The 67,075-nt window shown below is 39.6% G+C and overlaps 2 protein-coding genes across 8 annotated transcripts; both read left to right on the forward strand.

The window, feature by feature from the left end:
• The first annotated feature begins 8,787 nt into the window (after positions 1–8,787).
• On the forward strand, positions 8,788–37,106 carry DAB2 (DAB adaptor protein 2). 7 transcript variants are annotated; one of them, XM_030512519.1, is made up of 16 exons: positions 8,788–8,793; positions 16,062–16,068; positions 23,820–23,939; positions 25,068–25,207; positions 25,938–26,036; positions 26,364–26,495; positions 28,530–28,613; positions 28,843–28,899; positions 29,141–29,188; positions 29,366–29,428; positions 30,694–31,326; positions 32,153–32,306; positions 32,907–33,545; positions 33,973–34,064; positions 34,884–34,951; positions 35,661–37,106. In XM_030512519.1, exons 3-15 carry the CDS (start codon positions 23,846–23,848, stop codon positions 34,944–34,946), a joined length of 2,298 nt encoding a protein of 765 aa, XP_030368379.1. In that variant the 5' UTR covers positions 8,788–8,793; positions 16,062–16,068; positions 23,820–23,845; the 3' UTR covers positions 34,947–34,951; positions 35,661–37,106. The 7 variants fall into 7 exon arrangements, with proteins under 7 accessions (XP_030368379.1, XP_030368378.1, XP_030368380.1 ...); XM_030512518.1 differs by lacking the exons at positions 8,788–8,793; positions 16,062–16,068 and adding an exon at positions 13,306–13,502; XM_030512520.1 differs by lacking the exons at positions 8,788–8,793; positions 16,062–16,068 and adding an exon at positions 13,306–13,502 and having other exon boundaries at positions 28,843–28,866.
• Positions 37,107–39,120: 2,014 nt separating this feature from the next.
• C9 (complement C9) lies at positions 39,121–58,533 on the forward strand. The gene is made up of 12 exons (XM_030512525.1): positions 39,121–39,229; positions 43,336–43,453; positions 44,112–44,259; positions 45,657–45,804; positions 47,490–47,628; positions 48,794–49,012; positions 51,076–51,316; positions 52,728–52,856; positions 53,884–54,062; positions 54,264–54,492; positions 55,345–55,524; positions 58,372–58,533. Exons 1-11 carry the CDS (start codon positions 39,144–39,146, stop codon positions 55,503–55,505), a joined length of 1,797 nt encoding a protein of 598 aa, XP_030368385.1. The 5' UTR covers positions 39,121–39,143; the 3' UTR covers positions 55,506–55,524; positions 58,372–58,533.
• Positions 58,534–67,075: the final 8,542 nt, after the last annotated feature.

Genomic DNA, 67,075 nt, shown 5'->3' on the forward strand with positions numbered 1-67,075 from the left:
AGGAGTGCAAGAAATGGGCTCCTCTTGAGGAAGTTGCACTGTGTAAAACTGCAATTTGAAATACAACACACTTCCCTCTCTAAGTTTTTGTATTTGTGGACTTTTTGCTATATATATAAAACAGAGGAGCCCCTGTCAACTTCTATTTCCAGTTCCCCATTTCGGCTACAAACCCCTGTTTTCAGAGTCTGGGTTTCAGGATATTTTTGCTGCAGTGAACCTGGATGTTCTTGTCAGAAAGCTGGAACTGATGTGGTTTTGTCACCTCATGCAAGAAGACAACAAATAAAATTAAGTCTTCCAATACTCTTTCAAAAACTCTTTCAAATACTCTTTCATACTTCTGCAAGTGACAAGATGATAACAGCAAACAGCAAAGATGCATTATCTACAGAGCAGATACGCTATTCTTCTTTCATACAACCTGCAAGTGTACATCATCCTATGCCTGGGAGAGTTACGCTGTCATCACAGTCCTGCTGTGGTGTTGTCTCTTCTGGAACTACAGCTCACTAGTAGTAATTCAGATAGAAATCTGGGGAGTATCTTTAAGGAATTAGACTGAGACCAGTGACAGTATTTGACATTCAGACGCCACAGCCAACAGCATCAATGGCAGCTTGCAGGAGGGATGTTTCATGAGCTGTCGGTGTTCTGGACCAGCACACCTGCAGTGTTGCTCAGGTTCAGTTTTCAACTTGCCCCAGCATCCTTGGCCACCACAAACTTTTCAGATGGAAATACGTATGCAAGCCACAATCTTTGCTGAATTTGAATGTCAGGTGAATTCAATTGCAAGCCAGTTTTGAGCTCCTGTAGCTATACTATGGATGCAGCTTGTAACTCTCTAGTTTGCAGGGGAACAATTAGATTATTATACCACATAACAGCAGCTCTGACAACCCATGTCTTGTCCTCTCTCATCACACTCCCCAAGCTTTTCAAATCCCAAGTATTGTGGATTTTAGCCTTTTCTGTGCCTCCTAATTCTTCTAATTTTCCCTCTGCTGCTGGCCTTATAGTGACTGAAAGTTCTCTTTCCTATTGGAATGACATCCATATAACATTTTTGTTGTCCATAATTTGTACCATGCATTCTGCCTTGTCATGTTATTCAGTTTTGTGTACTGAGATGTTGGGAGTGCAACTCTCATAGTTGCTCACACCTGTCTGGACTGTTAAGGACCCGCTGTTAGGGTACGGAGGTACTTTGCTGATGAAGAATGGCAGCAAATAACATGGCTTTCTGAAACATCTCATCCTACTTATAACAAGAGGTCCAAATCTTTGCTCAGTTCTCTAGCCCATACCAAAAAAAAAAAAACCAACCCATTAAATAGGTAGCTACGTAGTTGCAATGGGCACTGTATTTTGAATTGTTAGTGGAACTCATGCCAAAAAAACTCATGATGCACATAGGCAAATCCAAATATCACAACACTTTTAACATATCCCTACAGTTTTATCAGGGAGATACGATAGCACGGCTGCTCTGCACAGGGCAGCGAGCAGGGAGCTGAGGCAATATCAAGGCTGGTAAAAGTGTAGCCTTGTGACAGGGGCCCAATAGTGCAGTTCCCAAACAAGATGAACAGAGCAGATCCAATGGCAGCAGCCAGGACCAACCACAGCCCACTGACTGCTGGACACATCTGTAGGGATAAGGCCGGTCTGAAGCAAAGCCAGAAAATCAGACTGGTGAGGCAAGGTGAGGATCAGGAGACCATGAGGTGAGCCCAGCACACCTGAAGTGTGACTCAGGTGAGGACTGAGGGCAAGGGCCTGATCCTGAACATGGCTTCCAGGCTGAGAGCTGCCCAGTTGATATTTCTGACTATCAGTTGTTTTCACAGCAGCTTGATCCAAGGTTACACAGCTGTGTGTATTAAAGCTGGCCTTGAAGATGCGTTGGGAGAAAAAATTTCTTCCTAGGATCTGAGAAAACATTTACAGCGCTAGTTTCTGTGGGCTATCACTGAAGAAGGCTTTTTTTTTTCAGTACTGGTCTCCGCACAGCTGCCCTGGACCATGCAGGATGATACAAATGGGGGCAAACGACTAGACCCTGGGATTCTGCCAGGCTGCAATAGTTTGGCATTTGTAGAATCATAGAATCATAGAATGGTTTGGGTTGGAAAGGACCTTAATATTATCTAGTTCCAACCCCCCTGCCACGGGCAGGGATGCCTCACACTACACCATTTCACCCAAGGCTCTGTCCAACCTGGCCTTGAACACTGCCAGGGATGGGGCATCCACAACTTCCTTGGGCAACCTGTTCCAGTGCCTCAGCACTCTGACAGGGAAGAACTTTTTCCTTCTATCTAACCTGAACTTCCCCTGTCTAAGTTTAAACCCATTACCCCTTGTCCTATCACTACAGTCCCTGATGAACAGTCCCTCTCCAGCAGCCTTGTAGGCCCCCTTCAGATACTGGAAGGCTGCTCTGAGATCTCCATGCAGCTTCTCTTCTCCAGGCTGAACAGCCTCAACTTTCTCAGCCTGTCTTCATATGGGAGGTGCTCCAGCCCCCTTATTATCCTCGTGGCCCTCCTCTGGACTTGCTCCAACATCTCCAAGTCCTTCGTATGTTGAGGACATCAGAACTGTACACAATACTCCAAGTGTGGTCTCACGAGAGCAGAGTTGAGAGGCAGGATAACCTCCCTTGACCTGCTGGTCACACTCCTTTTGATGCAGCTGAGGACACGGTTGGTTTCTGGGCTGTGACCGCATACTGCCTGCTCATGTTCAGCTTCTCATCGAGCAACACAATTGCAACATCACCAGCACAGAGTCTGTCACTGGTAAATAGAAATGTGAAAATGTACAGAGGTTCTTTCCATGCAATGCCCCCACTGAATCTCAAACTACACCCTCAATACGCCAAAAATCTACAGAAAAATGTCTAACACACCTTTGAACAACTGCACTAGAGAGACCTGCTACCTTTTGGCAGGTGTCCTTCTGAGAGAACTCCATTCCTAGAAGGAAGTAGATGCACAAATTCCCCATAATTTGTATTACTAATTTATTATTATCTGGCTATTTTTTTCGCATAAAAGCTACATTCATTTTCCAGACAACAACAGGAGAAGAGATCTTAACCAACACAAAAAAATAAAAACATAGCAATATTTTAAAACTTGTGTTTCAAAATATCTTTTTCTACTGGGGCTTTTTGTTAAGGATAATACACAAATACTGTGGCACTTGTGAGAGGAATATGGAAGCTGACATAGAAGGTGTTTTCTATGCTCAAAACAGATCATATAGTCTGGATAGCCTCTAATGAGTTAAGCGGCAAGTAGATAGATAACTTCTAACAGCTAGTGCTGTCCTGTATCCTGATTGTTTGAATGTGTTGTGAAAAATGTAAAGACATACTTAGAGAAGGTTGGAAAGAGAAGGCAAAAACATGCGAGACATGAAGACAGGCCATTATGGCATAGAACTGCTGCCTCCTTTGGAGCAGTACACAAGGTATGTATGGATGGTGGGGGAAGATCTCAGTCTAGCACAGGCTATATATGTTTAAAATAGGGACTCATAGGATCACCTGAAGACATAGCTCATATCAGACAGGCAACAGAGCCATTCCTACAGTAGTCCTTCTAACAAGTATTAAGAACATTAACGTGCATTATCACTCCTGTGTCAGACCGCCTACTTAAACTATGTTCCTTAAAGGAGCTGTATCAGTGACCTATCTGTGAGTTTTCAAATTGTGACTATCAAATTTCTCTGAATTATGGAGAAATTCCATCCTTATAGAAGAAGGACATGTTTAAAAAGGTCTGTCCTGTGTTTTGCATGGGACACTGTTGCAGCAAACTCTTTGTGCCCTTCACCACCTTGCATTCTCTGATTCACAAGGCTACCAGCTGTGTGAGATTTTGAGACTGTCGGTATCTGTATTTGTCTCAGATTCCTTAATGTAAGATGACAGCTTAAGGTAAGAAATCAGATGAAGACAAATATTTATTTGTTGTTTATAATTTTATATTTGTTTACTTTTGGAATTTTAAATATTATGAGTTTGTGCCTGAAAAGTCATTACAAAACTGAGTTACTTAAAATCTGAACTTGTCCAATTTTTTAGCTCATAACCAAGGCTAAACACTTTGTAACTTCTAGATTCTGGGATTCTAGAAGGCTGAAGTGGCGCAGGCACTTTATGGAGTCTTGTGAAAGGGCAACACCAGAAAAAGTCAGAAAATTTATGACTGCTGTTAAAAGAGTCCTCACATAGCAACTTCAGCAGGGGAATGCAATCCACCCTTGAGATCAACTCTGTTGCAAATGAAAACAAAGTTTCCAGAATCGCGGTGCTGCAGAGGACCTTAAGTCCAGGCTGCTACACTCACAGACAACAATGTAAAAGAGTCCTTTAGTCCAGAAGGGTCCCCACAAACCACAAAATACTGCCCAACACCCTGTAACAAGCCTACGATCTATGGTGAGAAAGACCAAAACCCACAAAGACTCCAGTGTGTCACAGGAAGAGGGCAGAAAAGATCCAGCTTACCACCGACATCTTTGGCCTCTGCAGAAGCAGTACTCCTGGGAGATGAATATTTTGTGAATATGTCTTGGGTTGTGCCTTATTGATTGACAATTGCTGCTTAAATAAATTTCCACTAGTGCTAGATACCTAAAGTAATCTATAAAATGAGCCCAAATATTGTATTTCATTAGGAAGACAAAATTAAATAGCCATGAGTCCCTAAAATTATTTGCTTTTTGTCTCAGGTTTGTCAGCTACCACTCTGTTGCTTCCCAAAGGAGCTCTACATTAGCAAACATTAAATGTGGATACAGGTATTGATATTATACTGAAGTGTCCTTCCCCATATGTAGCAACTGAAGACAGCATTCTTCAGCCTACGCTACAAACTGTATTTGTGAAAACCAATCAGAAAATGTGTTTGAGAGACAAACCTGTGATTTTCCTTTTCTATTTTAAAGCTCCCAAATTTGGAGTGAAGCCTAAATTTTGATTTTACCTTCTCAAAATATCCTATGAGCATCTGGTTGGGTTGGTGGTTAGTTTGTTTCTCTGCTTCCTACATGATAAATGATAGCCATGGTCACATGCAACCTAGCACATATTTTTATTGCATTTGCAAAATAAAGGCAACAACAACAGTGGCAACAAAAGTTTGATGCCAGAGAGATGTAGAGCCAATTTGGACTTGGCAGGCAAATGTTATTTTAAAAGAGGTCTGACAGACCTCCCAAAATATAACAAATATGGCATCAGAATATGCTGAAATGGGAATTTTGGTTTGTTGCAAAATTAGAGTATATTATTTTCCCTTCATTGCAGTTTTGCTGTCTAGTATATAGCCTATTTTCTTAAAAAACTCTGAATCCTGCTGTTCTCAGTAGGAGGTGCATATTATGGCACTGCTATTGGAAGTCTTACTTAGAATGACTGAAATATTTTTGCAGGGTGTCAACTTCCAAGTCATCATTAATGTTTACAGTCTCAATAGCAGCTTGCATTGCTATAGTAACCCTTGAAGGAATATTCCTAACAGAAAACTAAAAGAAAAGGAAGCCACATTTCTACCAAACACTCATAATACAGGGAATGTTCCTGGGTTATTTCAGTAATTTATATTTTGAACAACGGTGACCTGAAGAAAAAGAGGGCCTCTCATATTAGCAAATCGGGTTTATATACTGCTGCATGATGGGATGTGACAGAACTTGGATAGATGCCCCCTCTTAAAAAATATAACTTCTGTCAGCTCCAATTGAAGCAAGTACGAGAAGGGGGCTAAAGAAAGTAAGGCTTCTTGCCAACAAACTGTTTTGTGAGGAATTCTGTGGCTATTAGTACAGAAAATAAGTCTACAATGCTCTTTCTACATATCTCTAAGCCAATTTATAGAAAACAAAGCTATCTTCTGAGTATTTAGTGCCATGCACTGTACGGAGGTCATTGATATAGCAGTTTATGGACTACAGCGTAACTTCATTCTGTCAGCGGGAGCTACAGTATATGCAGTAACAATTTTCCCAAGCAGAAGCAAGTTGTGTTAAAACTCATACATTTTAATGTCAGTCAGATTTATGTAAATGAATTTGTTCAAAGTTTCTCTAATATTTTACACTGTTTATCAAAAATCCAAATTTATTTCGCAAAGCAGTAGTCCAGTAACTTCCATTAACTAGGCAAATCAGTAATCCATTTTACAAACCATTTGTCTCCTAATAACAGCAGTGTGTTCTTATCTTTGAGGCTGTGTGGAATGCTACAGCATGTTCTCAGCTTTGCCAAATCATAATCATTTTATGACTTTGCAAATATCTTTTAACCATGTTTTACAACAGTTATGACAAAGGGAAACACAAAAGTCTAATTTGACTTGTAAAAATATTAGACTCTGAAAAGCAGTAAGAGGAATCTTTGTATAAAAAAACTAAAAAAAAAAAACCCTTTAGTAAACAGGAAGTTTAGAGGAATGAGGGAAGTCTGAGAAGTAAGAGTCATATCCTGATGCTGATCTTACAAGTACCCTACAAAATTTATTTAGTTGAACTCAGAAAATGGCTTTGCCCCAACTTTCCTACCAGTTTGAGTAAAGGCAAACTAGCATGGTCAAAGCCACAAAGTGAGCTTCAAAGTTTCAAGACCTCCAATGCCTAAGATGTAAACATTTCAGATGAAACAGGAATCATCTTAGGCTATTAATGCTCCTGAAGACAAGTCATAAAACATCTGTTTTTTTCAGATATTCAACCTACAAAATGGGGAGATTGAGGCTGTGGAGCCTGCATATTTCAAAGCAATCATATTGAACTATTCTGTTTCTTGTCTTTTGTACTCAGCATTGTCAAGCACGGATCTTCAGGGCCCAGATGCACTCCCACGAAATTGATATTAATTAAAAGAGCAACAGAGCCTCCATTTTCTCACATATGTCAGGAACATATACTAGAAACTTGCATAACCATCCTCTATGTCCCTTTCCATGAACTAAAACCAAAGACATTAACTCTGAGTGAAATATAAAGACTTTAGATGACAGTAAGGATGGGTCAACCTGAACAAAATATTATTAGCCAAATTCTGTAAATTTTAGAATAAATGTAATTACATATATATGGGAAGAAGTGGTCTCCAAATGCACACCTGACATTGATGTGTTTGTTCGTGAAGGCTGGTACAAAGCTCGCATTTGATAAGCTAATGCCAGAGACTGACAAACTAAAGAAAAACAAAAAGGAAGAGGCAACAACTTCACTGTTGTAGCACTTCATGATGTGCTACTGTAAGTACCACTTCATGATGTGCTACTTACAAAGTAGAAAAGAAAGATGCAAAAATAGGAGTTGCCAACAAGGCAGCAAGGCTACCATGAAGGCAAGGAACTCCTACAAGAAAAAGCTATTCTAGAAAATATGGATGAACGACAACCAGACAATTCTAGCTAGAGATGTAGTTCTAGAAAATCAGGGAAAAGAGAACCAGAAAACAAGCAAAGGTAGCAGGTAGCACATGCTGTCTTCTGTGAAAAGAGCAGGAACAATTGTAAGAAATGCTGAGAAGCAATCAAAGTGAGAAGAAAAGCATAATGAAAGGTAAAGGGCACAAAGAGGATTAATTCTTCTCCTTAGAGCACATGTCACATGACTAATATCTAAATACTGTGAATGTATTACTAATTTTCTACAAGTTATCACCTCTGTTACCTCAAGCATGTTAAAGTGTTAATGGGATTAAAAGTAGGGAAGAACACATTTACCCAGGGCACTGTTAGCAGAAGGCCTCTGTTCAAGCAGATTAATTTCAGTATTTGCGTAGGACACCTGAGGTCTGTGCCCACTTTGAATCTGAAGTCACTCTGTAGAATAAACTACACCTCTGAACCGCACTCTGTCTAAGTTCAGGCAATAAAAGCAACTTACTTATGAACATTTTTTGAATGTATTTGTACCACCTTTTGAGTATTGTTACATAAATATGCCTGGTCTGGTCTTTCAGAGCAGCATACTACTCTAAGGTGCACTAAATAAATCAGGATGGCTTACCCTACATAGTAAACACGATTTGAGGAAGATTTCTGAAAGTCCATAAACACAGAAACACTGTAATCAAAGTAGTTCATTACAGACGATAGGAGAAAGAACTGTATGTATTTCTTTTTCTGGATGACTGATCCCAACAGTGTTGTTTCCTGGCTTTGACCATTTCTGAGCTAAAAACAAATCTAACGTCACAGTCTCACACAGATGTAGCTGACACCTTTCAGACAGTAAGATTGTATTTGTTTGGGCTCCTTAGTTACGTACTCATTTACTTGGCCAAATTCAAAGCTGAGGTTTAATTCTTAAAATTTCAGATAAAGTTATATTATCTCAGATTCCCTTCTGCTCTACCTACTTATAACTACAGAGACAATCTTTGAAAATGTGATAGAACCCATATTGTCAAGGATGTCTACACCTGATTATGCCACATCAAAAAAGATTCTATGGCTTTTAATACATTCTTCTGGATTTGCTTAGATCTAAATTGTGTACAATGTCTAAATTATGCAGCTCCTCTTTACACATCACAAGGGTTAAGGGAAAGCTTTCATGTTGATGCATGTAGACAGGGAATTGTACAGCACACCAAAGACAGGTTTCAATTAACTGAAAGGAGTAAGTCTAAGTTTATAAAACTATTTAAACACCTAAAAGTCAAGGCATTTTTAGCAGAATTTGCAAATGTCTAACTCCATTTAACAATCTGTACAGGTTAGGAATGATGGGCCAGAACCCAGAAGAGGCTCACATGTTTGGATGCTAAATATTATGAAGCCCAAAAGTCAGCCACCAGCTGTGGACTCAAAAAACAGAGTCAGAACATATAATGCACACAAACAGAAGGAGCTACAGCCAGCCAATGTGAAACACTGCCAAGAGGGATACATCTGAAATTCTCTCTCTTTTCTGGACATAGCACCTCTCCAGGGAAGAAGCACAGTGTGGTCAAAATCCCTGCCTGTATGCAAGAATGTATGTGCACAAGCACTGTCATCCAGGCCACGGATTCTGGCCACTCTTCCTGCAAGATAGAAAGTGGTTGCCTCCCACCATTTATAGAGTAGCCTAATGGTCAGAGAACATGGATTTTCTTCATCTCGCAGCTGTCAAACAAAATACTGTATTTATTTATTCAACATGTGTGTGGGCAGCATCCTCTTTCAAATGATATTGCCTACCAGCATATTTTTTTCTCAGACAAATTCATGCTCCTGGTTGACCATACCAGTGACCAAGCACTGGCTTTCACTGATGGAAATGTTACTGCTGCTCCAACTAAAATTTGCTGGCCATTGAGCCAAGCACAGCCATGCTAGGAACAGAGGCACTATTGTAAGCTGCGTACCATGGCCATGTTGTGTGGCAAAAAAGGATGCCTACCCTCCATGCCAGCACACATCCACAGTAAGGCCTGAGGCAAACTATGGCTGCAAACCAGAGGAGATATGAAAAACTGCCGAATGACTCCACAATGTGTCTCTTGTTTTGGAAGCCTGTGTTGTGCTGATGACCACATCAGACAGGTAGAACCTCAAGGCTGGAGAACTGCAGCACTATAATGGCAAAGCATGAGCTTCCAGTCCTAAACATCACTATCTCCTGCTGAAGTTTCTCTGGCAGAGGGTAAAGTACTATGGGAAGACATCCTTTCTCAGCCACGTATTAGCAGTCATCAGCTGAGAGGGAATTTAGCTTTAATTGTTAGCAAACAACACTAAAGGCAACCTAAAATAACTGTGTTTTCCTCACATTACAGCTAGTTAAGGCTGAGAGAGAGCTGTTGTACCTCATGAGAGGGGCAATAGTTCTTACACTTCTCCCACTCAATCACCTCTATATGGCTGAACATATTACCAATTTAAATCTCTGTGGCAGTCGAAGCCCGAGCCACCCAAACTTGGGCCTCAACAAATATGCCTTCAATTAAATAATATTCAAGTCTATTCTTGATTCCAAGAGAAACTGTTACCAAGACAAGTTTGAGGTCTGTTGATGATCCAGCATTTGGGTACGGAGGCTGTTAATGTATGAACTGCATTTCACAGAGATATATATACCTACAGCTAAACTAAAACAAACTATAGATTGCAATCTAAGATTTTAAAATAGCAAGGATGCTTTATGCTTCAGATATTCTGTGGACTTTATCTTTAACTGAATTTATTAAAAGAAGTGGTCAGCAAGTCCAAGTCACATGAGAAACTTGGCTGAGAAGTCCAAAGGCTGAAGTACAAATTCTTCCTTCGTGTTTCCTTTGACATATTTTGCCTTCTCCAGTTGACAGCAGTGAAGCTCCACTGAAAATGCACTTTCTACGTCAGTTTTCCATTAATTTTCATTCCTATAGATTCCGAAGTTATAATTCTGGGACAACCTGAGCATCTGAACAACTACTTCACTCCTGTCAGCCCTTTTTTAACACTAAGACACAGGTTTGCAAATCCTCTTACATTCAGCCACTTATTGTCTGTCTGCAACTTTAGTAGGAGTGAAGGGAAGTGTACACGAGCAGACAGTTTACCTTATGGCAAATTCCAAGGCAGTATTTAAAGTTCAAATGAAATTCCAGCATTCAAAGTGGGAGGTTTAAGGGAAAAAAAGACCCAGGTCTGTCAGTGAAAATTTTAATTATGGACAAGATGACACATACATAGTAAAGCCCACAAAGGCAGCAACACCATTGTGAAAACACATTCCAATAAAATCTTAAAAGATTAGTTTAATAATAAACCATACATTCCTGAGCAAGCCATCGCAAGATTAGCTACCACTCTGCTTTGCTGCAAGCAGATTTTTCACACACTGTTATTGATACCACTTTCAAGGCATTCAAGTTGCTCTGTTCTGAGGGTCTCTGCACTTTGGTGTTTTTATTTCATGCTGCTATCCCAGTTTCCACCAAGACTAGAATCCCAGTGATCCTAATGACCGACTGTGGTTTGGACAGAGTCAACGTCCAGAAAGGCGACAGAAAAACTCACTGAGGTGAAGGTTTCCAGCTGCAACTTCAAGATAATTTCAGACCTTCTGAAAAATTGTTTGAGATCAGGAAGAGCCGAGGCTGATACCATTCTGCACAACAAGCAGTTAACTGAAAACAAAATAACCTTGGATAGACAGGCTGAACCTAAGATCAGACACAACAAATGCGAGAGAAATAGTCATCATCCTGGAAAACATAGCACTGTCTCTCTTATGTAATCTTTTAATAGTCAGGCTTAAAGTCGTAACAGCCATTGTCCATTTGAATCCTTTTTTGCTGTAGAGAAATATAAATCTTTTTTTGCTTTTTATAAAGTGTAAATCATGCCCTTTAAGTCCTACAGTGAATATAGACGAAATAACTGAATTCCTGTGGGGCTTTCTGCCTGGATTCCTCCTACGTTCAGAAGGCAATTCTATTACATATGTTCAATGCAACAGTTCTGAATTTTAGCATTTAGCTCAACAATGTGGGACATCTGAGGAGCTGTTCTAAGTTGAATTACAAAATAGATAGTGCAGTCCTTCAAGGATTGAGGCATTTTTTATTGTCCAAGAAAACTGTAATTTCTTTCAGTTAGTTATTAACCATTTATCAGTAAAAATGTTTTTCTGTGAGATTATTAGTGATGTCCCAAGTGCTGGTAGATAGTGAAGGACCTCTTGCCATTGCTGTAGAAGACATAATTTCATTGCATCTCAAAAGGGCTCCCAATCTGCTCTCTATCAGCAAATGGAAAGCATTTTCAGCTCTTCCAAATTAAACAAATAGTATATTCGTAAGCATTAGTGCCACTACTCAAGGTATTTCAGCAAAACATGCTTGGGTTTTGTGTTGGGCAAAGCACTAATGGTAATCCTGCTTATGCCAGCACCAGGCTGGGCTGCTTTATAGAAGTTGCTTTGTTACTGCACCATGTTTAAACTAGGTACAATGTCATCCTTCATGTTAGCCAGTCTATGTAACTCCCAAAAAGCATGCTGAGCGAAGTATTATTCTTTAAAATGCATACTGCCCCAGGACCAAGAAGTTCCAGTCCTGCTGGTAGGTGTCTAGCACAAGGTGTTCAAAACAATGTACAGTGCAGTGCAAGCTGTACAAAACCAACATTGTTAAACATGAATACAACAGTGTCCCAAGGAATTTGGACCTAATCCTGCAAATACTGACATGTGAGTAGCCAGCAACCTGTTAGTTGTAGCAAATGCCTCCTTACTTATGTAACATGCGCTTCCTTCCTTGAACACTAGGCTAGTGTATAAAAATACTTCCATTCCTCATGTCTTTTTTGGTTAAAATTAGCACTTCTGGAATGAAAGACCAATACAGGCAAGTGAGATGCACCTGTCAGCTTTTAGTCATCTCAGGCACAGAGCTGGGCTAGTACCACTTTTGTTATTCATCAAACAAGAGTACAAAACTGTACCAAGGAATGTATATTATCGTTTGGTAGCTTTGGATGTAGATGATGACCAAATGCATCCACCAGTTTTCAACCCTGACCTTCCCGTTGGTAAAGTCATTTTGTATTAAACATTTCCCTCTTCCAAAACGCTTAGAAGTATGTATCAAATATATTAAAACTGCAAGTAAAGTGTTGCTCTTTTTTTCTCTTTTTAAATCAGGTATTGCTGTAGAGGGCAAGATCACAGTTCTGAACAGAAATATTTGCACTGTTTTGAGAAAATAAATGTTAGGCTGAGTTTACAGCCTTGAGGAAAAAAAAATAAGTTTTGCTACAAGGACAAAAATGTGATTTTTTATCAGAGGCTCTTTCATACAAGTTGGAAAACAGTTCTATTGCACTGGGAAACAAAACATGATAGATGTTTGAACAAAGATGAGTGGGAAGTACAAAGGTCATGTCTGGATGTGACCCAGCGACTGAATTGCACTGACCCAATATTTTTGGTTCAGCTAGCTACAGATCTGGGGAGGAGGCTGGAGGGGTAGAGTGTATTTTGGTTTTGGTGGTGGGTTTTGTGGGTTTCTGTTTTGCTGTTGGTTTGGACTTGGGGCTCATCGCTGCCTAAGAAGCATGAACTAAGATGCACCAGTACCTGCGTCCTGCAAACAGCAGGCTCCACACGTCCCCCTGCCCCGGCCCCCCACCCCACTCCTCTTCGACGTGTCCCCCGTGGGGCACGGACCCCCGTCCCGGGGCGGGGGGTGTCTATCGGGTCCCAGCTCCCTCCCATCCGCGTCGCAGGGGCCGGGCGGCGGCACGCAAGGGGTTAAGCTTGTGAGCACCAACACGTTGAGGGGGAGTAGCCAAGACCAAGCAGCAAAAACATCATAGCACATTCCTGGGTAGTCCTCAGCTGCCAGCATCTGATTAGAACCATATCTCTCGCTGTGAGTGGCTAACTAATCTGAAAGCGAGGGTACAACTGAATATTTAACCGGGGCCCCCGAGCTTAGCCAGGCTGCTGGCTGCAGTCATCGGATCATGCACGGAGCAGCATAGATATAGCCTGTAAGTAGCTTGGCGAGCAGCGCTTGGCTGCTGCGAAACCCATAATTGGGGGGGGGGGGGGAGAAGAAGAAGCTGTCACTGGTGGGGAGACCCTTCCCCCGAGTGCGCGACACTGGGTGCCTGCGGTGGGGGCCAGCAAAGATGTGGCTCCGGGGAGGGGGTGCTCCAGCCACGCCGGGGCTCGCTCAGCCCGGCTCGGCCGTCCCTGTCTCCCGCAGCCGCGGGCGAAAGGCGCCGGCCGCGCTGCGCTTCCTTCCCCGGCGAGGTCGCAGCGCTGGCCGGGTGTCCGCAGCGCTTGGGGCGGCCCCGGCCCCGCACTGGGGTTTCCGGGTAGCGGGGTGGAGGGCTCGGCGCTGCCCGGTCCCGGCAGCGTGAGCGCGTCCCGGCTGCCGCGGGGGGAAGCTGCCCGCATCCTGCTCCGCGCTGCGGCAGGGCCGGCGCCCCGGGGAGCCTGGGCGCTGAGCAGAATAAACATGCGTTTTCGGTTTTGCGTGTGGAGAGAAGGGGATTAGGGGAATAAAGTATATAAACACTACTCTTTACATAAGTAACTGATATAAAATAGTATCTGTAGCAGCAGAAGGAAGGAAAGGGTTGGTTGGGATGCTGTGCGTTAGGGGTGGTGTGTTGTTTCGTGGGCTGGCTTTTTTTTTTTTAACCTCTTTTTTGTGACGGAGCAGTCTTGCTGGTGAATCTCGGGGTGCTACTTCTGTCTATGGTAAATGAGTATAGTTAAAGGTGTCTGGGATTAACTGGAATGAGTCTTCTACCTTGTCAGAGAAACTGACTTCTCAGCTGGTGGGACTTGAAAATCTGATGATCATCATATGATGACACTTGCATTGGGATAGTGCCTGTGCTCTGAGCACTAAGATAAATGCAGGTGTTGTCAATACAGCTGGACTTCTCTGTAGCAAAGCTTTTAACTCTCGGATAAGCTGTGGCTGTTTATTTCAGCACTTACTAGGGAAACACACAAATCCCTGTTAAAGTAGGATTAACTTGGTTTTTAATTTATTTGTCTTTTGGGGGGGGGGCGGAATTGTTTTAATCTTTGCTTACTGAAGGCATTTTATAACCTTAAGAAGTGTTTTGGGGTGTTTTTTTCTTTTTTCCTTGGAAGTCTTCTGCAACTTCCATAAACAAGGCTGCCCAAAATAAATCTGAGAGCACGTAGGCTTACATTTGCCTATTGTATGCTATGGAATGAGCATAGGTATGCTTAGGGAACACCTGTGTGGAACACCTGTGTAGATACGCAAAATAGAAATGCAGATTCTAATTAGTGAGAAGTAATTATGAAGCTATATATTCTAGCTGGCTGCGAAGACTTTCTAGGCACTGGTACATTCAAAATTTGTATTTCAAAAACATGTCATTGTTTCTGATAGCCTCCATTAGGACCTTCCAGGAGGTGGGTGAGGTGGCTAATTAGGTGAATCAGAATCCAACGAAAACCTTCTCAGTGGAGAAGGGGATTGTCTGAGGGAGTCATCCGCTATGTCTGGTCAAAGAGTCACTGCAATTGCATCCAGTATAATGGTTCTTGAGGCATAATTGGGTTTCTAACATTCCCTGACTGATCTAAAAGTATGTCAAGTATAAAGCATAAATTTCTATTAATAGTAACTCACTAGAGTTGCATTTGGAGGAGGAGAACAACCAAGCAGAAATGGTAAGGAAGATGTGAGTGCTAAAGGAATGGCAGGTGAATGATAAAAATCGAGGCTTAACAAGCAAACCTCGTGACTCGGACTGTAGGGTAAAGTGGAGTCGATGCCAGGTTCTCCAAGTCCGAAATGAAGAGATGGTTCTGCTGCAGGTGAATCTAACAGGGGCTTGTGTTGTTTTCACTGTAGACAGGAGACTGGGAGAAAGACGAGTACTACTCTGATAGTCCTGCGACTTATGATACTTCTCATCTCTTGTGTTGTTATTTCAAACAAAGCTATTGGCTGAGGACCAGAGGTTGTGCTCAGCACTACCAGTTGGAAGGATGGGCCAAATGCCAAAAATCTGGCATCAGTTTCCTTTTGTGAAGGTAGAGATGGTTATCCATTCTGACTTGTGCCTTCTGCTACATTTCTAAGTATCTCTATATATCTGCAGTACGCAATCCACTTTCTTGTTGAGAAGAGTGTTACTTGTCAAGGTGCATAACCCTATTATTGGACACTGCAGACCAGTAGCTGCTACAGATATATTTCTTTCTTACCAGGAGAGAACAACATCAATAGGAGAGAAGAAATCTGCAGGTTTGTCAATATTGCTTAATGACAACAGCATATGATGCACTTTTATTTAGTTCATATCTCAAGCTATGTGTTTTTGTGGTTTTTTTCCATCCTAACCATCCTGTCCAGATTCCAGCCCTTGTCAGGAAGGGTGAATCAATGGCTTGTAAGCTTTACACTGCTAGGCAGTTGTGTGACCTGCTGGGTTAAGCCAGTTCTTGTGAATGTTTGTGGACTTTATTCAGCAAGGCTATCAATATGTGAGCACTACAGAAGCATGAATTTTCTTAGACAATGAAGCAATAAATTCCACATCCAGAGGAAGCCAGCTTGTTCTGGAAACAGGATTGATGGTGCAAATTGTGCTTGCTGCCTAGACTCTGTGAAAAGAAATGATGAAAAGATAGCATGAAGGTAACTTGTAATCTGCAAGGATTTTGAAGAAAAACGTAGATCTTGCCCATAGACTAAGGGATTATGAGTAGAATAAAGACTCAGTCTTCTGGGGAGGGAAGGGAATTCTGAGAGGTCTTAATGAGCTGCTGTGAAACACAACCAGGTGTAAGCTGCTACTCCTGTACCTCAGTGTAGACTCCACAGAAATACAACTTGGGGGTTGTGTTAGAAGGTGTCTAAGAAGCATAACTGACAAAACAAACTGTCTTTAGAAAGCTGATTTTGAGGCCGTATCTAGGTTCAAGGGTCTCAAGGTTATAAAGAAGCTGAATGAAGCATAGTGGCAGGCCTGGTCAACAAAAAAGAGGTACCAGTTTCAACAGGAATAGCTTATTTATACAAGCTGGGCAGTTGAGTGCTGAACAAAGCATCTTCTCCCGTCTGATTCCTGTCAGCCCTGGCTGATGGGCATAAACCATTCCAGTTTCTCTTCTTCTGAAAGGATGTTCTTTGCATAAGCTATGGAGTGTTTGAGGATGAAATGTCTCAGATGAAATGCCCTGCAGACCTTTATTCCCAAATATCTGTGGGATTAACTTTTTTTAAAATTTTATTTTTCTAATAAAGCTTCATGGCTGGGGCATGTAACCTTGAATCTCAAAGCTCAGGCATCATAGGGCCAGTCAAGGACAGACTATCAGCCTTGGAGCTGAATTTCCTGCTGTTCTGTCCTTAAACAAGAAGATATGAGAGGTGAAATACTTCATGAGGATTATCTCTTGAACAGAAAAAGAAGGCCTGAGATAGGATAATAGACCTTTATCTTGACAGTCAGGAGGCTTCATGAGAACATCAACTAGGAACTAGCTCTTCTAGCAAAGTGTACTCTTTAACGCTGATGCATCACACAACAGCAAATCTCCTCTTACAAGAGCTCTTACACACCTGTCACATGGCTAAAACACCTATAGGTGTGACTTTACTCCTAGTAATGGGTAACACAAGTTTGGAACATGAAGGATGTGGTGTTAATATTGTAACCTGTGCTTCTATCTTTCAGACATCTCTGCTCTCCCAGAACAGGGTTATTCGTGCTTTAAGGAGGGGCACAAAGGTCACTGTATAAGTAAGAACTATTTTTCGAGCAGCTTGAAGAGATCTGTCTACAAACAGCTGCTAGCCTGGCTAGTGGAAGGTAAACTCTAGGGCACGATGGAGGGCTTGCTTCTGAGGGATGGGGCATCCACATAATATGATATCAAGACCATCACAGAGATGTAAAATCGGGGAGAGTCTGGTGAGGATTACTTCAGAGTCTGAATTTAGGATCAATAATGTGAATTTTCTCCAATGTACATCACAAATACGTGTAACTACAACTTCAAATAGAGAAACTTACTGCAGAATAGTCATCTGTGGAATTTGACTAGCTGTTTAGTTGGACAGTTACTGAGGGAGCTGCAGTGGAGCTCTGAAAATCCTGATTAACTTTTTTTTTTTTTTACTTCTGATATAGAACTTTCTGTACCACCTTTTTAGATTTGTGTCTTGTTTAATTATTCATTGAATTCTTGCTGCATATACAAGTGAGAGCTGGGGCCCTTGGTAATGGCTAATTTTGAAGGCACAAGTAACCATTGTATTAAGTAGTCTGCCTCGCAATACCTGAGAACTGAAAACGCTGTAGAAGATCCTGACCTCATAATGTGCAAACAGAACTCTGATAACACATCACAATCATAACTTGCATCTCTTAAAAGAGACAGTATAGAGTGACTCTTGTGATAATGACTGCTACAACAGTTTATGCAACAAGGCACAATAGCTGTGCACTAGATGGAGGGTTCTTCAAATACTGCTGGCATGAATGTTTAAGGACAGGTTTTTGGCTGCTTATGGCACCATCAGGCTGGGTAAACAAACTGCAGTACTTGACACTGTGGCCATGACTACATGGTTTTAGGTTGGGTGAATAAAGGAATAATACAACAAAATTCTGTTGCTCATACAGATGTATTTGTGAACGGGTAGAGAACACTTACAGTTCAGCATAGGCTATACAGAACATATGCAATCTCTCAGTACAGCTTGCACACACACAAACTGCAAAGAGGGATAACTCTGCCAGCACTGGACAGTTAACAGCATGCAGCTGAAATAACCTATGATAACAGCTTCAATATGTGTCAAGTTCCTCCTCTGAGGAAGAGAGTGAAGAGCATGGTTATTGGCAAGAGTCCTTTGCCATACTAACCAGCAAATCAATCAGAAGCAGTCCCTCTAGGCAGGAGGGAGTTAGAAGTACAGTTGGAAATTAAGTGTTTGAGCTGTTGTCTAGTTCAAACTAGTTTGCATCTAAGTAAACACTAGCTGCCTTGATTAACAACTGCTTTGCTTCCAGGTTGTTTGGTATATCCAGTGACTATCGACAAGTAGTACTGACTGAAGATTGAGTGGTATGTACTGCAGGCACATGGCCTGATATTCTTTACCCTATGAACAGGCAGGTGATGCTTTCCTGATCAATAGCTAGAACAGACAACTGAACTCTGGCTCATTTATGAACTGATTATACTGATTTATGAGGCATCGGCACTGGAAACTGGAGAAAGTAGTACAGAGGAGTGGCCCCTTAGCATGTTGCAAAGCATCTGTCCTTTTGGAAGGCTGATAATGAAGAAATTTCTTGTGGATAATTAAGTCTATCAGGAATTTTAGATTATATTTTGACTCCTCAGCATGAATGACCCTGTTAAAAGTCAGAAGTCTGAGTAGCACGTTCATGCTTCTGATTTATTAGTGCATGCCTAGTGCTTCTCAAGGCTACTTGGGGCACCATTGCAGCATGAACTAGGCAGAAAATGTGATAGTTATGCACATAGGAATTTGTTTGATGCAAATGTTAAGGCAGTCATACAGGGGCTCGCACAAATGTATGTTTATGCTGCCAGTGTGGGTAGAATGCTGCTAGTCAATATAGTCCATTATTAGTAAATGTATCTGCCTTTACAACTTCAATTCTTGTTAGTCGTTATATTTACTGCTGTCTAACCTTTAACCTGTTGCTTCAGCCAGCAAAACTGATTTGCCCAAATGGATAGCTACTTTACCACCTTCTGAAAACAGCTGTTCTGTCAAGAACTTGATGGCTAGAGATATTTCATTGTGCAGGTCCTGATACAACCTTCTAACCAAAAGAACTTGACTAACCCAAGAAGGCTTGGAGAGGGAACAACTTGCCTTGGAAGCATGTTCAGCACTATTGCTGTGCTTCCGGTTACAACCTCATCCTAACAGGCTATATTGCACCTGGTAGTAAAAGCTTCTCTTGTCCTTTCCTGGCCTTTCACATGCTAATTTGAGGTTAATATTTACATGTAATAACTCTTTAAGCTGAATCATGTACTTGCAGTATCAAGGGACAGAGAAGGAGCACAAGCTGTGAAAAGGACAAAGTATTGAGTGCTGAGCAGATGTTTAATTTGTCTGCCTTGCCTCTGACTTTTTCAGTGTCCCTAACCTTGTCTCAGACAAGCTTTCATCAACATTGAGGCAATTATCTTTGTCTGCTGAGGGGAAGAAGCCCGTCATTGGGTGAGTGTTATTGTTCAACCTTTAAATCCCATGATGGACTACAGCAATAATGAAGATTCTCAAGCCCCTGTGCACAGGACAAAAATATGATCATTAAGAGTAGCTACCATGTTGCCGCCCCCTGCTTGAGTAAGGGATAATTGTGAAAGCATCTCCTCAAGGGAAACTGAATGTTGCTCAACAAAACTATTTGGCATGTGGTTCAAGTCTTGCTAAGAAACAGGTATTTCAAGGATGACTTGTCACTACCAATAGCTTTCCTTGTAAGCAGTTCGGAGAAGACACCAAAAGCACAGTATGCCCGAAGTCTTCAGACCAACTTTCCCAGGGTTGATGTGTGGAACTAAGTACAGTGCTTGAACGGAGAGTTGTCCAACTTGAGAGAGTAGGTAGCAGGTAGTACTTCGAGTCTTATGTGTCGAGGGCCTGAAACGGCCTTTCCCTAAGGAGTGATCAGTATTTGCTCTTCACAGGATAGTCCTCATAGGAAAGGAGGAATATATTATAAATGGTCTCTTAACAAGCCCTTTCTGGAGTAAATTGAAAAATGCATGAGCAAAATGTGGTGTATATCTACTGATACAGACAAGAGTTTGGGGTGCTTCTGCAGTCTAAGACTTTTGAAGTAGTGCATTTAGCATAGGAGTTAAAATGAGTCATACAATTGTGTAGTAAGTAATTAAGTTGTGGTGATAGCAACAGACTTATCTACATGGAGAAGATTCAAAAGCCATCACTAACAGTCTACTGATGTAGTTGCTGTGGAAATGATCATGTTCTTCACTATGCCAGTGTAACTGTAGGCAAGAGTGTCCTTGCATAAAAGCACATGCATCTCTAACCCTGCCATGCTGTTGGCTTGCTCTTTTCAGATGAACTCAGAATTCAAGCATAATAAAACAGTTCTGGTCTTTTGTTGCTTTACTCCTGCAGTCTAAGTAAGGAAATATTAAGGGATCGAGTACTGTCAAAGGAAGCATCCAAGCAAGAGCAAGAACTAAACCAGAAGATTTTTAACTTAATTTGTTACTTGCATGTAGAGAACACCAGCACTTTCCATGACGATAAGCCAAACTTAAGTGTGACAAAGACCTTGCACAGCTTTAACTTGGGTCTAAAGCATAGAATATACAAATCTAGTTGTGGTAGAGACTGTTGTACCACAAGCAGACTAGATTACTGCTAGCTCAAGCAACTTAGTGTTGCTCCCCACTCCAATGAAATTTTAAGGTAAAGCCTAAAGCAATTTTATGCTAGTCTTGTGGCTTAACTAAGACGTCAAGAAGTTATTTAAAATATGAACCTGTATTAAGGCAGGCTTTGTCTAACGTTACATTCTTATTTTCACTAGTTATCTAGCTCCAGAGATGTGATTCTCAGACACTGAGTCCTCCAAAGGTGTAACAACTGGGAGAGTGTGTCCCATAAACTGGAGAGAAAGCTCTTGCTAACCTTCTCAATTGCATTACTAACTGAGAATGCACTTCTGACAGTAAGATGGGGTATTTGCAGGGGTTCAGCTGGTGTTGTGTGTATTCCTGCCCATCTTCCTTCACCTTGGGGTCTTGTGCTGTCTGCACCTCCATAGGATAGAGGCAGATGGCAATAATGGAGGGATGACTAAAGTTTAAAGATGGCAACTGCCCATCTGGATTTCTGCCATGCAGCGTTTGCCAAAGTGAGGTCTTGCTTGTGCATATTTGCTCCTCCCTAGGTTATTTGCTTGTTATTGCCTCTTAGCTTTACTTCAGAATGAGATATTTACTGTGGGTGTATAACACCAGAGCTGAGTATAGCTCTACCAACTAAATTGGGGAAGCAGGACCACTGACAGGCAGGACTCAGTGCCTTGAGAGAATTATTTCTTCTTTCCAGCATGGAGCTGAGCAGAATGTCCTAAAGCTATGACTCAGCTCCTAGAGAGCATGTTATAGCTCAGTTCTTCTCCAGGCTATGTCATTCCATTCTCTGAACAGTAACCTTCCAGATGGGGGTGGGTGGTTAACCAATGATTCAACCTAACTCTGTCTTTCCTTCCTCTTTGTTTCTGAAGAACTTGATAAATCTAGGGAGAGGGTCATTATGCTTAAGTCCAAAGACTATCTCCACCCAAAACTATATCATCAGGCAAACTAGTGTAGCTTTAGAGTAGAATTTATTTGGCTTCATTTTATCTGCTTAATGTATGGCTTTCAATGGGCACAGTCTTTTTTAGGCATGGTGCAAGTATCCTGTAAAAATTCCTGTTGGCTGTAATAGTTTTCCCCTTGCTGCTGTGTCAGAACAGGTATACAAACTGCCCTTCCAGTGGTAACATTTCCTAAATAACCATGGCTTTGTGTATTAACTCTTCCTCTAACATCTAGTGCTACTCAGAATCACTTGAAATTTTCCCAGCAACACTATGCTCTGTAGCTGTGGCCCTATAAACTTGCTTACAGAGAAGAATAGGTAAAGCTGCCATATGAGCACTTTTTTCTCTGATTTACTTGGGCAATGCTAAATGCAATTCACAAACCATCTGGTAAATAGCTAAATCTAACTTTGCATACACTAACAGCTAGTTCCCTGAAGGCCTCCCTCCTGGCTAAATGGAAATGGAGGCCTTCAGTGTGAAATTCTCTCTTGGAGACCTAGGAATTTTTGTTCTTCCTATGTTAAGAATCAGTTAAGCATTGACATCCGTTACTCTTAATAGCAAGCTGGATGAGTCAGTTTGTAGCTATTGACTTAGTAATGAATTGGGGGAAAGAGGGGAAGGCAGGAGTGAGAGCACAACACTGAAAGTAACTTCCAAGTAATGGATAAAGCATTAGCTGTAACTAAGGCAAATGAGGAATAGGCTATTGGGAAATACAAGATTCTAATGGTAGAGGATATGCAGTACTTCAGCACTTGTATCTGGGTACACAGTGTGTATCAAATGGTGTGCTGAGTAAAACGAGTGTTTTGGTCTCTGACTGCTCACTGGGATATAAGGGAAGTTACTAGTAGAGGGTAGTCCAACTACTTAATAATCTGAACAATATCTTAGCTTCATTTGTCACCCTAAAATTAAAGAGACTAACTGAAGCCACTGCAATACCCCAAACAGAAGATTCATAGAACAGTTTCTATAGCAAGTGTGAATGTCCAGTTCTTTATGGCTAGGTGTAGATGATCTTCAGAACTCCATACAAACAATGAGTCCCTCTGGTAAATGTGAATCAATGCTTCAGCTGTGTAGGAACAAAACACAGTAACTGCAGGATCTTTTTTTATGGCTATTGTATCTCAGAGGCAACAGGGTCTCATGGCTATGACTAGTTGACTAGTTGTCATACTAGCCCATAGTTTCTGTTTACTTGCAGGGGTTTTCTTAAAAAAAAAAAAAAAAAAAACTAAATCTAAGGTTACTCCATTGGTGTTAAGACAATGGTGTAGGGCTTTGGTTTCAGGTTTTGTTCTGGGGCTTTTTGTTTTGTTGGTTGGGTTTGGATTTTGTTTTTGTTGCTGAGTTTTTTTTGGTTGGTTGGTTTTTTCCTGGAGCAGTCTGTGTGCAGCCTAAGGACTTTATTTGGTTTTACCTGTTGGGTGGTAGCCTCAGACTTCCATTAGTTATAGAAACATGAATAAGATCTAGTGGCTTCTTTTGAGTGTTTTGGTGTCATCTTCATGGGCATTCGAAACGGATCCTAGCAAATGTTTCTTGCGTTCTATCCTACTACAGACATGCAGCTGACAGTGCTGAAGGAGAATAGAGCAAAATATCTGAGGTTCTATAAATAGTTTTAAAGGGTAAAAAGCTGAAAGTTGGCAGATTAAAACAGAGTGATGCAAGTACAGCCTGTGGATGCAGGTCAATGTGATCTACTGATTAGGTATTACTGAGGTGAGGGTTCATCACCTACTGGCCATAACTTCATGTTCTTTGTAGCCTGACATTGAGTTGGACTTACTGTATGATCACTACTGAAACTTCCAGGCATTAGCAGGCTCTGGTGTCCAGCAGAACAAAGTTGGACTGACAGGTTTAATAAGAATATTTCTTATTAAAGAATGTAAAATGTTACATCTGCCTACTAATTGTTGTCTTGATTTTTAAAATCTACAGCAAGCATACCTGATCATCTTCTCACCATGTCTACTGAAGCTGAAACTACAACTACCAACAGCCAGCCTGAGCAACAGGCTCCACCAAAAGCACAACCCTCAAAGAAGGAAAAAAAGAAAGGTAAGAAATGCTTGCCTCTTGAACACCTCTTCCAGTCAGTATCCTTAATCTTTCAGTTGCCTAAAACTAAGATCACTCTCACAACATAGTTTAACTTGGAGGTTTCAAGCTGATCATAAAAGTCAGTAAGTAATCTAGTAAAATTAATCTAACTGGAAGACAGGATTTAGCTTGAAAGGGTTGGGTTTTTTCCACCTCTGAGTTCTAAAGCTCTCAGTTCCACTTGTTAAATGACTCATTTCCTGAGCCTGAGAAGTCACCAAAAGCCCAGAGAAGTGAAAGCCTCCTGGGGAGGTGGCCAGACCCAGGACCATCCAGGTAGCTGACAGACTGAACCTAAACTAGCTTCCTTCAAGAGAGGGAGTGATGTGTTAGATACAGGTACGGACTCCTGTCCAGAGAAGCTAGAAAACTCATTTCATGGGAATTATTGTAGATCCAGATTATTACTTTTCATAGTATTTTCATGTAAATATAGTTACCTCATAGAGAAATACATGCTGAGGTACACAGTCAGAGTATGTTGAGCATGTAGAGAAGAAAAACAAGCAGTTCTGAGAAGTGATGGCAACAGCTGAAAGAGTAAATTAGCTAAAATCCCAATGTATTACAGGGATGGCGGTAGTAGGACTTGCTGTAGAAATAATGGTGCTGATAAAAAGTTCTAGCACAGGATATAGGAGATTCTTGAATGCCAAGAAGAGGTCTGACTACCAAGGAACTAGGTGCTAACTTCTGAAAGGCATATTGAGCATCATGTATAGCCATGGGAAGTACCATTTCTGCTTGATTTGTTTTCCTTAGCACTTATATCTACTTGGCTGTTGCCTATAAATATCTTAGGTTTTTTATGTGGCAAACAAGTATTCTGAAGTCCTCAAATATTAAGCACTGTTCTTGAACTGAAGCCAGATGCTACAAGAGTACAGTGAGCTTAAAGGAGTAAATATCTTGCCATGCACATAGTACTGGAAGGACTAAGGGTTGTTAGTGACCTATACTCAAGGGACAGTTTTAGTATGTGCTTTTATGTTGGATTTGTCTATGCTGGGCTTTGAGTTCTTAAACATGTCTTTTTAAAAACAAAACAAAAAAAAACCCCAAACCAACAAGTTTTTCTCTCTTCAGGGTCAGAAAAGACAGATGAATCTCTCTTGACTAGATTCAAAGGTGATGGTGTAAGATACAAAGCTAAACTGATTGGCATTGATGATGTCCCAGAGGCAAGAGGAGACAAAATGAGTCAGGATTCAATGATGAAGCTGAAGGTAAGGGCTTGAGCTGGCATGTCAGGAACACCTTCTGGGTAGCCTTCAGAAAGCAGATCAAATGATCACTTTGGCGCAAGCTCAAATGCAGCTTAATGGTAACACAGTAAAATAACAGCACATCCTAGATGCATGTTGCTTCTAAGGCTGTAACCCCTTGCTCAAAGGACAGTGTTTCTCTAATAGCTTGGGAATGTTCCTTTGGTTCTCTTGTAGGCATCCAGTATGGATGCTAATAGTATGAACTTGATCACAGTGAGCTGGGGTTTTGGATGGGGAGGGAGGAACTTGCAATTTAACATTAACTTCAAAGCACAAATTGGCATCCTATGGCAATAGTGACACCAAGAGACACAGATAAGCCAAAGAATAAATGAGACTGCAGCAACAAAAAGTTACTTCTGAAGTGCTTAACATTCGCAGAGCTTCAAATCAGGTTGAGAAATCTCATAAAGGTGTTGCTACTGCAGCAGTTTAGTGAACTAAGATAAGAAGTTTTAAAGCTCTAAAACATTTACGGGGGAAACACAATCTAGTTCTGACGTATTGCCTCAAACCTAGCCAGGCATATGTTGTAAGAGGAATGCTGCTCGAACTGTAAAGTTGCATAGGAATAACTAGACTAGCACTAGTAGGGTCACAGCCTTAGGCTTATAGGGAATGTAAGGGAGCAACTTTAAACTCAATCTAACAGAAGTCTCATTGGTTCTTTGATATTCATCCTTTTTAGGGAATGGCAGCGGCGGCCCGTTCCCAGGGTCAACACAAACAGAAGATCTGGGTGAACATCTCCCTCTCTGGTATCAAAATAATAGATGAGAAAACTGGGGTAAGATATGACTTACTCTCTTAATGTGATTCTTAAAGCATGTGAGGCACTTGGAAGTTAGACCATCTGAGCTAGGTTCCTTAATGGCATCATGTCCCCCTTTCTACATGTGAAAAATGGCTTGTGAAATGGCTGGTAATGCTGAAGCCTCCTGCCAGAAAGATAGCTACATCTTACTGCAGTTAGTCAAAGTCTGATAAATGAGTCTTGAACTGAAGTCTTATAATGGTCTCAATCATTTTAATTACAGAGAAAAGCAGCTATTATGTCTCTAGCAATTTAAGCATTTTTCTCCCCTCCTCCTCCTCGCCCCCCCCCCCCTTTTAGGTTATAGAGCATGAACATCCAGTAAACAAAATCTCCTTTATTGCTCGGGATGTAACAGACAATCGTGCCTTTGGCTATATATGTGGAGGAGAAGGCCAACACCAATTTTTTGCTATAAAAACAGCTCAACAGGTATGGATCAAGCACCCTTTTCTACTTGCTATAAGTGATGCTATTGTGTAAACACTTAACGTGTGATAAGTGTAGTGTTTTGCTGTTAGCCCTATGAGGTACAGGGGAATACCAGCACAGGAGAATAGACTCTGCTCCTAGAGGAGGGCAGTAGGAATTGGCTGTGTTACCAATGGCTTCTATCTTGTTCAGCTTTTCTGTAGTCCAGAAGAAAGAAGCCTTGCTTACTATAATTAACCTTGCCTAATTTGTCCATGCAGTATGGAAATCACTAGTGAGATGAACAGGAGCCGTTATCATGTTCTTTCCTGTACAGTGTCCAGTTACTCTCAGTGAGAATGCTAGTTCCTGAAACAAATAGCCAAAGATTCACTCAGAATTAACAGGAATTATGCTAGAACTCCACTAGTCTAGTTCACATGCTGCTTTATTTTGCACAGCAGTGAAAACAGACTTACTCAACTGCAGTGCTGTTTCTGGGCCTAGTGAGTGGTAGGTCTGGTCTTCCTGGACTTTGTCTTGGGAGGGATTCTGATCCTTCTATGGTAAGTTCCTTCCTATGCAGAGATCCTATGTTCAGGGTTTGTCTCTCTGAAGACAATCTGTACATAAGCAGTATTGGAAACAAGCTGCTTGGAATTACTGTTGCATATTATGCAGCTTCCTAGATGATCTGAACTTAAGTTAGATATTTATGGTTAATTAGCTTGCCTTATAATGTCTTTATAATAGTCACTATAATGACTTGATAAGCCAAGTCTTCAAAGCTAGTAATGTCTTCACAAACATCCCTGCCTGCCCTCCTCCAAAACCTGTTGGCAGCTTCAGGCCCGTTACAAGCAGAACTGAGGGCCTCCTTGTTGGAGCATGTTACTGCTTTAGTAACAGCTGTAACACCTTCTCTTAAGCCTGTTTTATTAGTTTGAGTCCTGTGTTATACTGGTTTCACCAGAATTGCAGATTAAATACAAAAGCCTTCTGTGTGTTCTCTGGAGTGGAGTCTGTTCTCAGAGCTTTTCACCATGGGGTGCTACTTGCCAGACTATAAGCTTAACCAAGCTGTAGACCGCTCTTGACTTGCTGCTAGTTGTTTTCAACACAAACATGTCTAGCTGGGAAGTGAGGACTTCTGCAGCTCTAGACTTCTGCAGCTGTACTGTTTGTCAAAGTTGGTAACTCTTGAAATGGTGTTCCCAGCAGTTGGATTCCTAAAACCCTCGATTAGGAAAGAATGGTGCTTGAACATAAACTGTGAGATCTGTTCACCAGCTTCTCTGCTTGAGCCAATGGTAGTGGTTGAAAAGGTGGACTTGTCCTGCTCTAGACACTGACACAGTTGCTATCTGCCTCAAGCAAAAGTTCTCAATCAATATAGCTGAACCTGCCACTACCTCAGTAATGACTCAAAACATTCTTGCCAATGGGTGTGCAGGGAATGCAATGCCTTTCTAATTCATGCTAAATTTTAATCTAATTCACACCAAACTGTCATTGTGATACAAATACCACTTAAAGCTGGCATCTGTTCTATGCATCTGAGGTGATGATAATCTTACCTTATGCTTACTTTCCTTATTTACTCTTTGCATCCTGTTTAAAATAATGTAGAATTAGCTTTAGAAGCTTTCTCCAGGTTCAATGTTGGAGGTGGTGAAAGCAGATGGATGCAAAATGTTTTTCCTCTCATGAGACTACCAGAGGGCTGTGATAAACTTTGCACTTTCAAGGAAATAAGATTAGAAATTGCCATGCACTTATAAAATCTTGCGCTACAAACTTTTTAGCGAGAACCCAGCAGGCGTAGCACAAATATATACAGCAACTTTCCCTGTATAGTTAACAGCAGTTTTAAGTTGGTTGTGACCTATTACCCTTGGATTCTGCATAAGGTCTCTTATGTGTAGACTAGACAGCCCTTTAAACTCGCGCTTTTCCTATTATCTCACTATTCAGGAAAGTTCAGCCTGCTGCACAGCTTGCTTTAGAAGTCTAGGGAGAAGTAGTACATGGCCTAAAAACTACATTCTTTCTCAGGCTGAGCCTCTAGTTGTTGACCTTAAGGACCTCTTCCAACTAATATATAATATGAAGAAGAAACAAGAAGAGGACAAGAAAAAGGCAAGTAAAATTATAAAAACTCCATTAGTCTGCATAGCAATAAAGCTTGATTCAGCTTTGGCTTGGCTATTGGGCTCTTGTTAGGCTTGGCACTGAGGTCTGTCTAAATCCAGGATCACTTGAAGCTATTGGTTGGTAATTGTATCATCAGTTTAATTACCTCCTACATCTGGTAAGATGGGTATTCTACATAATGTCTGGGTACTAAAAGCCCTCTTTTCCTCTTTAGAGTGAAGAAGCAGATAAGACTGAGGTGGGTCATTCCAACTTAGCCTCACTTCTTAAGGTATGCTACTGCAACACAACTAGCTTTTGACTTCCTTTACACTGCCAGCAATCTGGAGGCAATGTGAGGTGCCCATTTACATTGAAATGGGAGTAAAAGGGGCCAACAGAACTAATACTGAATAGTGACCTCCCTTATACTTCGTCTTTCCATCACCTGCTCTTCGAAGCTTGCAAGTCCCTTGCTTAAGGCAAATTTTGATAATCCAATTATTGCTGACATCATTATTCATTTGTTACAGAGTGGTAGTGAAGCACCACCTGCTGATCAAGCTGACAAAATGAAACTGGTAGGTTAAATTTTAGAACTTCATGCTGATGCCACTAAGGAGTTCATAACTGTCTCCACATTGTGTGAGAGTTGCAGTATTTATAGCTGAGTTTACAATAGATCTGCATAATGTTTGACTCGTGCTCCTGCAAGAACTCTAACAGATACCAATTCTTTCAATATTTCCGGCTTCAAGGGAGTTGACCAGATGGACTTATTTGGGGATATGTCAACACCTCCTGATATGAGCAGTCCCACAGTAAGTAGAATCTAGCTAATCTTTCTTGTCTTTCACTTTGAGAGCAAACAGTCCTAATAAGAAGGTCTGGTTTTACTTTATTAATCCTGGTTTCTGCTTTGACTGAGACATCTGTCTAGTTATCAGTGTACTAGTGTCTTAGTGATATAATAGTATCTACTTACTAACTAGAGTAGCTAATGTCATTTTTATCCAGCAGAGTTCACCTGAGACTGCATGACAGACATAGACTGTATTGCTAGTCATAGAATCATAGAATGAATTTGGTTGGAAACACAAAAGATTGCCTAGTTCCAACCCTCCTGCCAGGGGCAGGGACACCTTCCTCTAGACCAGGTTGCTCCAAGACCCGTCCAACCCGGCCTTTAAACACTGCCAGGGATGGGGCAGCCACAGCTTCTCTGGGCAACCTGTTCTAGTGCCTCACCGTGCTCACAGTGAAGAACTTATTCCTAGTATCTAGTTTACATCTACTCTTATTTTTAAACCATTACTCCTCATCCTACCACTACACTCCCTGATAAAGATGTCCTTCTTATCTTTTTGGACAAGTGAACCCTAAAGTAAGTCCCTTGGAGCTGACTCCTGGCCATTCTGGATTAGTAGCCCTAGTTCAAGATGTGGCTTAACTCCACAGAAGCGTGCATAAATGTTGTCATAGCTCAGTATGACCCCTGAAATCTTAACAGTTTATTCTGACACTGTAAGACACTACCAGCTATGATACAACTGGTGCTGTCAAGCCAGCTAGTGACTAACTCTTTACCCTTTTACTGCCTGCTTGATGGAAAGATGGCATGTTAATATCTTCCACTACGAAATAGCTCTCCAATTTTACTCTGAAGCTGAGATGGCAACTTGAAATCACACTAAGGCAGTGTGATTTCACAACTTGTCAAAACAAGGGACTAGAACTCAAGAGTTCTTGACTCCAGTGAAAGCTTAGGTGTAATTAGTGCTTGATGACTCTACAGTCTCTAGTCCTTAGAACAAGCATCTGACACTTAACTAAGTGATTTTATAACAGGTAGTTTCAGAACCTCCATGTTAAAAGCAAGTAGCTGTGACTTGATGACAGCCAGCAGTGCTTGCCTTAATGACTTACAAGGTGAAGCTTTAGTGCAATTTCTATTACCCTGAATACTTATTAGTATAATGTATTGGATACTAGGTTCTCTCTTTTTGCAGCTGTTTTCCTTGAATTTGTATACTATGCAGCAAGTCCTACATAAAACTAACTCTGTTTTTTCTTTCTGGACAAATAGGAAGCTAAAGAGGTTCTGTTAGTGGATCTAAATTCTGAAATTGAAACCAAACAGACTTTTACAAAAGAGGATCTCTTCTTGAATGGCATCACAACCTCTCTTCCACCACCAAAGCCACAGCCACCCTTCTTGCCTGAGAGTTCTTTCTCTACCAATCTCAGCTTTTTTCCTACACCTAATCCAGACCCTTTCAGTGATGATCCTTTTGCACAGCCAGACCAATCTGCACCACCTTCATTTGATTCTTTAAAATCTGATCAGAAGAAGGAAAGTTTGAACACCTTGACACCGGTGTGTAATGGTCCTTCAGATGGTGATATTGACTACTTTGGTAAAGAGTTTGACCAGATCTCTAATAGAACTAGCAAACAAGAAGCCCTAACATACCAGTGGCCACTTGAGAGTAAGTCACCTGCAGCAAAAACTCCAAATGGGGTACCAGAGAGCAAACAGAATGGTGCTCTTAAAACCCTGTCAAACGTGTTCGTGGAAGGTCCTTCCAAAGGAGTATCTCTGCAGAATGGAGTAAAGCTGGATTCTGAAAGCAATATGCAATTCATGTCACATGAGCCCATAACAATTAGCCCACCACCACAAAGCACCAAGCCAGGACGAGGGAGGAGGTCTGTCAAGGTGAACCATGTTCAAATAATTAATGGTGATATGCATGCTGTTACTCAAAAGCTGGGTGAAGGAATCTTTTCTTTCCTTATACTATGTAACTGGCTAAATAGCTTCACAGCACATCTACTTCCTTTCTATCTACTGTGCTTACTCTAACATCTCTGTAGCCATGGTACATTCTAACACTCATGAATATTTCATAGTAGGTATGGTCACTAAATTATATACTCTCTTCCTTAATGCTGCCGTACTTCTGTAAAGGTCTGTAAAGGTAAGTATGCTGCTATATACATTGACACTTGATATAAATGCCGAACCTGTTAAGATAGCTGTATGCCCGTCAATCTGTGTTTCATAACAATGAGGTATGAATATTAGCTTACAGGAATCTATATAGTTTCTCAGCAGTGAGGTGCTGAGGGCAATCTCGGCAACTTGCCTGATAAGACATGGGGTGGCTTTTAGTCAGATGCAAAACTCTGCTGCTAGCCTTGCCACAACTGCATGAGTCACTGCAGATTGAGCAGGAACATTTAGAGGGGTGGGGAGCAGGGGGAAGCTCATTATTATAGCAAATAATTCAGTCCCTTTAAGTCTTATTCTTCTGCTGTTGACTTGGGACTACTATATATTATACCTACTCAATGCCATGCATCTCAGTAGGCATGAACCAAATGGTGAAGTTTGAAACTCGAACACTTGGTCTCTAAAGGATACACCAAATCTTCCATCTCTGCTTTCATTGTAGCTCTGGGCTGGTGGGTTTTGATCATCTAGCATGTGTTCTGCCATGCCATCTCACTAAGATTTTTTTTTTTTTTTTTTCCCTTTCTAGAATGCATCAGATGACTTATTTAGCTCAGACTTCTTTGTGCCAACTACAGAGAGCCTTAGCTTGACCTCAGTGGCACAAACAGGACCTGTGCCAACTAATCCCCTGGACCTCTTCAAAACAAATCCTACCACAGCACTTCCATTGGCTGGTCTAGGTTAGTTCACAAGTGAAGGTCTTGTTCCCATCTAAGATATCTGCTAACAACAAAACAGGGGTTCTAGTTTTCCTTTACCTTATATGTAGTGTGGTGCTCTTTAATCCATGTGCTATCTGCCTTAACTATTAAGTTCTGCAAATAGAGGCATAAACTCTGCATCCTTAACTAGAACAGCATTTTTTGCTTTAACTTTGACAGTAGATTTCTGCTTCAGGTGCACAAGGTTCAAGCGTGCCAAGCACAACTCGGGAGGCAAGGGTAACAATGCTGCAGAGTTTTAGTAATCATTTGCACAGAAGTAACTATGTGGCAAATGCATTTGTCACTTCTGTGCTAAGACTATATAATAAAAGCTCCTTTTATTATACCAATCTCAGTTCTGTTCTTCCATGACTGAAATGGAGCAAACCAAGCAATGCTAACCTCCTTCTCTCCTCCTCCCCAAATGACTTGATTTTTTAAGTGTAAATCACCACATTTTTACAAACAGTACATGAAAAATGTTTTGCTGGTACCCTCAGTGGAATTGATACTCTCCTTCTTGAGGTCTTCTGATCACTGAAGTGCTGTATAACAACAATCTTCCCCTCCCCCCAGGTGGCATAGCAGTAACTTCACCACCATGGAGCGCACAGACAACTGCCTTCACCCAGGCTGCCTCAGTCTTTCCTGGGCCTATGATGCCTGCTCAGTCTACAGGATTTACTCAGTCATTTACCTTTGGTACTCAAGCAGTGCCAAGCTGGAGCCAGCCTGCATCTTTTGGTCCAGCAGCCTCTCAGCCCTCTGGCCTCTGGGTACAGCCAGCACAAATACAATCTAATACATGGATGAAGCCATCTAGTGCTGTAAATCCCTTTCAGAGTAGCATGTTCCCATCTTCAACACTACCTGCTCAGACCCAATCTGTACTGCCCTCCATGCCAACAACAACCACCAGCCCCCCCCAGCCACCGCCTAGAACTGCACCTCAGAAGGAGCTTTCCAAGAAAGAAAGTGATGCTTTTATTGCTCTGGATCCACTTGGTGATAAAGAGATGAAGGATGTCAAGGAAATGTTCAAAGACTTCCAGCTGACAAAGCCACCTGCAGTACCAGCAAGGAGAGGAGAGCAGCAAAACCTTTCAGGTGCTTCTGGAGCTTTCAGCAATTATTTTAGTAGTAAAATAGGCATTCCTCAAGATAGTACAGATCATGATGACATGGAAGCTAGCAAGCTCTCTGCCAAAATGACTGGTAAAATTTTATTTTTTTTTTTTTCCCCTTGGATGACTGCTTTCAGGGATTGGGATGACTGATCACTGATCTGTTTTGATAGAACTAAAAGTTTGATTCCATGATTACTGAAACAGGGTTGAAGGACTCTCTCCCTTAATAATGTTACAGAATTGATCAATGTCGGTGGTCGGACACTGACACCTAGTGCCTAAACTGTTTGAATAGAACAAGGTAAATTAGGTCCATACAATGTTAAAAGTCCCATGTCCCATCTAGCTTAAGTGTCATGAACGACAAGCAGGAGATAAAATTGTGAGATCACTCAAAGCAACTTCTATGTGGGGTTTTTTGTGTACCTGATTAGATGAGCTTTGGTGTTGCTCAGAAGAGCTGAGGACTTGTTAAAGCTTTTAAGTGATTACAGCAGTATGTCTCTCTTCCTTAGAACCACCAAAGCCTGTTCCCCAACAAAGTGTGCTGCCTGCTGATGTCCTATTTGAGAGTCAAGCTAAAACAGACCTTTTCAGTACCTCATCTGTAAGTAGTAACAAAAACAAGCAAACAAAAGAAACTAACTCAAAACCAACACAACCAACCTTTCTCTCCTTACAAGGGGTGACTGAGTTTGACTGCTGGCTTAGTTCTGGCTTTAGGCTGTGGAACAAAATTTCTTGCATGTATGAGGCTAATAATTAATCTAACATAGGGCGCTTGTGCAAGAAGGCAACAAAGTATGATTCCATTTGGCTTGGGTCCATAACCAGTTCCCCACATTGCAATCCCTAGCAGGAATTTCTTCAGTATTGGGAGCTTCCACAAAAGACTGTAAAATCATGTAGCTGCAGAAGTCTTCCACTTTGATTATACTTACCTTTCTGTGGAGTAGACTAGGCAGTGCAGACTGTGCAGCTCCCTTTCTGAACAAATGGGAGGCTCCCATGTTCAGTACCCCCTGGGGGAAGAAGAGACTTAACCACATCACTTCCTTTGGGACACAGCACTTCAAGCCCTTGGTTGGAAACTCTGAATCTGTTCCTGAATGCTGTCTTCAGACGTTTTGCATTTGGTTAAAATAGATTTCATCATAACTACACTGGCTCAGCTCCAAATAAATATTCAGGTATCACATGTGGCTTTTCTGAAAGATAGCTTGACTTAGACTAGGATAACTGCTAACATGGCTTTAGAGCCCTTTTCTCTCATTAACACAGTACAGTTAATGTATACTCAACAAGGACTCTGCAGTGTTCTATCCAGAAGGTGTTTGGAACAGGAACTAGCTGATACAGCCATGCAGAGTAAACCTGGTGAAACCTTGAAACCCACTAACGGCTGGTGATCTCTTTTTTTCCCCAGAGAGAATCTCAGAAACCACCTTCTGATTCTTTTGGTGATTCTTTTGGCAACCCATTTGCATAGATCAGGTAAGTCTTTCACTAATAAGACAACCTACTTCATTCTCTGAAATTGATTCATAAAATCTTTGGTACAGAGCTGGCTAAAATCTACTCTAGCTTAACTCTAATGCTTCTCTGAAGTGTGGCAAACAATCTCTAGAAGAACACTTCTGCCAGACTTGTGCATAGCTGCATCCCAGCTAAGCCTAGCCAGCTTTTATTTCTTTCTTAGAAATAAAGATTTAGTCTTCTACAAACTGAGGTTTCAAGGCCACAACAGAACTCAACTTTTTCCTTGAGGAAAGTTAATGAGTAATTATGTACTTCAAAACTCAGAGGGGCTGACTAAATTCCTTCAGATATCTCTCTAGGAGAGTGTTAGCACACAGCACCCCATACAGATTTCTGAAGCTTAATCCCCTGAATAATTGCAGGTTTGTACTCTGGGTGAATTGGAATAAAAACTTAATAAGGGCTCTTTTGAGGACTTTTATTACTAGAAACTAATCTAACTCCAACTTTTGTACCGTTGACTAGAGAACATGAACTGCCAAACTATCAATTCTGGTTTTCTGCCACACTTCTATTAGAAGCCAGAAAGTGTATGAGGGGAAGATTTAGAAGACAAGTGTTGCTATTTTTTTGTTTTAGTTTTGTTCTCTGTGGCTTTAAGCAAGTTGAAGCAATAAAACTAACTTATAGCTATCCTAACCCTAAGTCCTTTTCATCATGCTAGGTATAACCAGAAAAGGACAAATGGAATAACTGGATCTCTTCTCAACATGATTTTTCTACGTTTCACTTTGCTGTCTGCCACTCTTGCTGCTGTTCCATGATGTCTGTAATATAAATACATCCAGGTGGATTGAAACACAAACTCTCGAAGAACATGCTGTGAAGATGATAATTCAGGGCAAAGCAAATGGAGAGTTGGACTTGAGTTTGACTTGTGCTGGAGACCCAAATTCAAATTGGTGGATGCTAATTTTACTTTAGTTCATTTCAATCTTCCACAGAAGAGCTTAGGAACACTAGGTCTTGTAAACATGGTCACTGCAATTCTTCTTTCTGTAGCACTTACTGTCCTAAAATACAGGAACTGAATGTACCTGGGGAAGAAGTGAAGAAGGGAATTGAATTAGTAGCTAAAGTTCCACACCTTAAACTAGGTCAGTTGCCTGTTAACAGAACAGCACCCAGTTAAGTGGATACTACTGAGCTCTAATTGGTGACTGGTCATATGACTTGGTCTCTGAGCCAAAGACGTAAACTGTATAGAAAGGAAAAATAATAAGTCTAATATTTGTCTGTTTAATGGTAAAATTATCATTCTACCATAAATGTTTAATAAAGGGACTAACTATGGGGTCTGTAACAGAACTGTGGGAGTCCTGAGTATTAGAGGTCTACACTGTCAAGTCAGATAAGCTGAAACACTTCTTGCAGAACATTGAGGTAGTCATGGACACTAACTGTTCTCTTGGTGCTAATATGGGGATCTTTTTTCAGAGAGGGAAATCCACTAGGATTACTTTTCTATGAATGTGGCTTGGCAGACAAATGGAACAAGCAGATAGGCTTCTTGCATATATCTCAGTGAATGTCTCTAATGTTGCTCAGTTTCAGTTGTCATGGTGCAGTGTGGCATGTTTCCAGTATGTTAGAAAGCAAAAAGACAATCATGGCTTCATACCAGGCCTAGATTCCTTGTGAACAGATTTATCACCTCTGTGCCATTAATGTGGGGTAGTCTTCCATCTCTTAAACTGTGCCTTTTCTAAAGAACCTCTTGACTAACAGATTTCTAGGTCAGTTGGTTATAACTGACTATAACAGCTGGATTCTTGGCCAGTGGGGATAGCGGATGTGTTGGAGGTTTTTCTGATAATACCAAGTATAAACTTGAAATAGCATTGTTAAATCAAATGCCTAATCAGCTGCTGAACTGAAGAGCTAAGAAAGTCAACTTGAATACAGCCTTAGTACCCAATTCAGCCAGTCATGCAATAGTCTTGTATATAAACCTCTTGCACTTTCTGTAATGCAAAAAAGCTATGAATTTAAGTATTTGTCTCAAACTGGAAATGTAGAAACTTATGGATGTTACACTGTTATACAAAACTGTAGTGTCTCAAGTGATGTTACCTAATGACATTAAACAGAAGCAACTCTTCATATCAAGCATCAGTGTGGCTGTTGATTCTGTCTTCCATAATTCAATTTTATGGTTTAGTTGACATTAGGAGTTCAGAATTTGCTAAGAATTTTCTCACATGTTCTAACTATAGCTGCCTGAGAGCAAGTTCTTAAGTCTTTCTGCAGCTTCTTGCATCAGGCCTGTTCCACAAGTGCTGTCCCACAGCAAAAAAAGTAAAATCCCAGTTAACGTAGTAAACTACCAGTAGAAGCTTGTCCTGTAAGTTGCTCAGCCTGAGTTTGCTGTTACTAAAGATGCTTTCTTGTTCCCTTTTGCAGCACCCTGGAAGCCAGCTCTTTAAGTTGCATTGTCTTAAGTTTCACGACTTCAACTTGTCTATTCCAGCTTTGCAGGAGGTCTAAACTGATGCTGGGGACACTGAATTAGAACATTTAGCATTTGTTCAGAACAAATTTTACAGTTCCTTTTAATGCAGATGGGTGAAAGGAATTAAAGACATTAGAAAGTTACTGGTTTAGATTAACCTTTAGTACTTGAGACTGACCTGTAACTGTCAGCCTGATGTATCACTGAATAAATGGAATGGGTGCATGCTTGCTTACTTTTAATGTTGTTTGATTTGTGTGGTTAACAGATTGAAAACAATTCATTGAAAGGCAGTTGTTATCCAGCTTGAAATATAGGCCTTACTGCGCTTCACAGAGAATCACTGATTTCCTTTTATTTTTTTATTTATTTTTTTTCTTTTCCCCCTACATGGCAACATGTAATTTAGTACTCGAAGATACTATTGCAACAATTGACTGTCTTGGTGCTTGAGTGAAGGAGTATGTTTACCAGTATTTGAGTTAAACAACTAGATGACCATTTGCTTGTCAAGCTAAAATTAACAGTCCATCTATGCTGGAGTTTTGAAATAGCTGTCAGGATGATCACTAAGAGCTGTTTAGCAGAACCTCTTACAAGCTGGCCAAAGGTGCTTGCTGGTCTGCAAGCTTAGTTTGAATAGAAGTTTACTCTTCTTTTTGTCTCTGTCTTAAAGAACCATGAACCGTGGTGGTGTACATATAGCATCCATTGAAACAGGTATGATGAAACAATACAATATTGCAAGTGTCTGTGTCTTGCATTATTGCTCAACAAATTAGTGCAACTGGGCTCACCAAGCTGGGCTGAGGCTGCATCATATTTCAGTTGCTCTAAATGAAATTATCCAAAAATAAGGCCTGAATAGGGGAAAAAATTGCTTGCACTATTCCACACCATTCCCTCTTCCTGCCACAAAAATGAGGGAACAGAAAAAATTAAAATTTTTCTTACCCATTGTAATTTGGAATATTCTTATACTAGATAATTCTTTTTAAGCTTGCGTCCAGATGCTTATTAACTACTAAACAGTAGGTTATTTATAAGTTACTTCTGTCTTGTGACTATGTCCAACATATTATGCTTTAAATCTGGATTACAGAAAACTACTGAATAGGAATGCCCCTCTAAAGAGCTAGCTTGTGGTTTTGGGTTTTGGTGGTGGAGTGAAAGCTTGAAGAGTTTTAGTCTCCCTCATAATGACAAAAAATCATGTGTTGTTTTTTTACATTGGCGGGGGGAGGAAATAAAAGGGATCTTGGGAGTTTATTCCTCTAACACTCCAAATGAGGATTCCAAAAATGTTGGACACTGAACTTGCTCTTGTAAACAGTAATGCTTTAGGAACTATTTGTTCCTTACATGAGTCACTGCTATGACTGCTTTTTACTAGGCAGTTAGCTGTTCTTTAATTAAATGGAAAATGTTTTTCCCCTATTAAAAAGTACTAGTAAACAAAAATGGTTTATTTTTTAATCTTGAAGCTACTTTACACTATTTCTCAGTCTCCATGTAGCAAGAAGTGGAATTTTCTGAAAAGTGGACTTTAGAGCACTTACCGTAAGGCAGCTTTGGCCACTAACTGGCAATCTTCAGTACGCACTGCTTTTTGTTTGTTCTCCTGGTAATAAATAACAAAAGGAACAAATAAATTACAAATTCAGTCATGGTGATTTTTGTCTATTCAGCTACAAAATGAGAAGAATGCACGTTACCTTGCAGCTTATATCCATACTATGCAATTTAGAGGTGGCTGCCTCACTTTTGGGGGAAAGCAGAAGGTAAGTGTGTTCAATTTTCTGCAGATACCTGTACTGTTCTGTTTCTTCAAAACAAAGCATAAACCTACAATTCAGATATTTCTAATGGTAACTTGCTCAGTTAACAAAAAAAAAAAAAAAAAAGGATACTGCTTACTGTATTTCCAGGAGTCAAATAGAAACGGTTTATCCATCTGTTTTGGACGTGTGTGGTACAATAAAAGTGACTGATAGCAGCTGAAGTCATGTTCTGGGGGGAGGTGGAGCTCAGGCAAAATAAAGTCTTAGTCCATACAAAAACATTGTGTGAAAACATCTGAAGGCCTACACTACCAGAACTAGAGCTGCCTAGTCTATATGTCATTTAGGAGAAAGGTCAGTACTAAGCTGTGAAAGAAAATGAGTCTCAGATATATACATCAAGAATAAATGGGTATCCATCTGCTTTAAGACTTAAATTGCATTATGTGAAGCATTTTGTGATTAGGTGTTAATACTAGCTGAACAACCAAGTACTGCCTCTTGCACATGTCTCTAGACCTCCTTATGTTTTGATGGTTATCATTATTCTGGCATTCAGATACAATTAAAGCACAAGTTTGATATATTGAGTTTGAAATTGTGCAGCCAGAAGATATGCTTATTATGGAGAGTACACAGCAGGCACCAAGGGCCAGCAGCTTGACTTCACATCATACCAAAGATTTCATGATGATGCCAGCACAGTTAGCAAAATGATGCCCTCATGTGGCATCTATCACATCTCCCCATTTCAGAGAGCCATGCCTTTTCTCTTGGTCAGTGCTCATTGTCAAACCAAGAATTTTTCTTGAGTCATCAGTTTTGTAACTGGTGAACTGAACAGCTCTGTATTTTTAAGTATGGCTAAGTAACAAATCACCAAAGTTGTGGCCTGAGGGTGTACAGAATGTATTGTGCCATCCAAGGCAAGGTGTAAGCAGTTTTCTGTACTGCTTGTGAAATGGCTTTTTGCTTTTGACAGAGCACTTTCCTATCCCTCAAACAATGGATAGCAGAGTATTTCAGTATCCATGCTTGCCTCTGAAGTTCTTGCTCCCAACTGCTACCATCAGTGATGTTCTTCAGTAGTTGAACTGCTTTTACTGCCTCTCCTCTTTAAGCTGTGTGACTTAGTATCTCCTGATTTAGCATGGTTTTTCAGTAATCCTTTCTCCCCATGATCAACGTGGAAGTGACAAGCTTGCTAATTCCCCTAATATCTTTGTTTTTTCTAAACAATGATGTTGAATAGAACTTTCTAACCATATGTATTCCTTTGAATTTCCAGATCAACCTTGATAGTGGATGCATTGTTGGTATTTCAAGAGTTCACAAGACTCATTTACAATGGGCTTCCCCCCCCCTTTTTTTTTTTTTAATTTTTAATTCTTCTCTAACCTCAAGTAAATACAAAACCTTTGTCTTGGTTTCTTCTTACTTCTGCAGCTGGAGGGGGCCCTGGGGTGTGTGTACATCACTCAGTGAATATGCTTGCAGAAGTTGCTCAGTTATGATTACGTGAAAACCTGTGCACCTATAGCTCAGCTCAAAGACTACTCTCAACTCTGGTTTCTAGAAAGTTGATTGTGAGATTTCCATTTACATTGAAAAGTTTAACTCAGCCTTTCCTACCCAGGATTTTTATTTTAAACTCAAAACAGTAACTTATACGAACCTTTGGGAAACTTTTAAAGACCTGTACTTGCTTGCGTCTGACTGCTCCTTCAGGCACTCCTCCTAGACGCTGCTCTGCATGGTTCATTCTTACTGGCTGCATTTTTAAGCTAATAATTTAAAAGTTCAGAATTTCATTTCAATATAAAATTCTACAGTACCTGAATACCAGATAATTGTTAGGAATAAGATATCCATCTGCCTTCAGAACTCCTACTAGGTGCCTCAACATATCTTCAACGTCTACTGTGCAAGGCTTCCCACTCATACTATCTTTAAGAACAACCTGTCAATCTTCAACCCAAGATGACAAACTAGATGTTGTTACTCAGAAGTTTACAGTCCTACATCAGTAAGGAGATCAAAAGGTCATATATGCAGCTATCTTTGCAGATAGAGGAAAGAACAAGCTGATTATCATTCATTTGCCAGTGTTATATTTTTATTTCTTCCCTCCACTGATTTTACTGTCATGACAAATGGTGGAAAAACATGTAATGGAATACTGTTCATCAACTTTCCAAAGCATTGCCTACTTATTAGGAAGTTACAGTAAACTGTAGTACTGCTGAAGTATTTATAAGATTAGCTAATTACAGGTGAAGGAGGTTTTTTCCAGCTGCTAACCAATGGATTATTGATTTAGGTGCTCAGAGTCCACCAGAGAATTAGTGAAAGGGAATTCTGTGTAAAACTGACTTTTCACAAGGTTGTATCTGTATAAGGTACTGCAATTCCTGGTGCCAAGCACACAACAAAGCCTCACACTCCCTTACCAGCGAAGAGTTTGGAAGTTCCTATTGTATGGAGAGAATTCTTATTTCTGCTGTCCATGGAGGTTGGGCATATTTGTGCTTTTCGCTGTTTCCTTTTTCTTTAGAATCCTACCTCTTAAAAGCAAATCTTCAGCCAAGGATTCATTTACTGCTGGCCTTGGCTTGAAGTTAGGAGGCTTCTGGGAGGGAAGTTGTTTAGAGGTATCAGGCAAGACAGTGGAAGTGCGTGATGCAGACACTTACAGCAGCAGCTGTGGTGCGTGTTTAGTGCTGGTGTGTGTGACAGTGGAAAGTCTGAGACATCAGAGCTAGTCAGGGTCAGCTGAGCATATGAAAGGTTGCACAACAACCCTGTGATCCCTGAGCTGTTTAAGATTCAATAGCTGGAAAGAAACGTAGGTCAATTTATAATCTCAGTAACAGCTTACTACGTATGTAACCTGAATGTACTGTAAATGGCATCAAGAAGCAGAACCAACTGGTATATCTTGTCCAAACCAGGGATTTCTATATCTTATGGAATCAGGTTACATTTCTTTGGACTCCTGATGTACTTGTACGGGGGAAGGGTGTCAAAGAGTGGAGGGCAAGGCTCTGCTGCAGTGAAAGCCCATACATCACACTGCAGGAGCTGAAGATCTGCCAACTAGCTGGGCTCAGCAGAGAAGGTCCCATTGTAAAGCAGAGGCAACAGCATTAACCTGGTGAGGTGCAGCAAGATTGTTTCTTCAGGGTGGATGAATACTAAGCATGTAATGCCAAATTGGAATGAATTACAGAGAACAAACCAGGCAAGTTAGACTTCAATGCTTCTCCATTCCTCTGCTTCCCAGCATTGTTACCTGAGAAAATGAGGTTACCATTAAACTATTGTCCTTGGTTTTTAAAGTTAGTAAGTCATCCTACGGTGAATAAGTTTTTAACGTCTAACTGTGGGTGCTTTTCACGGAATGATGGCAGTGATGGCTTTTCACTTAGTAAGAGCCTGGAGCTTCGTGGTATTTACACCAAAGTAGTCACTCTAGAAAATATAGGCCTATGGCAAAGTGTTCAACTTGGCAAGCTGAAGAATACTTAGATAGCTAAACACTTGTCTGTTTTTTCCAACTATATAAGTTAGCCTGTTAGCAAATAATACCTTTATTTATGAGGCTTCTTTCAACTCAGGAAAGCAATTAAACTTTTACCTAGGTATAAGGGCAACCCCATTAAATTTAATACACTAAAAAATCACAAAGACATGTACTGAAGTGCTATGTCTATTTGACGTGCTGCTGTACTTTTGTCTTCAGCTTTCAGTATGGGGAATACAGACACTGTCTGAATAGGGAAACTGCAGGTGTTCTCTGTGTATTATTGTTTGGTTCTCTTCAATAACATGACCCACCAGAAGAGCATGAGTTACATGCAAATATCTAAAAAGGGGAAAAAGAGCTGGCTTATTAAGTCTTCAAAGATTTTTTAATGTAATTTTAAACCACCAAAGAATTTAATATTAGGCATCTGTTTATACACCTAAGTACCAAGTATTGCTACGAAAGTGAAGCAGAAAACAGCTCAAAGACGCTTCAAAATATTAGTCTATGGTTGAAATACAAACTGACATGTGATTTTAGTGTACTGCCCAGGACTGTATTGGAATGTTTTGTTTGTCAGCTCTTCAGAAAAAGCTTTCTACAGGGGAAGAAGAGAACTGAACACTCCATCTCCGATAGATTGTAAACTGAGCAGCTGGAGCGCATGGGGGCCCTGCGACCCATGCACCTATCAAAGGGTAAGCTATAGTTGGAATTCTTTGTTCCAAAGCTACAACCAAAGGGACATTATCTGTCTGCTTTTTGGTTATTGGGAATATATCAGACTGCAGCTCTTAATGTTGTATGTTTATGATATGATGGAACCCATGATTATTTCAGATCTGTAAGCCATAAAAGTAAGAGAAGACTACACCCAGATGTGCAAAACTGGCCGAGTGTTGTCATTCAAAATGTTCTGTTGACAGAAATTACCTATTTTGGCCATATTGATGTTTCTATTATGAACATTACTTTTTAAATACATTTTACCTTTTTAAATAAAACAATTATTTTCAAAAGCAGATTTTTATTTTCTTAACAAAGTTCTTCTTCTGAGACTTAAAAAAAATTAAACATTTGAAAGCATACAAAATATATATGATGCTTGTCCTCTCTGGATTGAAAGTAATGAAAACAGTGAAATAAAATAAATAGTGAAAAAGAATTCTTGCTAAAATATTATTAATTAAATGTTCCTGTACACATTTTTTATGCCATGACCAGTGCTTATGGATTTTCAACCAAAAATTTCACCAAAGATGCTTCATTTTGAAAAGTTCTAAGTTCAGCTGAAAATCCTCCCGTTCTTGTAGTTTTCTCTCTAAGCAACGTTGATAGTGTTATTTATCTTTCAAGTTTCGCTCTAGAAGCATTGAAAGATTCGGGCAGTTTGGTGGAACACCATGCCTGACGACTTTAGGAGATACACAAAGCTGTAAAACCAGCCAACCTTGTCCTGAAGAACCAGAAGCAGACTGTGGTACTGACTTTCAGTGCAATTCTGGTAAGTTTTGTTTTCATGCCACAGTGAGTTTTGCAATAACTCAGGAAACCACAAAGTTATATCTATTTCCGTTGAAGACAAAATGCATACACAAGAAGAGATATATGCTTCAGTATATGCTTCAGTGCCTTTCTAGTTGGGGATAATCTCCTGAAGCAGTAACTTATTTCTAGGGTTTAAAGGCAGTCCATAGACAGGTGGGTTGCAACGCCACAACTCCAAAACCACATCATGAACAATCATTGATAAGGGGTATTTTCTTCTCATCTCCCATTGTAATTTTCATCTCATTTAAATTCTCCTGTAATTACTCATCCATGTTTAAAGGCTGACCATACTGTGAGTGTCCTTTCTTCTAGCATAGCTGTTTGTCCTGCTACAGAATCACTATGTTTTCTGAAAAACCACTGGGAAAAACTAGCACTGAAGGAATCATCACAAAATGGATAGGGAAGTTTACTGACCAAATTGGTATCATGTGTGCTAGCTGGAGACCAGAATGCCTCTAGATTCAACGTAAGACGTAAATCTGCAAAGTGATACATGCATGGCATACAAACAAATTTAATGTTCAAGACTCATCATAAATCCAAATAAAATAGGGAAAGTTAAAGGCAATACAAATAATCAAAAAACAAAAGAAAATATGCTAAGTGAATTCTGAGTCCCAAGCCATTGCCATTGTTGCCTTCATCTCGAATACTGTGAAGTGCAAGTGGAGAAGCTAAAATTAGAAAGTATGTATTTAGCTACTAGTTCACAGTCATTGTGTGGCACTTACAGGTGTGGCAGGTATCAGCAAATGTTTTATTATTCTAGGGTTAAATTTACCCTAAATCTTTAAATCCTGTAGAAAAAAAAGTCTTTGTACACCCTGTGATACACACCCTTAGGAGAACTACTACTTCACTGTGGCTTTAGAACACAAATCACTATAGTTTTTGACAGTACAGTGTCCATATTATTCAAATAACATAATCCAAATAGCAACAATTCAAACAATTCAGAAATAATTCTTTGTTTATATTGAATTAACACTTTCCTGTATTCTTTCAGTACAAATGTAACAAACCCCTAAAACAACACACTAATAATCAAAGATTAATACAGAAAAAATCATAGGAAGTAACAATTTTCTTCAAATGACAACAGTTTTATCACTTTTCTCAACCATCCTAGTGAACAGTAGTATGTACATAAGTAAATACAGTAGTATAGGTTTGGGTTGGTTTTTTTTTTCATTTGAAGGAGGCAGGGTGTTGGACTTGAATTCCTCATAACAATAATAGAAACATGCAAAGAGGAAGGTCTCAATAAAGAGTAGCTTTGGGGTGCTATTTAAAGTCCATCTTGGAAAAAAAAAAATGCACTCATTCAATGTTTTATTCTCTGATTAGGTCGATGTATAAAGCGACGACTTGTGTGTAATGTAGATAATGACTGTGGAGACTTTTCTGATGAAGATAACTGTGAATCAGACCCACGATCACCATGCCGTAACCATGATATTGATGTGTCTGGAGTTGGCAGGACTGCAGGGCAAGGGTATGTAAAGAGGAAAAAGTTAGTATTGGGCCTTGTGAAGAGTCTAGGACTGTCTTCAAAGACAGCTGAAAACACTGGGGCACATTGACATTCCCAAAAGTGGAATCTGAATCATGCTCACATTTTATTCAAAAATGCTACGTAGCTTTTGGACAAACACCTAACTACTGTTCTATTTTGTATACTTGGGGAGGATAAAACATTATACAGACAGTTTAAACCAATTATTATGTTACTAGGTAGAATCATGTGTGGATGTTACATAAATATACACATGATACTCATTACTTAAATGTAAAATTTATAGATATATAGATATGTTTCAAGTGAGTTTTCATAATGTATTAATCATTCCCAATTACTTTACTAATATGTGTGTCTAAAAGGGAGAAAAAATGTCTTGATTTTTTATACAGCGGGATACCTTATTGTAACAATACTCTGCCTGCAGCTTTTTTCCAGTATTACATTCTCCATTTCCCAAATGTCCGTTGTTTACAGGAGTTTTCATCATTAATCTAAGTAGAAAATTAATCTTCATGTTCTCAAATGCTGCTGTATTTCTTTCATTTCAAACACAGGGAAGTGTGGCATACTGTTTATCTACAGATAGAGACAGAAAGCATCAATCCAAACAGGAACAGATGAATATAAAAGTATACTGCAGCACCACCTTGTGTTTAAATGAAAAGGACATATCCTTTTCATTTAATTTAGTGATTGTGTTACTGCTGTCCTTGTAGCATGGGGAAGAAAGCCACATACTTGGGCATTTTTAGAGGTAGCTTCTTTATTATTTTCACTATAATCTATTACTAAAATACTCCATGAGAAAATGTTGTGTACATGTGCAGCTTTGACAGTGGCGACTTTGATGAACTGATAACTACTTTCTACCCCCAGATAGTATCAGACATAAATGTTGGAATTACTGAAAAGATTTAAATCTATGAAACAGACATAGAAGAGCAAACAAATGATACAGAATCCTCCAAGGAGCAGTTAAATTTTTTTAAGTATCTCTTGTACATCAGTATGTAGATGCATAGAAATACACAGCCAAATGCTCACTTTGTAAAGGTTCAGATTTTCTCTCCTCTGTTCCAGAGAATGCTATTATTCCACCAGGTCACACCCTGCGACAAAAGGCGGTGCTACAAATAGTTATATATTCCTTCTACAGATTTGCGGGATGTTGTACACACTCGATATCAAAGTTCCTACCTGCAAACAACCTAACACAAGTTATGAAAAAAAAAAAAAAAAACAGGTTAAAAATAGATGTTGGAATGTCCCATTTAAACCTATAAGGAATGCTTCATCACAGATACATTGGTCAAAAAGAAATGTTTTTACCTCCTTTTATTATCAAGTTCTTGTTGTGTTTGATATTTTATATCTGTATTTGTTGATTTGTTTATTTCTCATACAAAGCCGTTAAAAAATAAGAGCTTTGTAAATCCCTTAAAGTGCTTCATGAAAGATGTATTGTTATCTCCATTACACAATGAGAGGACCACAAGAGACAAGGCAAGCTGCTGTGTGGATGAAGCAATATGCAGTTCCACAGCTATAGCCTCCATTTCTTACAGAATCTGACGTTTTCAGTCATAATACCATTGTCTACAGGCTATGGGTGCTGACATCTTTTCTGAAGCATAACCTCCCTTGTATTTCTTTTGTAGAATCAATATTTTAGGGATGCAGCCAATGGCCACACCATTTGACAATGACTTTTTCAATGGTCTTTGTGAAAGAGTGCGTGATGGAAACACACAGATATACTACCGCAAGCCATGGAACGTGGGTGTTCTCATTTATGATGTAAGTGTAAGTCCTTTTGTGCAAGCTAGGATGTGTTTAACTGGATGCTGAATCCTGAAATCCACCTGGAAGACTTGGCATATATATTCAGTCTGATAGTAGCAGCTTTTTAGCACCAATCTTTTAACAAAAGTCCAGAGGGAAACAGGTTATGTTGTCATTTGCTTTAGCAGTTAAGCTCACTCGTGACAGACAAATTCCCACATGTTCATTGCTGCACCTGTGCCTAGTAAATGAAGCTGTCTTTCTGGAATGTTTACAGCATGACAGGAGGAGAAGAATGGGAGATGTACTGGGTAGAGCAGCAACCCATCTACTTTTTCAAGGACACACAAAAGACACTGATAGAAAGGCAGCAATAATATTATGATGCTCTGGTCCCACTTGGGTTTTCTAATCAGTGATAACTTTCTCTGTCCTACTGAAAAAAAAATTCTAATAGGCTTTTGAGATTCAGACTATGACTTTCAGTGAGGTTCGAACACTAAAAATATTGATGATCTTAGAAACACCAATGTTAGATTCATTTCAGAAATCAAAGGAGTATTTTGCTTACCAAATGCTTTGCCTGTCACTGTAAGTAGATGCTTCACAGAAAAATTACAATTTAATACAGGTCCTGCCCAAAATCAATAAATCTGACCCAGAGATAATTGCTCATATTTGACTTTGATGCATAACTATTTTCAGTTACTAAAACTCTTATATGCTACTAAAGTATAGAAAAATAATCAACACTGAAATAGGTATACTGAATTAGCTATTGTCTGCTGTAAAAAAAGAAAGCAAAATCATAATCCTGATTAATTGCAGATATTGGGATATATTAGCAATTCTTTTCTGCATTCTAGGAAGGAGCTGGAGACTACCATTCCTTACACGTAAAGGAAAAGTTGACACATAGATTACTTTGACAGTGTTACATGCTGAGATTTAACACTCACTGAAATATTGTCACTGCAGTTTTCTGTTCACTTTGGAACCACTGAATTGATTGAGATGAAGTGGTTTGGGGAGTGAGTGGTATTTCCATTCGTTTTGTTTTAAAAGAAAAATGTATTGCTAAGCTATGTAAAACATATCACTTTAAAGTGCTGCGTAGATTTTTCTGTCACTGCCTGGTTTGTTCTCTCATACAACATTTTCATTGTATTTATTTTCTAAGACAAAAGCAGACAAAACCTTCACATCTGAGTTCTATCATGATCGTGTAAAAATGTTACGAGAGGTTTACATAGAAAAAACCTCACACTTTAATGCTGACTTGTCTCTGAAATACATACCTACTGAAGGAAGTAACAAAAGTAGTTCAGAAGGAAATTTCAAGTATCACTACAACAAGAATTCAAGTTTAAGTTCCATCCTGAAAAGCTCCACAGAAAGGGTAAGTTTAATCAAACTAAAGGTTTTAAAGTAACTATTTTACAAGCAGTAAAATTTATACAGTGTTAGAATAAAAAAAAATTAATCTTTCTAAGTATTCTAGTTCCCTGCTTATTCACAGAAGTGAAATCCTGGCAATACTAGGGTTAAGATTTCAGACATGGCCAAATGTAGCTAGCACACTGCCATGATTTTGGTCTGTCAGCTTTCGTGCTTTCATAAGCAATGCCCATCTGGTGGTTCCCTGCATCATGTTTGAAGGAAATGTTCTCAATAAGCAGTTTGGAAAAAGCAAGCCTATTTGGGAGTTACCCACAAGCCATACTGCTTTACCTGTCCTTTGAGAATAGGCCCTATCTCATTTTATTTGGTAGAAAAGAAGTAGCCTTAGAATCTAGTGAATTTGAAGAGACAGAGACCCCAAAAAGTGATACTAGACATTGTAGATACTATGGCCTAACCCACCAGCTGGGTGCTAGTGGAATTAACCAACCAGGTCCTATACCCTTTCTCACCATATATACCAAAGTCTATGATTACAACATGCCATCACATACAAGGTACATCAACTCCATAATACTGACATGCACCACATGCAAGAAAGAACAGATCTGACTCAAATAATACAAACTATTGACAGCCTTGTTGCCTAGGATCCATTCAGATTTCTGGAGATCAAATGGATTTAAGGGAAAACTAAGATAACTTTTATAACTGATTAATTAAAATACTGCTGAAGAGAAAGATGTGTACTATAAAGAGAAGCTGGCATACAACACTGACTTTGTATCGGTGTGAGTTTTCTTGGGAAAGAAATGGAACATTCAAATCTCCAACCAACCATCTCCACAGATGCAAAACATGAAGTCCTGTAGTTTGGGGTATATTATAGGCTGTTCATAGTGTAGTGGTTTGTGATAGGACTTCTGGCTTCAAATTCTTGTTCAGAGATCAGTCCAGAAAATGAGTCACAATCTGTCACTGTCAGAGCTCTATCACCATAAACTCACTTTGTTGCAAGTTAGTGGACTGGCAGTCTCTAACCAAGAACCCTCTAGGGCTCACTTGTGAGTTAAAGCCAGGAGCAGCCCAGGCATATCCAGCTTGTAGAAAAGCAATTTTGTACAAGCTAGATGGCAGGAATATTTTCACATACAAAAATTTCCTCACAGAGATTTAGATGCCTGAAGATTCCTGAAAGTCCGAAGTAAGACAGTTTAAGATCCTTTAAATGGTGCCAGATAATGTGATGGTCTGTTGCTAAATCCCTTTTATGTACCACCTATTAGGCACTATTGTTTAGCAAGTCACTTAAGTACTGCAAATAATGGGGATTGGAATGCATGTGTTTCCTTAAAGTCTTCAGGGCAACTATTTCACAAACTGTCATGTGTTTTGGGCAGCAGCTATGTCCTGATTTAGATTATGATATAAAACCATCTGCAGTGTAATTTATGAAAATATCAGTTACTATACCTAGACTTAGAATGTATGTATGGGTCAAACACTTCAAGGAATTTTTTTCCCGATTCATTTTCATTTTATAATGTTGTTTGCTATTTTGTGGGGGTTTTTTGTTTTTAGTTGAAGCTGTGGTCTTCCTTCTGACAGTCTGAGAATAATAGAGAAGTGGTCCAAAAAAAGAGAGAACTTAATACTCTGTCTATAAACACAGACAAAACTCCAGCTGACCTCAGTGGACAGCTTCTGTTATCTAGTGAGCCATATGGATTTAATTTTCAGTGTTATGAAAGTCAGAAAGGTAGACATTGTACTTAAAAAAAGACCTTGTCAAATAGATCACATAGGGCTTGCTGAAATTAGTAAAGTAAAGGTTCTGAAAAACTGGAAGAACAGAAATAAAATAAATCTCTTGCTGCTTCTCAGTTTAAATTGGAGAACTTTTAATTTGAATTAAACAAGTTTGTCCCTGTTGCAAAGTGCTAGATTGAATGGCATGTTTAAAAGTGCTGCAGTTTCATTATAAGTAAAATAGAACAGATATTCCTGCTGTGATGCATACCAGAATGGCACTCTCATTCACTTTCTTCTCCCTGCATTCAGAACCAAACCTTTCTGCATATAAAAGGAAAGATTCAGCTCGGAAGATTCCAAATGCGGAGTCGTGATGTCCATCTCACAGATAGTTTCCTTGATGATCTAAACTTTCTGCCTGCTGAATATGATAAGGGGGAATATTTCAAATTTCTAGAAGATTATGGAACTCACTATGCAGTCTCTGGAACTATAGGAGGAAAATATGAACTTGTGTACATTCTGGATAATTATGCTATGTCTCGAATAGGTATGCATTCTGTTGGCCTTGCTATGGTATGCAGATTATCACCAAGACTCCAGTCATGCAAAGAGATGTATAAGGATAGATTTGTGTCCATAGAGCATCACTGAGAACAGCACAATTCAGTGTGTGGTGCTTGTCACACACCAGTGACATTACAGAATTACATGAGTTCAAAAGAGATGACAGTCTTTGTAACTTCCAGAATTATTTGAAGTCTGTATTTTGAGTCTGTAACTGAAAAAAAAACAAATCCCCCCAAAAAAAGCAAAACCAAAAACCAAACCCAAACTTAGACATATTCAAAATATTATCAACACTAATTGGTGTGACACATTTTGCAGGAGATCCCCAGTGCCTAGAAAATCTGTCTAAACCTTAAAGCCAATTTGCTAGTTGGTACCTTCTTGTGGCACAGTAACTCAAAGTTTGGTGGTGGCGAAGAGATAAGGAACTTTCTAGAAATCACATAATGCTCTTGAGTGTGTTGAGACTGTTTTTATAGACTTTAACATTCACACTAGATTTTTCTTTGTCCTGGTTAAGATAGGAAAGTAGCAATTTAATCTTCCCTCACGCGCAGTTCGGATATATGTGGGTTTGTGATGGTTAAAGTGGTCACTCTGGAATAAAGTTAAAAAAGGCAATTATGCTGATTTTGAAGATCAGAAAATAAGTACTTGCTGCATGCAGCAACAATAACAATATTATTATTAGATGTTCATACCATGCAAAGAGACATGGTACAAAGATGTCACTTAAGTATCTCACTAATGCACTGTTTATTGCCTGGAGATTTTGGTGCTAGATTTTTTTTTTTTTTTTTAAGTACCAACCTTAAATAAAATTCTTTCTGAACACAAAAGTGAAGTTCGAGATTATATGTTTGAGTTTGGTAAGTAGAAATGTGTTGGAGGCAGTAGCAGATAGGGGAGGATTAGAATTAAGGGAACAGAGTACTTAAAAGAGATTAGTGGCCTTCTTAGCTTTATGGGGAAAAGTAGTGCAGAAGCATGTTTGAGGTTGGGAGAAGGAGACTAGAAGAGTTAAATGAATTAGCACATAAAACCAATGTTTTATGATAAGCATCTGAGAAAGACAAAATTCCAATAAAATATATGGAAAGAGTGGTCCCTAAAGGGACATCTGCTTTCAGCTAGATCAAGGAAAATATAAATCCATTTTTGGAAGGTTTAGAATTTTTTCTTCTCACTGTACATCTCACTTGCCTCTGCTCAGGCACTTCAAATACAATCATCCTCACATTCATTTCATGGAAGAGGAAAAAGCAGAAGACAAATGGGAAGAAGAAAGCTATAAACATTTCCAATACCCCTGAAGTTTATTCCCCAAGAATAACATCACATTATTTATGGTCATTCAATCCTTCTAACCACTTAATCATTTTCACTTTCAGGTATCACTATAGAAGATGTAAAAAGATGCCTTGGCTATCACCTAGATGCCGTGGCTGCATTTGAAGACTTACACGTCAATGCTAATATTGATGGTCATAAATGTGAAAAGATTCATGTGAAAGACGAGTGTAAGTATATCCTTATTTTACATTATATCTTTTGTGTAAGGAAAGATGTTAGCTTTTATAATCAATATAGATATTGCTGTTAGGGAAAGGACAAATCCAGTAGATGAGGAGACGTGAGGCTGCCATACTTCCATGCTCCCAGCTCAAGCCAGGCTGAGTGTGTGTTCCCAGTACACACACAAACACACTTTTATAACACACACACACATACACACATTGCTGGCTGCAAAAATCAATGTAGTCAACAGCACAGTGTTGTTGTTAGTGGCAAATATCACAGAACCACAGAATAGTTGACATTGGAAGGGTCCTCTACAGGCCACCTCCAGAGGAGCTGTACTGGCTGTACATAGCCAGTAGATCCCTCCAGCAGCTGACCTTAGACATTCAGTTTAACCAACAACTGGATCCTTAGTCTCTGCTGTTACTGGCACCCAGATATACAATGCCCCAAGACCCACAGCTCCACTCCCGCTGCTGATGCAGACTACCTGGTGCACACCAGCACACACGCCAGGTGTTTCCAGTATCTGCCCTTAGGTGCTGAGTCTGCCCAGCAATAGGACCTTGGATCCTTTTATCTGCAGTTGCCTTATACAGACGCGCACTCAACATGCAAACAGGTCTCAGTCAATGCCAGGACACTGGGGACTGGTTCTGAAACAAAAGCTCCTACTATTCTAATTCCTGCCCTTTTCTGTTTCTGCTCAGGTGATACAGTAGTGTTACTCATATTATCTTTGGCTTGTTATTAAATGGCTATGATCTCCATGATGTCTCTCATTTTGCCCTATTCCTTCTTTTCCTTTCAGATACAGGGTTGTCTAATCTAATTGCAAAATAAAAGATTTCCTCCCACATAAAAGGTATGAGTAAAGAAAGATTGAATTCCACCATAACCAATGAGCGAACAGTTCTTCTCTCTACCGTCATTTTATAGAGATGGACAGGTTGAGCTAAAAGGATAACTGTTCTTCAAGATGCGTGGGCAGTAAACCTTCATCTTCATCCTCTCTTCTTTCTACAGCATCACTTAAGGATGATTTTATCATAGATGATATAATCTCCTTAGTTGATGGAGGGAAGATTGACTTTTCAGTGAAGATAAAAGAAATGTTACTGCGAAGATCCAAAACAGTTGATGTAGAGGATTATATAGAGTGGGCTAAGTCTTTAGTTGATGCTCCAGTAGTGATACAACAACGGGTAAGTACAACTTCTTCAGAGCTGTGGCTCTTACGGTTTTGAAGCTTTTGTTCTAAGATGGAAGTGAGACTCCAAGTTTATAATGAATTTTCAGGTATTTTGTTCATCTTAACATTTTCTTCCTTACTCGAGTGATGGGTATATAAAAAGGATTCAGGGCTTCAGAAAAGTCTGCTATGCTTGGGCTTTTCTCTTCTTCAGCCTTCTCCAATACATACACTTGTTCCAGTTAAGATGAAAAATGCATATTTAAAGAAACAAAATTTGGAAAGAGCAATAGAAGACTACATTACTGAATACAGTGTGTGCAAATGTGAACCCTGCAAAAATGGAGGCACCCCTGTGCTGGTAGATGGATCCTGTACATGCATGTGCTCAAGCTACTTCAGGGGAATTGCTTGTCAGATTCCCAAATCTACATTAATTAAAGGTTAGTAAATAATTCAGACACACTAAACTGAACATATTTTTCTTTGTGAACAATATCCTATCAAAATGAGCCTTCATAAGGACAGAAAGATGTCATAGCTCTGCTGCTATTATACCTACTTACACCTACTGCTGTCAAATTTCATGGGTATATGGTGTGGAAGTTAGTGTAAGCTACTGGGTTTTTTCAGTAAAGAAGACACTAATTTAGAGTTCATTGTCCCACATGCATTGCTGTGTCTTGGAATGATACCCCAAGTTCATTTATGTTAATAGGAGCATTACTGAAGTGTGGTGCAGTAACGGTAAACCGATTTCAGGCAAAAGCAATTTCACCACGTCATAAGCTATTTGCCTTCAGTTTCATGCAAAGGCACTGTGTTTGCTAGCACATGGTCACATGTCATAATTACTGTGTTAGCTTAATATTAAATTGGTCCACAAGGGGGAAGAGGGAGATGAATGCAGCTTCACAATTGACAATATAAAAAATTTATTGTCCTGTAAATTCATTCTCTGTTGCCAAGTTTTTAAAGCGCAGGTGCTCCAAACAGACCTTAGAACTTGATGTTCAGGCAGCTTCTTAGGGAGACAAAAATGTTGAAATCTCCGGGCTTTTAAGCAGTGCCACTGACAAGGGCACTTTCAAAAGCCAAATCTGTGTGATGGGTTGTATATGCTGGGGGCTGCAAAGATCTGCAGAGTCACCATAACTGAGAACATATGACTCGAGTCGTGGTCTACCTTGCCCACCTTCGAAAGTGCAAAGTAAAAAGCTCTAATTAAGATTTCTGTCACTGCACAGAATAAAAAGAGATGTTGGACTAATCCTAATATGGTGTCTTAATACCAGTTGTCACTGATGGAGCCTGGAGCTGTTGGAGTGCCTGGTCTGCCTGCATCAATGGAGAAAGCAGTCGAACTCGCCAGTGTAATAATCCTACACCAGAACCTGGTGGCAGACCATGCCAGGGAGAAAGCATTGAAAAACGGCCCTGTGGAGAAGCAAAATAGTTATGCTTCTCAAAACCAGGTCAGCAGCCTGACTAAGTACTAACATGTTATTGCTGTTTACAATAAATGGTCAGTCAATATTTGGGGCATTTCAGTGACATGGTTGAAGAAGTGATGGGTAAATCCCCTTACACATCATTTAAATCTGTGACTTGATACAGCTTTAAAAACATCCACCTTGTAGCTTGAATTTGCGAATGGTTGGATTTGTATTTGAATGTCTTGACAAGTAATGTTTTATCACAGAATTCAAGAGTAAAATGGAATTCTCGATAACACCAGACTAAAACTCCAGCTCTTTATATAGAGATTTCATCTTCAGTCAGACCCTCCACCAAAGACCTTATGTCTTAGAGAGAGGGAAAGAGACATGTCTTCCAGAAACAAACATAGACAGTTTGGGAGTTTGAATTCTCCTATTTGGCAAATAGAATTCTTAAACCCAACAAAACCACTGTTTGAGCATTTTCAAAACTTTTAGCTTGGAAAAAAATAACAAGAAAATATCTAGCTAGATGGTTTTGTCAGGGTTTTGGTTTGTTTTTTTGTTTGGGTTTTTTTTTATATAATACTGCAACACAAAAGAAAAAACAAGCAGGATTTTGAGGATGGATGCTCTGGTCCATCAAATGGCAAAGTGGTCTCAACTTTTTCATCTGCTGAGAGCAAGAAGCTTTCATGCTGCTTGGATGTGACAGTAAGAGTTTTCAGGCCCAGATGAAAGCATTTGGGTTTTATGCTTAACATGTTACCACAAGTTCCTTTTCTTCTGGGAGCCCACAAGTACGAAAGAAGTGGCAAGATAGGTCACCCTGATGGAAGTCTTGCAACATTACCTCTACTTGCATTTAAAATACATATCAGGAAATTTCTTCTATGCTTGCCTTCACTCAGCTTCAGTGGTGTTCAGCTACATCTAATATTCATAGAATCATATAATGGTTTGGTTAGAAAAGATCTTAACATCATCTAATTCCAACCCTTCTGCCATGGGCAGGGATGCCTCACACTAGACCATGTTGCCCAAGGCTCTGTCCAACCTGGCCTTGAACACCTCCAGGGATGGGGAAGCCACAACTTCCTTGGGCAACCTGTTCCAGTGCCTCACCACCCTCACAGGGAAGAACTTTTTCCTTCTATCTAACCTGAACTTCCCGTTTTTGTTTGAACCCATTCCCTATCACTTGTCTTATCGCTGCAGTCCCTGATGAAGAGTCCCTCTCCAGCATCCTTGTAGGCCCCCTTCAGATACTGGAAGGCTGCTCTGAGGTCTCCATGCAGCTTCTCTTCTCCAGGCCGAACAGCCTCAACTTTCTCAGCCTGTCTTCACACGGGAGGTGCTCCAGCCCCCAACAGCTCATTTTATGTTGAGGAGACCAGAATTGCATATAGTGCTCCAAGTGGGGTCTCACGAGAGCAGAATATTCTACTTGTGAAGCACCCTGAAGTGTTTCCCTATTCCTGGACATTCCCTAGGTTGGTGTTATTGTGCTCTTGCTACAAACAGAGTATCAAGTTAGCCTTTGCTTGATCCAGTGAAGTCAGTCTTATTTTAAAAAACTATCATAAGAAGTTTAATTTTAGTCCTGCTCTGTATCATTTACATGTCATTTACCTATCATTCAGCCATGACAGTAAATATCATTCTGATCATTCATGATATGTACATATTCAGATATGTTTCCTCAGGTAAGGCATAGTAAAAGGATTTTGAAAAAAGTTAACCTAACTTTGCTTTCTGATATATCACACCTGTTGAGTATTCACTCTTCCACCAGAAGGCAGATACTTAAGTCTTCTGAAAATCACAATATGTGTTTTAATTCATTCTTCATTCTTCCTGAAGGCTGTGCTGCCATTCAGCAGGACCTTGACAGGCTGGAGAATTGGGTGAAGAGAAACCTAATGAGGTTTGACAAGGGCAAGTGTAGTGTACTGCACCTAGGGAGGAAGAACCCCAAGTACCAGCACAGGTTGGGGGCTGACCTAGTAGAGAGCAGTTCAGCTGAGTATGACAAGGCAGTATTGGTGGATGGCAAGTTGACTATGAGCCGGCAGTGTGCGCTTGCTGCCAGGAGAGCCAATAGTATGCTGGGGTGCATCGGGAGGAGTGTGGCCAGGAGTTCAATGGAAATGATCCTCCCCCTCTACTCGGCCCTGGTCAGGCCACATCTGGAGTATTGTGTCCAGTTCTGGGCTCCTGAAGAGCCTTGAAGCCAGCAGCTTCCTTGTCTCCTTGAAGAGACAAGAAGCTACTGGAGAGGGTCCAGCAGAGGACCACAAGGATGATCAGGAGTCTGGAGCATCTCTCTTCTGAGAAGAGATTGCAGGAGCTGGGCCTGTTTAGCCTGGAGAAGAGGAAACTGAGAGGGGATCTCATTAATGCACATAAATGTCTCAAAGCATGGTGCCAGGAGGATGGTGCCAGACTCTTTTCAGTGGTGCCCAGTGACAAGACGAGGAGCAATGGCCATAAACTAAAACATGGGAAGTTTCACCTCAACATGAGAAAGAACTTTACGTTGAGGGTGGCTGAGCACTGGGGCAAGCTGCCAGGGGAGGGTTATGATGTCTCCCTCTCTGGAGACATTCAAAACCCGCCTGGACATGTTCCTGTGTAACGCGTCCAAAGTGGCCCTGCCTTGGCAGGGGGTTGGACCAGATGATCTCCAGAACTCCCTTTCAATGCTAATGATTCTGTGATTCTGTGATTCATTAGATTTTACATTACAATCATATTTGAGACACAGTGGAATCATATTCCTGGTGAGCCATGATAGTACTATTTCAACTAAATTTTGACCAATATATAATATTGTAGCTACTCTTTCTTATCATATTTTTACTATTTTTTCTCCTTTTTTAGAAAACAATAATGGATCGCAAACCAATTCTACAAATCACGGTTTCTGCGGACCAGCTAGCTACCCAAGAGCAACGGAATGCCATGATTTAAAAGCTTCTGCAGCTTAAACAATCGCTAATCAAAACAAAGTAATCAATAAATGTCTTAACAGAGATGAGCCAATGCAGTGGGTATAGCCCATCTTTTATTTGTCTGTGGCTGTCATTAGAGCACGAATTATCTTTGTTAGTCAATGGCATAATGGTGTCCCCTTGTCAGTGTGTTTTTCGTAAGTCTTTGTAGTATGTTTTCCTACTGACTTTCAAGAATTAAAATATGGTATGAGTTTCAGAATAATATATATAACATGAGCTGACTGATGGTATATTGTTAATAAAGAACCTGAAGGAGTCACTAGCTTCAGCAAAGGGCCCTTGTAGGTTTATTTCCAACCCCACATCTTACATGTAGTTAATGCCTTGAATCACCAATATGTTTATGCATGCAGCTTTACTAGAGCTTTTACTTTTGCTCTTCCCAACATTTGCTGAATAGTCAGACATTTGTATCTTATCTATGCCAATGTGTTAAAGATTTTTACACTAAATCAGACACACATTACAAAGGGATAGAAGAGTTGTTATTTCACTATCCATACTTTTAGCAAAACTTCCAAAGGAAACAAGGCTGGGGCAACTGTATTGTCATTGCACACACCTGTCAGTCTTTCTCAGAGACTTTTGAACCTAGTGGACAATTACTACAAAATTTGTTTGGTGTAGGGAAGAAGAATAGTTCTCAAAGAAGTTTCATGAAGAAAGGTAGCTAATTTGAGAAAACAAAAACAAATTAATGCCCTTGCTGAAGAAAAGGTGGTGTTAGCTATTCTACTGGACAGCAGAAGACCCACATGGGAGCAAGATACAAGAAAACAGATTTCTTTTCAAAAAAAAGAACAAAGGTATGTGAGGGCTGAGTGGTTTAGAAACATAGGAATGGTAAAAGCCATCAGATCAATAAGATCAGTCCCTTGCACAGTTGCAGTCCAAGTCTGGAAGAGTCCCCTGGAACCTTCTTTACCCGCCTCCTGCCCACCACAAGTGACCATGAAGACTTTGAGTGCCAAAGACCAAACATCACAAAAGAAAGCAGGAAAGAGAGCTGTTTCCCAGGTTCCTAGGGTAGGAGAGCATTCAACATGCAAAAGTCTACTGACAATCAAAGAAAGCGAATCACACCCTGTGCTACAAAGGCAGAATAAAAAATACCTTTCGCTGGTTCCTGCCACTATGAACAGTTCATTCACACCACAGAAGTGGAAACAGGTTTCCACTAATTAATAGACTGCCACTAATGAATGTTCCCAATTGCAAACACAGATTTTCTTCATGGACAGACCACACATGCACCTAGCATCCTTGCAGTCTTCCTGGGACACTTGAAAGCCTCAACACTGATGTACGTTGCACCTGGAATAAAGCTGCTCTTGGTGGAAGCTCTGATGTTATTGCCTTACTGTGGGAACAGCAAGAATCTTCATCAAGATCAGTTCTATCAGATATCAGGAAATCCTTAGCAGATAGAGCAATTCCTCAAGAGCTGCACGTGCAAACATTCCTGGTTTAAAAAGAAAAAAAAAAAAGTGGAGGGGGGGTGGGAAAGAGGATAGCCCCAGGGAAACCTACCGTAGTTTGAGATTTAACCCTCAGTGTGACCAAACTGACCAAGCATCTTTTCAGTATAGTTAGTATTCTCCATCTGACAGATTTTTTTTTTCCTAACATCAGAATCCTCCCTATCTTGTCATTAAGTTTCTTACATAAATTGCTCATGTAGCATACCGAAGCCTTACTGCTCTTCTTCCTCCTCTATCTACCTAACTGATCTAGTTGAAGTTGTCCCTGCTCATTGCAGAGAGGTTGGAGTAGATGACCTTTGAAGGTCCCTTTGAACCCAAACTATTCTATGATTCTATGATTCTATTCTCTTTGGAAGACCATCATTGAATATGAACAAATATAAATGAATACAAAGTTTTGTCTAATTCCCACTTTAAATGTACTCATAACCTATTTATACCTATTGGGTTTTATTCCTTTAATTTTTAGTATAAATGATCATCCTTCCTTAATAGAGACTACCTTGTCATAGCCTCTTTCATGTCCACTTTCTTAAATTAGACCAGGCAAGTTCTTTTAGTGTCCTTTCAGAAGCCAGAAAGTCCTTCTACTCAGACTAGACTTCACCTGTACCTCTGCAAGCCTAAATTCACGGTCACTTAACATTGTTGACTAGAACTGCACACAACACTCCAAATGAGCTCTCATCAGTGCTCTGCATAAATTTCTTTCCTGCATTTCCTAAAAATCACTTGCCTACAGTGCACTTTTCACATGTGCATGTAATGTTAGTGACTCATACTTACTGTCTCCCTGACCCAAAATAAAAATTCTTCTTAGCCCTAAGTATATGACTTAATTGCTAAACTTGGGTGACCTCTATCACTCCAATAATCAAAGTCTTCTCATTCCTCCTGCATAATGACCTGATTATCCCCAGTATCAATAGAACCATTCAGTTTAGTACATCTTAGGGTAACATTGCTATAGGCCCAGCTCTTGAACCAGGCTGATAATTCATGATCAGTCCTACATCTGTGGAACACTGCTAGTAATCCCAATTAAACTCAGGAATTCCCTTTCCACTTCTAAACTGATGTTGCTTTAACCAGCTCCCTACCTACCTTGCAGTCTTTCTGACAGGTCACATCCTCTCCCAGTTCTCGTCACTTTAAATTCAACAAAGGACATTATATGAAATATTCTGCTTAAATCTAGATAGATCAAGTTTGGCCTAAAATACCAGTTAAACTCTGTAAAACAGATACTAAGTTTTTCAGATGTAATCCATCTTTAATGAAACTTACCTTAAATGTAGCTACATTTACCTAATACTTTCTCTTTCAAATTGTTTTTCTAAGTCTTTTCTTAGAGTTGTATAATGTTGTGCTCAAGCAAATAAGCCTGTAGCTGCCCTAGAAATATTCTGTTTTTCAGAAAATAGGTAATATGTTTGCTAACTGACACTAGAAATACCTGTAGGGATATTTTCTATTAACTATATAAAAGATAATATTGATACATTGCATTGAAAGTTTAATTGAAAACCAGTGGTTTGGGATTTTACAGCAATGCAGCAATCCTTTCAGTGCTCTAGTACGAAGATTATGGGGAAGTCCTGATTTCATCACAGAATGCAGTTTAAACCCTTCTTGTGACACAGATACAGTATTTTCTCTTACTTTATTATCGTTTTTATTTGTCCCCACTAAGTCATACAGAGAAAGTTCCTTATTGACAACTCAACTGATTTTTTATTTAGTAGTTGGACATCACTTAAAGTGTCTCACTGCTCCCTTCCCTCCCACCCCCCCATTTAACATGTATACTTCACTCCTTTCTTCCTTTATCTCTTTTCATTAAGCTTTCTGTTTTAGTTTTTAGTTTGGGGTTGGTTTTTTGGGGGTTTGGGGTTTGGGGTTTTTTTGCTTAGAATCCAGTGAGGTCCTTTTTTCCTTCAATTTTTGTGCATAGGAAGTCTGCAGCAGTGCAGATCTTTAAGATTCTGTCAGACCAGGACAACCCAATTTTTCTGATAGTACATGTTATGAAGAGCTGAATAGTCAAAGGCTAATTGACAGAAATATAGTTCAGCTTATCAGAAGAAGAAAATTACTTCAGATTTTAAACATCCATGAAAATCTTAGCTACAAAAAGACATGCGTGGGGTTGGTAGTGAAACCTAAATACACTAAAATTCAGGAACCCAGGCTATGAAAGACAAGCAAAATACATTTATCTTTTTAATTAAGTCAAGGGTTACTGAAAACATAGCTATATAATCTTTTCATCAGTGTACACTTGGTTTTTGTTCTAACTTGCAGGTCATAAGATGAATGAATACTCATCCACTGTCATTCGTCCTTCACAGTGGTGCAGTGTACCCTAAACAAATGCTGTTGAAAATTCTGTTAGGTCTCTGACAATATGCATAACAAGGATGTTCTGATATCTTTCCCTGTGAAGGCTGGATAGACCACATACACTTTAAAAAAGGAAGTGTACAGTGAAGGACAAAGAACATTTTGACTCTCTCTAGTCCAGTACATACTCTTTAGCAGACTTGTGGAGACAGAGAGCCCATAACTATGGTAAGTACAGAGCTTTATTCATTTACTTTTTATTACATTGATGCAGTGGATGTGTCTGTAAAACTAAACATATTTCTAATAGTTTTCAATTCAGTTCCTTGCAGCTGACTTCCTGCTTTTGAAGGCATGAAGAAACTTTTTAGTTTTAGATCCTTCATCACGTGAACCGGTTTGAGCCTTACTGATTCTGTCCTTCAGAATTAAGGAAAACAGCTGCTTTCAAGCCTAAGATGATAAATTAGTTTATGCATCCAGAAGAATGTCACAGTCAGGTGTCAATGTGACACCAAGAAAGAAAGAAAATGGAATAGGCCAAACCATTTAATAAGACTTCCAAAGAACAATTGCACTTACTTTGATTCAGAAGTACTTTGTAACTTTTCAAAAAGGCAAAAAAACCCCAAACACTCAAGCTTTACACGTTCATATGTAAATCTTCAGAATAGTTGGTGGGTTTTTTTACTAATCTGTAGAATGTGCTTCCTTAAAAAGAGGATTTTTTAAATTCCAAACTTTACATATGCATCTGTTTTTATAAGTAAGTATTTTGTTAATAAACCAAACCAATAATTTCAAGATAAGTGATTTTACAGATAAATGCTGAAAACTGTGAAATCAGAATAGCTTTTCAGGCCGTCTCTGTTATGGGAAATAGTTTAGAACTCCTGGAGTAGCTTTATACTTTTATCATGGTACATTTGCCCAAATAAAGTAATCTTTCCTTGAAGGTAGTATTACTAAAGAAGTATTCATTATTTGAAATTTTCAGTCTTTTTCAAGGTAAAAAAGATATTCCATAAAACTTAGAGAGGAGCCCAAGCTGTAAAATTCAGTAGCTTCAGGGGGAAAAATCTTTAATTTTGCCCACTGCAAGTAGCCCTTAAAAAATGGCAATGTGAAATAAGATTGGATGCTGAATACTGTTTACATTTAACAATGCTTCACAAAGTTCAGAGGCTTATGGTTGAGTTTGTCTCTGTTTTACACAATGATTGGATTCTTAATGAATCTGAAGCAATGGCCTCAAAGTGTTTACATTAAGTAATATTTTTATATATTTAAAATTTAAACCATATATTTCTTTTTCTACTTATTTCTGTTGTAATGAATCCCACTGTGTAGAATCAACAGTAAAATACTAAATCTGTTTATGCTAATAAATCAATTCAAGTCTCTTGACTTACTCTGGATTTACATGTGGAGAAATGGAATTTGAACAGGGGCAGTGGTTCTACCAAACTAGCAACTTGCTGTTTTGTTACCTCCTGATTTCTGGTTGCTGTAGAAATTCTTTAAGTTGGCCTAGTCATTCAAGAGCCCAAATACACATGAAGCCTTTGTATTTGCAAAAACCTACATTAAAATTTGCAAGGCAAATGCTCAGTTACTCTTCTGGAATGATTCACACGTTTAGCTGCTTTCACAAAAGTGTTCGTTTCAAAACAGTGTATAAATATGCAAATATGTTGAACACAGGACTTCCGCTCTTGCCAAGTGCAGTTTGAAAATAAGCAACAATTAAGTTTCACTTTTCTGTTTAAATCTTTTCAAAGCCCCAGGTTGTTTTTTCCTAAATCCAAATATGAATGACAATTCAAAGTAATGCAAACCATCAATTCATATGCTTACTGTATTTCCTTGACAAGGTTACATAGCACTATGAGGAAAGAAGTGCTTTCATCTTTGCATCACGGGCAAGCCAGAAGCCTCACCAAGGAAGCAAATCACATTTTCTGGTCTTTGCTTTGATACTGCATGGGTGGAAATTTATATTATAGTAATATGAGAAGACAGGAAAAAAAAATGGCGAGGAGAGCTAAAGAAGTAGCTGAAGAATGTGGAGTAAGTAGTAATGTAGGAAAGTTTGTTTTCTGGCAGTTTTACAGTAGACATATGTCAGCATGGTTGGGAAAACAAACTTATTCCTGCAAAAAAAGACTACAAACTTTTTGAACATGAGATTGGGCACAAACTGGCTGAGGCTGGCTCTAGTTTTAGTGCAGCAAGAGATGGAAAGCGCAGAGATAGGTCTGTAGAATGCCAAGATACAAATAAAGACCAAAACATAGAATTCACTATTTCATTTCCAATCATCATAATGGAGACAAGTTTAAATCAAAACACCTGCACAAAATATAAGTTGAAAAAATACTAGCACTACAATAATAGATGCTGGCAGGTATAGCTTCATGTGAGATTAAAGCTGGTGAACACAAAGGCAAAAGTTTGCATTTTCCTTTGACTTCAAGCTAAGACAATCTGTGTTGATTTCTGACCTAGAGAAATGGCCCTTACATGCCTCTCTTCTTGCAGTGATACCAGTAATTTTTAGATATAATGTAAGAAGCAAAAGAATTTTTGATACAAGAGAATTTAGATATATCTTCTAATGCAGATATAGCCAAATCAGGAATTTGGTTGATCTATTCAGCATTAAAAAAAAAATAAAAATAAAAAAATTATATATATATATATAAAAAAGAAAAGGAAAAGGAAAAGGAAAAGGAAACGAAAAAGGAAAAGGAAAAGGAAAAGGAAAAGGAAAAGGAAAGGAAAAGGAAAAGGAAAAGGAAAAGGAAAAGGAAAAGGAAAAGGAAAATTAAAGAAAATTAAAGGAAAATTAAAGAAAATCCGGAAAAGCAGAGAGGGCTGCTAGAAGACGACTGCCAGAATCTATTTAGTCATAACACCCAGATGGAGCTAGAACAGTAGTTAAAATGAGGTGTGGCACATCTTCCAGGTATCTCAATTTGGAAGACATTCATGTTGCTTCATCAGTGTTACTAATTTCACATGTAAATCGCGGCAGACTGTCATTCACCTTATGACTATGGACAGAAGTCTCCACACAGGAAATGCCTGGACAACAGCTACTGTACCATAACTGCCCTGAAATAACTTAGAGTTCAGTGCTGTAGTTCTGTAGCATTCGTTTTAGAAAGGGTTTTGTCTTCTTCCAGAACAGTCAAATTATATGAAAGGTTGAAGGTCTAACCACACCCAAAAGGATCAGACTCACAAGGAACCCTGAGTGAAGGGACTTCTACTTTTCTGCAAAAAAGATCGCTGTGGTCACTGGATTTCAGATAGCTGCAGTGAACCAGCAGGTCCCACTGTCTAACTTGGAGCATAACTGTGAACACAGCAGATTCTGAAATTGAATTGCACAAAACACAACTCACAAGGCTAAGAATAATAAGTTCAGGATATTATTGTTTTTGTAAGCCAGGCACAATTTTCTGTCAAGCCCAAGTGGAGCATAAGGAATAGAGAAAGACTGAGAGAGAGAAAGTTTGTTTCTGATCTTTAGGCTACTTCTAAAAACGTTATAAATGAACATCTGTTTCAGTGAAATCCAAAAATGCTTTTCTTTCACTGTAGAAGCCACCAGGAAAAGTATTGTAGTGGTAAAGCTAGTCAAGCAGTGGAACAGTAGTGGCTTGTCTACAATGCTCAATGACAGCTATGCTCTGTGCATACATAATGTCCAGCAATGCTTCTAGATTGGCAGAGATGGCCAAATTGCGCTCAGAACATCCCAACAGAACATCCCAAACTCTGGCATCCTAGTTATCCTACAGTGTTTTGCTGCCAACTTAAGAGCCCCATGAAGTTATTGTAACACATTAATGAGAGCCCCACGACATTATTAAGGAAAACTACTGGCAAACCAGGACTTGTGACATCCAGCCATGCCTATGCTCAGCCCATTCACACTGAAATCAGGCAACATCTTGGCCTATTTAAGAAGAGTGGAATGAACTCCAACTTTCTCTACCCCTGTACTTTGCAATTTGGACAAAACACAGACTTACAGAGATCCCATACCTTTGATAAACCTTCATCCATTATGGTTTTTCCTATTCCTAGAGAGTTATGGGGTTTTTTTTTTAAAAAAAAGGTTAAATAGAAAAATATGTTAGGTATGTAAATTAGACAAAGATAAGTCACATTCCACATTCATAAGGAAATGTAAATGTGAAGATAATACAGAACATATCATGTTTATTTCACTCTAAGATTCAGAATTACCCCAATCTTTCTCTTTGCCACCTCAACTATAAAGTGAAAAACGTTGGATTTTATGTGTCAGCTCCTCCTACTCTAACAAAGAGTAAGTTACGGAAGTTCATACAGGGCTCCCAGCTCCCTTTCTCCAGTACTGCCAAGATATCTGCTATTTAAAAATACCAAAGGTGTTTGAAGGAATCGGGAAAGAAAAAAGCAAACCAAAACATTTTGCTTTCAAGAACAAGCTTCCACACTTGATTCTTTTCCTTGAAACTGTGTTTGATCACCATTTATTAAAGCTACTGCCTTTCTCTACAGTCACACTCAAAGGTGGGAATTAGCAGCATTTGCCCTAATATCCTTTTGATAACAGACTCTCATTTTATTATTTATATTGGCATGAGATCTTTCTGTACTCATTTATTCCAGACCTGTCTCATGGAAGTATATTGTGAATGTCTCCTGATAGTTTGATATCTAAAGGTGCAGGTTTTTTATATTTTT

Source organism: Strigops habroptila, chromosome Z (genome assembly GCF_004027225.2).
Source record: "Strigops habroptila isolate Jane chromosome Z, bStrHab1.2.pri, whole genome shotgun sequence".
Classification (NCBI taxonomy): Eukaryota; Metazoa; Chordata; class Aves; order Psittaciformes; family Psittacidae; genus Strigops; species Strigops habroptila.

Bases quoted from the DNA above. Each gene is read 5' to 3' on its own strand.
- DAB2 (XM_030512519.1), top strand. From the start codon at position 23,846: ATGTCTACTGAAGCTGAAACTACAACTACCAACAGCCAGCCTGAGCAA. The intron at 28,614-28,842 runs GCAAGTAAAATT...TTTCCTCTTTAG, and splicing joins AAGAAGAGGACAAGAAAAAG to AGTGAAGAAGCAGATAAGAC. The intron at 29,429-30,693 runs GTAAGTAGAATC...CTGGACAAATAG, and splicing joins CTGATATGAGCAGTCCCACA to GAAGCTAAAGAGGTTCTGTT.
- C9 (XM_030512525.1), top strand. From the start codon at position 39,144: ATGAGAAGAATGCACGTTACCTTGCAGCTTATATCCATACTATGCAAT. The intron at 43,454-44,111 runs GTAAGCTATAGT...TTATCTTTCAAG, and splicing joins ACCCATGCACCTATCAAAGG to TTTCGCTCTAGAAGCATTGA. The intron at 49,013-51,075 runs GTAAGTTTAATC...CCCTGCATTCAG, and splicing joins TGAAAAGCTCCACAGAAAGG to AACCAAACCTTTCTGCATAT.